Genomic DNA, 71617 nt, shown 5'->3' on the forward strand with positions numbered 1-71617 from the left:
ACAGGCTCTTGCGTGTATTGTGTGTGTGTGTGTGTGTGTACATAGGCGCGCTGTGTGATAAGTGGGTGGAGGTGGCGATGTTTTCCTTCCTTCCTGACAGATACACGCACACCCTCAACGTGAACCCCGCGGTTCGGCCTCCTCAGGAGGCAGAAATGTGTCAGCTGATGACATGAGGAAAAGCGAGACAAAAACACAAACGGACCTCCAATCGAATCGCTGATATTTTCATATCCACGTGACAAACACAACGGTATATACTCATACGCACGCTTGTGACTTGCAAGCATTGAAAGCAGAACTACTGTGTCTTATCGCGTGACTGTATATCACCTAAAGAGGCCCTAGGAAATATTTTCTTAAAACGGCGACTGTTGATATTCAGTATTGTTATTTAGTTTGACCGTAGAATTGTTAAAATCTTACATAAGCGTAAACACATAAACCTTACAATAAGCCAACACAGCTCGCGCAGGCACCCTGCAGCGGTCGACGCTGCGCGCCGGTCACTGCGGCTGCGCTAGCGCCGCAGGGCGGGCCTCATGACGTCACAGGAGGTGTTGCTTACAGGGGTCGGAGAGACAGTGCGGCGTGACAGCGGAGCGAATCTTTGCGTTTTCCTAATGGTTTCGTGTCATTTTCAGCTGTAGAGTACTGTTACGCTGCATTGTACTCTTTTGCAGACGCAGACCGACATCACACTTCGTACCGCAGAAACAAGGCGCGCGCGCTGCGGAAGCAACGATGGGCTCTGTTGTTTAGGTGACTTCGGCGGCGCGAGCAGCTGAGCTGGCAATGGAGTGGGCGCGTGAAGGGTGGTGCTATGCGGGCACGGCGATGATCATGACACCCCGGCGGAACCGAGGTCCTCTGTGAACGCGCGCCTGCTTGGTTTGCGGACGTTCCCCAGGCGGATACCGCACGCACACTCACGCACCCGCACACCCTAGAGACGTCACCGGGTGCTCCATCCTCCGGGTCCGCTGTCGCGCGATCCTTCCTGCCCGGCGGCCCGCGAGGCAGCTGCGCCATGGAGGGTCAGCACGAGGAGCAGCGCGAGGCTCCGCAGGGCACGGCCGAGCACATCAATGACGCGGAGCTCGCTCTGCAGGGAATCAACATGCTGCTGAACAACGGCTTCCGGGAGAGCGACGAGCTCTTCAGAAAGTACAGGTGAGGACGCGGCTGTGCGCCAGGGAGATATGATATAATAATATAACATACATACTGTACATCCTCCTTCCGTTAGAAGGATGGCCCAGCAGGTGGTCAGTTTCCGGTCAGTGCGCAGCTGTGTGACTCGGTCGGTGTCACTCACTCACTCTCTGTAGCGGCTGGTCACACTGACAACTGTTCTTAATTTTTGTTATCATTACCTTTTTGTTCAAGTTAACTTACACTTGGGCTTCTAACCCTTTCATAAGCTACAGCTTCCTTTATTTTACATTTAGTTGATGCTTTTGCAAAGCAACTTAGAACGTTAAGGTTACAATTATTTACCCATGCCATGATTTATACAGCTGGGTAATTTTACTGGAGTAATTCAGGGTAAGTACTTTGCTCAAGAGTCAGCCAGAGGTGAGGCTCAAACCTGCGATCTTGGGGGTCCAAAGGTAGTCGCTCTAACCACTACGCTACCAGCTGTTTTTTCATTTAGGGTATGTGCAGTAAAGATGCTGTAGGAGGTGGGATTTGAACCCAGGCCCTTAGCTGGAGTATGACAGTCCTAAGAACTACACGGCTTGTTTTTCTCCTCTTTGGCACATGAGAAGTAAATTTGATACAGCAGTTTCGTTGTTAGTGTATCACTTCAGAGTAAGTTCCTTGATTTGGGTACTACAGCAGCAGTGGCTGATGACAAGGGGGCAGCAATAACCGCTACACCACCCGCTGACTCACTTGCAACCCTCGTGATATATACTCTGTGGGCATTCTGAGTCCCGCAGTTGTTTAAGTCACTTTTTATGTGCAACTCATCGGCGCTGGCGACGTGTGCGGTCTTGTGTGGCCATTCGAGGCGTCTTCATGACAGGCAACAGGCTGCGCACGTGTGGGGAAGTGGTGTAACCTTGCGTTTTTTCGTCATGAATGAAGGTCGATCACATTCTTTCGGTAGCCAATAAAGATGAACCCGGCCGCATTCCTCCGCTGCTTTCTGCATGGAGTCTAGCACGTGAGGTTTGTATTACTCTACACACGTGCATATCCTACATTACAGTGACGTAAACAGAACGGTGTTGATTACAGAAACCTGAACATGCCCCTCCCCCGTGACCATAGTGACCTAACACAGATAACACGTCCAAGATTACGTTAATTTTAATTATTATTATTTCCTCCGCTCGAACATGAGTTACAGTGTGAACTACTTACCCTGGTTTACCTCTTTATATAGCATGGTAGTACTTTACTGTATTAATTTAGATTAAGTACCTTGATCACAAGGAGGGCGCAGTGGGTTGGACCGGGTCCTGCTCTCCGGTGCATCTGGGGTTCGAGTCCCGCTTGGGGTGCCTTGCGGTGGACTGGCGTCCTGTCCTGGGTGCGTCCCCTCCCCCTCCTGCCTTACGCCCTGAGTTGCCGGGTTAGGCTCTGGCTCCCCTCGTCTGGGACAAGCGGTTCAGAAAATGTGTGTGTACCTTGATCAGATGTACAACAGATGGAGCAGACATTTCAACCTGTTGTCATGGTTCTGTTTAGCTTTTCCTTGTGCTTCCTGGGAGGTGTTGGACTTGCAGCTTGAACTATGTCTCCACATGTCCACTCGTCTCTGGGATGGTTGTAACGAGGGAACTTCCCGGTTGGAAGTGGCATGTCTTTTTGTTGCCCCAGGGGGAGGCGTCCACTCTTCCGTTGTCTGTACCGAACATGCATTATTTAGCATTCCTGTTTGGCTGCATGTGCACAGGCCTCAGCAGGCCCCAGTCGAGTGCATTTGGTTCCCCGTAAGAAGTGTTTTTTTTGTCCAAAGCTGAAATGCACATACATGCCCCGAGAACCCTACTGTTCTCCTCCTCTCAACGTGTCCCTCTGTACCTGGCATAACTGGAGCAGTTCCGAACGCTGCTGTTTGACCTTCCTGCTCGACTGTTCGCTGACTGCTACCCGGTCTGCTCTTCCCTCAAGCGACACACTCAGTGGATGGGTTGCCAGTCATAACTTCCTGGTGACAGGCTCTGACCTCAGCCGCATTGTGCCCATCAGGCCTGTTTTGTCTTCGAAGTAGGTGATCAAGGAAGTTCCCGGTTGAAAAGGAGAAGCAGAACCATTTCTTACTCTGAACTAGAGAAGTTGCCATGGAACATGCAGTGTTTTGTGTGTTTATCAATAAAATAGTTCATCCACTTGAACTCAGAATTCTAGGAGCTGTTCATATCTGGCCTTTTACTTTCTCCATTTTCATACTTAATTTTACAGTTTCGCATCTGCACAATTGGACTAGTTTTTCAGTTTTGGTTCCAATGTAGTAGAATGACACCCCCTTTCACTCAGAACTGCTGAAACGCTCTACACTTGTGAAGAGTTTCAAAATTCACCTCTTTCGGAATCACTTCTCCCAAGTGCTCGATAAACGTCAACGTTAGTTTAACAGAGAGAACATGCCTGCTATGCACTGTTAAGTCGGTGTTGAACCCACATCTTAACTTGCAGCCCAGGAGGTGTGAGACATCACTATGGTGCTCATGACATTGTACTCGAGCAGAATAATCTTTGTTGGTCTCCTGTCTACAGATCAGCCTGTGGAAAAGAGCTCTGCATGCATGTTTGTTTTAGCATGTGTGAAATTCAGTTTTCTGTCAGGTTGTGTTGCCCTCAGTGTGTAAGTGGTTCTCCATCTCCTGTAGCCAATTCCTCTGGTTTTTGTGGCTTTAAGTTTTAACCTTTAGATGATGTGAACGCTAGGATACAGAATGCGACCGTTGACAGATGGTGCCATTCAGGGAGGGTCCCCTTTGTGGAAGGAGTTTGCTCTCCTGAATGTGGTCAACAGTGTGACAGAAGGATTTGGGACAACTCCACGGGGGTTTACAGGCTAACTCCTATTCAGGTTGCCATACTTTCCCTGCTTATTACAGTTGTCTTTTTCCCCCCATCTCTGACACTCATTCAGATTTTATTACACGTTTTGCATAATGTGCATGCAGCTTCAGCTTCCTACATAGCAGCATGTGTGACATACCGCTGGGTGGCAGGTTTATTTATCGTGTTTGTCAGATGACAGATTATTTAAGGAATTTCAGATAGTTTTCCTTGTGTTGGGGCAGTATGTGACATAATGGTTAGAGCTGCTGCCTTGGAGGTTGCAGGTTCAAATCCTACGTCCAGCTGTAGTAGCCTTGGTTGAAGTATTTACCCTGAATTGCTCCATTAAATATTGCCCAACTGTATAAATGTGTGTAAATCAGTTATGTTGCAAGTCACTTTTGGCGAAAAGCATCAGCTGAATGGATAATTCCAAATCTTATGTTTTTGATATATTTGGGCTTGCAGTATTTTGTGTGTTTGAAGAACACAGGAAATGTGATGCAATGCCATTCCGACTCAATGGGTTAAGTATCTGCTATGCATTCTGGGTGGGAAGAGCTGGTTTCTGAGAGTGATGACTTGTTTTGCAAATTTTTACATTTATTTAACAGACACTATTCTCCAGAGTGACTTCAAATGAAGTGTTATCAGCCCACGCACCTTATTCACCATGGTGATTTACACTGCAAGATACACTACTTACAATGGGTCACTTATCCATAAATCAGTGGAACACACACTCTCTGTGTCACTCGCACACTAGGGGGGGAACCTGAAGAGCATGTTTTTGGCCCGTGGGAGAAAACCCGCACAGACATGGGGAGAACATGCAAACTCCACACAGACTGAGCAAGGATCAAACCCACATCCTCTCACACCACCCAGCCACTGTGAGACAGCAACACTACTCGCTGTGCCACCATGCCACCCTTTTTGAAGGCACATGTATGGAGGAAGACAAAGGTCATTACACATGGCAAAAAAACAATGTGAATTGCATACTGTATGTGCCTCCCACGAAGCTGTTGACACCTGCAGGTTACCGTTTCCCAGGAGACGGAGGTTTGACGATTGGTCCGTAGTGGGCGGGTGAAAGAAATAAGGGAAAAACAGCATTTTTCAGGTGTGAAAATCAGCTGCTGTGTCAACACAGTCCATTTCAGGTACAGAACACAAGTGATTTTACTTGCAGTTGAATTCACTGTCGCTTGGTACAGTGAAGCTTGCATCTTGATCGTGTTGACCATACCGCGTGGTTGTATTGATTCAAATCGCAGCTGCTCTGTGATTTCAAACACACTGTGATCTGCGGCCGCATTGGCTTCATATAGACTCACAGTGCTTTCATTTGATGAGGAATGCTGCTAATATTAATCAGGTGCACAGCATGGGCTGGAAAAATAATAACTTCCACTGGCTGACAGTATAGACCTGCAGGCCAGCTAATGAACGCAAACAGCTTGCAAGCAGTTAAATAGATTTTTGGAAGTTTTTTTGCATCTGAAATAAAGTGAATATGAATTGGTTTTAGTTTTGAGTAATTAAACCCATTTAATAACCCCATCAAGTCCTATTTGTTCTGCAGACAGGAGACTCTCGTCAGGGGTACCCTCCCCGCCCCCCTGCCATTGCCATGACAGTATGATGATTTTGTGGGCATTTGCAGGCAACTTTGTCTATAGGATGGTAGGTTTTAAATATCGTGAGTGATTGAGTTTGAGCCCTTATCTGTAGCGTTTGGACTGTACAGAGACATTTGATCTCAGCAGTAGGAAGATCAGCCAATAGCAGCAGTTTTGAGCATTCAAATGGACCACTGAACGTCGAGGTCAGAGTGCAACTGATCGGCTCATTTTCCATCCTTCTGGAGCTTCCACTCTCCTCTACTCGCCTTCCCAGCAGGGACTAGTGGTCAGAATCCCCCATGCAGCAACGTCAGCTGTGGGCCGAGCAGTAAGAAAACCATCGGTAGAAACTTAGCATCTGCACCCATGCCGAAACAGGAAGTGAGGCATAATTAGGCCTGCCACTGTTTTCCAGCCTCCCTGGCTCACACAGTAAATGTCACTGTGCTGCTAATTGCTTTGAGGAGGGGGGCAACACACTGCAATCTGGCTGTGTTTATGCCAACAGACGGAATCACCATTTGCTGAACTAAATATAGTTGACGGTTTAGTTGTGCCATCTTGTGATGCCATAGTAAAGGCAATAGGCAGAAATCCTTTTTAATTCCATAAAAAGCTGTTACATTTTATTTATATCGTATACAGCAATCGCAGGGAATGCTGTGATTGTTTCTGAAATGGTCTTGAACGTGGGAGCATTTGTTGTGGGGGTGTCGGAAGCCGATTTCAAAAAAAAAAAAAGCTCACTGTACGTGTGAATGTCGATCTGTGAGGTTACGCTGAGGTTGTTTTGCAATCTAAACCACAAAGGAAAAGTGAAACCATTGTCTTCTGCACATGGGCAGAAAAAAAGACATTGCTATAAAAATGATGAGGCTTTCCAGGGTGCTGTTTAAATGTCTGTGGTGGAGTGTATTACATTCAAGTGGAACTTGACAAAGGAACAAAATTACAGTGGTGAGAATATGCTTTCTCTGTCTTGCTCGTTCTGCTGTCCTCCTCCTTCTGTCAGTCTCCTCCATTTCTGCTAGACCCTACCCCCACTGGCAGTTTCATGCTATCTGCAGCAGGGTCATGAATGATGCAGTTTTTCTCTCTGTCTCATAGGAACCACAGCCCCCTCATGAGCTTTGGAGCCAGCTTTGTCAGTTTCCTGGTGAGTCAAGGTCCATTCTGTGCATCTCTGTATGTGTATGTTTGGTTAAAGCCAAGCTAAAGTGTATTCTGATGTTGACAACTGAAATTTGAGGTTTTTATGCCTCTGACAAATAAAACCTGCCCTGTCCTCACAGTCCATCCTAACTGTGGTTTGTCACACTAGGTTGCCCTGTCCGGCCATCAGTACAGAATGCCATTATGGCTAATGTATTGCATGTTGGTTCTTGGTAGAATGCCATGATGACATTTGAGGAGGAGAAGATGCAGATGGCCTGTGAGGACCTCAAGGCCACTGAGAAGCTGTGTGAGAGCGACATTGGTGTCATCGAGACCATCAAGAACAAGATCAAGCGCAGTGTGAGTGACCTCCTACCAAAACAAATGGTGTGCTTCTCTGTGAAGTGTGGATGCTTTAGTGTGTGTAAAACCCATTAGTTTGTCAGATGGTTGGGTTCCCTAGGTGGACATAGGTAAAATACCCAGAATGCCTTTTACCCCCAGGTGGACTCCCAGAGCACAGGAATGACTGTGGTGGACCGGCTGCAGAGGCAGATCATCGTAGCAGACTGCCAGGTGTACCTCGCTGTGCTTTCCTTTGTCAAGCAGGAGCTCTCTGGTGGGTTGCCCACTTTTTGCATTGTTGCTGTGATACACAGTTTGTTTCTCTGACCAGGTGTATAGGCAGCGAGTGGTAAAATGAAGTAGAGTTAAAGTAATGTCATCAACTGGTGGACAACTGGCTTTGAGCTCATTGTCTACATGTTAGCCTGTTTTACAAAGGTTCTAGTAGGAGAAACACACCCTAACTTTAAACATACTAGCATTAAATATGAATTGTATTCTTGTTACATTGTCAACAATACAGTCAAGAGTTTTATAAATTATCCAGAAAGAACAACCAGTGTTATGCTGCCACTTTAAGCATTCGCATTCTCATTCTCACGTTCTGAGTTCTTTGGCTGTCTGTTGGCATTATTCTTATTACTGTTACCGTTATTTATCGTTATCATTATCGCTGTTCCATTACTCACTGTCATTGTCATCGTTTTGTTTTGTGCAGTATTTGTATTGTCCCTGTCTTGTCCATAGTCTGTAGAGAAGCGTTCAGAAAGAATTTCATGATACTTGTACACGGTACTTGTATCTATGACAATAAACTTGAACTTGAAACTTTTTCTTTTTTTATTAGTCTATTACATACCTGACTATAGACCTTGATTCAGTAATGAAGATTATCTGTTTTGGTTTGATTCAGGTGTTTGTTGCTATTAAACTGATGAAATTGATTACCTAGACTTATTCTTATTTATAGTTTTTTAATTTGTGCTGTCTCTCACAAAATTGTAGACATGTTGTGGCTCTTGCCTTGAGTTTAACACCACTTATGAGGTGACTGGTGTCTTTCGGAAACCTATCCAGCATACATCAAAGGGGGATGGATCCTGCGCAAGGCCTGGAAGATGTACAACAAGTGTCACAGCGACATCAGCATGCTGCAGGAATCGTGCCAGCGGCGTGCCTCATCAGACCGGGCCAATGACAACGCGGCCCCACGGGGCCCCGCCGTCACTGCTGAGGCTCTGAGTCGCCTCAAGGGTTCCGTTAGTTTCGGCTACGGCCTCTTCCACCTGTGCATCTCCATGGTGCCGCCCAACTTGCTCAAGATCATCAACCTGCTGGGCTTTCCAGGCGACCGGCTGCAGGGGCTCTCCTCACTCGCGTATGCCAGTGAAAGTAAGGACATGAAGGCTCCACTTGCTACGTGAGTAGGTGTACTGCCTTGCTTCCTGGGAAGTGAACCTCATGTGAACTTCTTTCCCTAGTGTATTACAGTTCTACACACCTAACACTACTTTTATACGTTTGATATGTTTACGTCTTGTGTGCTGTGTCTTCATATGTAACTTAGCCTTGGCTTTAGTACACCTTACGAATATAGATGGGGCTGCAACACTGTTACTGTTGCCAGATACCAGTGTTGTCTGCCCGTAATTGCAAAGCAACTTGTACCAAGTCACAATCAGTAAAAGCTTAACAAAACAAGCATATTTACGGGTTAAATTTTGTAAAACCTCAGATAAAGCGATAATAAGAGTATTATTTATTTTTATTAACTTCAGCCAATACTGAAATTAAAACTAATATAAAATTACTGAAAAAGTTGTCTACCCAGCTTGTATTTCAGTCCTGGCTGCTGACTGTTTAATCATGTAAACACGTCCAACATTCATCATCAAATTGCCACTTTCAGCTTTCTTTATTGTCACCAGAATGAATATGAACATCTCTCCATTTATTTACCTGTTAGGTTCTACAAAAGGCTGGTATCACTGTAGTAAATAATACTTTCACTTTCAGACTAATTTTACTGACAGTAAAATTAATTTAAAATAATTGGAAATAAAAATGTCTCCACAAACTGCTATCTCCTTATTGCTTGGTAACATTCAGGAGCAGGAGGCATGAGCTGTAAACATTGTGGAAGTGAGCTGAATTAATGTGGTTCCTCATTCCTGTTTTGTATGTGCATGGTTCACTGAAACATAACTACTGGCCATGTAAACAGGTAGCTTTTACTCCGCAAACACAAATTGTAGAGGTGAGTGAAAAACATGCAATAAAAACAGGTTATATGATTTTATTTGCATTTTATATTCCATGAATTTTTTTTCTTGGAAATTCATCATTTGAATGTTTGCAAATATGCACACAGAGTATATTCTGTAAAACTATGGCATTGGTAGGTGTCAGTGTAGAATGAGTTTGGAAATGACCTGCCTCTATAAAGAAATATGCAAGGTAAGTCCTGCAGGTCAACATGCAGCTGTGTCTATTTTTGAACTATAATGTACCCTTTGGCTGGTTATGGTACTAGTAATCTGAGTGTAAAGTACCTTTAATGGTTTTTGGACCATGCACAGAGTGAGTGCCCCAGTGTCATGTCAGTGCAGGTGTTTACCTCCCCCACCACATCCCCCAGGTTGGCCCTTCTATGGTACCACACTGTGGTACAGCCCTTCTTTGCTCTCGATGGCTCGGACACCCATACGGGCCTCATGGAAGCCAAGTCAATCCTCCAGAAGAAGGAGGCCGTCTATCCTAGCTCCTCCCTCTTCATTTTCTTCAAAGGCAGAGTCCAGCGTTTAGAGGTATGGCTCTTTTGTGATCTTTAACATAAAACTATAATAAATTAATGACAGTTTCTTTCAAAAGATCAGTCTTTCAGCTGTGGTTGGGTTACCTTGGGAAGTTATCATTCTTCTGATCATGGCTGATATGTTCTGTCATGTTCCAGTGTCAGATCAACAGTGCCTTAACATCCTTCAATGACGCATTGGAACTAGCCACTGACCAGCGTGAGATCCAGCATGTGTGTCTGTATGAAATTGGTATGTGGAGGATTAATCATATCAACATGTCATAGATACCAGTGTTGTCTGCAAAGCTAGACAAAAAACTCTGAAGATTTTAAATTGAGTTTTATAACCAGAGCAAAAGGCTAGTTTCCCTACATTTACATCAGTGTGTTGACAGATTAAGTGATGTCTGCAATCCAGATGTTCCTGCCTTTTTCAGGTTGGTGCAGCATGATTGAGATGAACTTTCATGATGCATACAAGTCCTTTGAGCGCCTGAAGAATGAATCCCGGTGGTCGCAGTGCTACTACGCTTATCTGACAGGAGGTTGGTGTTTGGTCGTTGTTGGAATGCCAGGGGGTGCTGTCTCTCTGCACTTTCTTCATTGCATAATGCACTACAAGGATCTTGGATGTCTTAGGGATTTTGTTGTTTCCCAGTGCTTAGTTGAGTAATTAATTAATTATCATTGTCTGGATTAAAAAAAGAAAAATTAGCTGACTGGTGTAATATAAGGCAAGGTTTTAGGGCACAAGGGGGGACAGGGACAGTTGGTAGTGTAGTGGTTAGAGCTACTGCCTTTGGACCCAAAGGTTGCAGGTTCAATCTCTAATTATACTACCTTGAGCAAGGTACTTATCCTAAATTGTTCCAGTAACATTAACCAGCTGTGTAAATGGGTAAATCATTGTAAGTGGCTTTAGAGAAAAGTCTCTGCTAAATGAATAACTGTATACCTGTTCTCTAAGAAAGCTATGGTAACTTTATGTGATATCCTTGATCAAAATCACTTCCATGCTGGCCACACACAGAAGTTCACTGTCTTCGTCCCCTCCCCTCAGTATGCCAGGGTGCTTCTGGCGACCTAGAAGGTGCCATCAGCGTCTTCAGAGATGTTCAGAAGCTCTTCAAAAGGAAGAATAATCAGATAGAGCAATTCTCTTTCAGGAAGGTGAGTTTGCCAAGCAACATCTGTTAGGTTTTCTTAAATGAGTTTGTTGATGAGGACTAATTAAGTCAAATAGCAGTTTAGTATTAGTTCAAGAGATGAGCTTCTGCTTAGCGTGTACGTTCTCGTGTGTCTGCACAGGCGGAGCGCCTACGCAGGATGTCCCCCACAAGGGAGTTGTGTATTCTGGCAGCTATCGAGGTGCTGTACCTGTGGAAGGCGTTGCAAAACTGTTCCTCCACCAAGTTGCAGCTCATGAGCCAAGGTGATCCAGAGCAGGTGTTATATGTAGACAAGTGATTATATTTTGTGTTTCCAGGTTTGTTTCATCTGCTAAGCCGTGATTGCAGTTCTGGAGCCGTAGCATGAGAAGAGATGTGTTGTGGAGAGGAGTTACATGTTTTTTATAAACATATACTGGCTCCATGCATTATAAACAGTTCAGTTACAAATTTTCAGATATATTTTTGTGATTGTTTTTAATTGCATTTTATCTATTTTCTAAGATTTCTGTCTAAAGCAGAGTGAATGCAACATGTTTACCCAATGAATCATCTCCTTCCACAGTGTTTAGTTAATGTATGATGTTCCAGAGCTTTGGTGATGAATAACAAACTTGAGGAATGTTACACATGTGATGAATCAGTCAACAACTAGCACAGGATTTTTGAAGATATAGGATTTTTATTTTCCTTAACAACAGATTAATATTACTTTCAGTGTATCTTGAAGTTAATAAAAATGTTAAGATGACTTACAAAGTATGTTACATTTACAGTTATAAGATTTTACAGAGCCAAATGAACAGCTGCCTCGTTCCAGTTTTAGTTGTGTGTTGAGGATTCAATGCATCATAATAAACAGTCTTCTTGGTTGTACAGATTTTGGATATGCTGAATCTGTGCTTGGAACGTATCGTGAAACGTCTTCTGTGAGCTGACCGTCCGTGCTGAAAGATATCCATTTTTAGTTCTACAGGAAATAGACGATGTGTCGTATGTTGGTTTGAAGTTCCTGCTGCTGGGTGCGATTCACAAATGCCTGGGAAACAAAAGGGATGCCATTCAGGTAAATGAACTCTTCTGATTCACTGAGTGAGTCTTCAAAGCGTGTCGACACCAGGGGGTCAAAACTCTGTGTGCGAGGACTCAACTATGATACCCTGCTTTTCTGCTCTAAAGTTCTTCCAGCTGGCTGCCAGGGATGAAGCAGGTCGACAGACAAACTCCTACGTACAGCCGTATTCCTGCTATGAGTTGGGCTGCGTTCTGTTGGAAAACCCAGAGGTGAGAGTGTGTGGGTGTGTCAGACAATGAGTGTATAGCACATGATTGCTAGATACCTATCAATAATTTGCTATCATAAAACTAAATGCTGTGTCAAAAATTATTTTTATGATTACATGAATATGGGGCAGTAAGTGACATAGTGGTTAGAAGTGCTTCCACTTGAAGGATCCAGGTTCCTATCCAAACTCTTGTTGTAGTACCTTTTATCCAAGGTACTTACCCTGAAATGAATACAGTAAACAATGGGTAAATCACTGTAAAGGCACTTTGGCAAAAAGTGTCAGATAAGTGAATAAATTGGTTTAAATGTAAATGATCCAATAATCAACAACCTTCTTTGTTTTTCAGTCCGTAGGAAAGGGAAAAGCATTGCTTCTCCAGGCAAAGGTACTGTAAGCTCCTGTAGCTGGCATGTGAATTGCTACAGAATTGCTTTCAAGAATTTTTAAGATATGGTCAAAAAAATACATTATTATAACATTTTAGAAACAGAAATATGTAATGTAAAGCTGTGTGTGTATACATATAACTGGCATTTAGACTTGTTTAATGCCCTGTTTGTGTGTTTGCTACACAGGAGGATTACGTAGGCTACGACTTTGAGAACAGACTTCAGGTTCGCATCCACTCAGCTCTGGCCTCCCTTAAGGAAGTGGTCTCTCAGTGAGCCACCCCCCATTGACTACCTGCACTCCCTTCCCCCGAATCTGCACTTTGTGTTGTGCACAGCAACACCTCGTTCTTACAGGGAGTCTGGCTTTATTAATGAAAGCCGTCTGCTGCAGTCTGTCACCTTTTAAAATAAAACTTAATTACTTTTTAGATGTTTTACATGTTACAGTGAGAAAACAAGTTTTAGTCATTTAGTCATGATCAGGTAAGGTGGTTCATGACCACCTAAAGAAAAGCATAGTCTGAAGTGATTGTCTTACAGCAAACTCATTTTATTTCATTAATGTTCCCCATTTGCCCACATAGTGTTGAGAAACCGAGGAGAGTGTGCTAAAATAATTTTAAGTGAGAACAATAAAATCTGACCACAGATCTGTGTGTTCTTTTGGAACACAGGATAAAGCAAAGCAGTTGAAATTTTTAGGAAGTTTTTTCTGCTCAAGATTTGTTGCCAAATAGTAGATTTAATTGAAGATGAAATATGAAAAAGGCTGCCATGCTAGTACTAAAAGATGCCAAAGGGGGTTAAACTAGTTAAGGACATGTTGCTGCTTCTGCATCAGTGAAATGCTGTGAGCCAAAGAGAGCTCCTAGATGCCAATGTGTACATGAAGCTTTCCACAAAGCAGTACTTTAAAAGCACTGCAAAATGTTTTGAGCCTGTTTCATACCAGACTTGGCAAAGACACCTGTCCACCCAAAACTGCTGCTGTTCACAAATGGCCTTTAAATTGGCGTGCAAGACCATGACTGTTTGATGCTGAACTTGTGTTGGACTTTCTGCAGCTCCACTGTTCTGATTTCTGTGGAAGCAACACATGGCTATGGCTGAAAAAGTAAAAATACATAGTCGAACCAAAATGAAACCTTTTTTGTTTAAACTTAAGGATGACTTTTTAATGTAAAGTGTCAGTCTTGCAACATCACATGTACTTAAATGGAAGGCATCGGGATTATCGGGACAGTTCATCTGTGCAGGTGTGGCTTAATGGAAAGCAGAGAATAAGAGTCCAGACCTAACCTTGGTGAAGTACAGTAATTTGCAGTCTTATTAATCTTTTTATTTTTTGTGTGTAAAAAAAGGTGACTTTTTTTTTTTTTTTAACCTGGGACTTGTATAATTTATAATGTAATTCCTTGAATCTTGATATCTGTAAGGATTCTCTTCACAGTGGAAAGGTTACAGTAATGTTATAGGTTGACTGAAGCACCCTTCTGTCCAGGTTAGAATAAATAGTGCTTGTAACGTAATTTTTACGTTTATTTTCCTGAATATTTTATTGCCGTACTTCCTACCAGAACATACCAGTGACGAGTGCATTTCATCACCAGTAGAGAAGGCTAGACTGAGGTTTGCTTTCATCTCCTATTGCTTAAAGGACACTCTGAGGTGTGGCCAACCAGCAATAAACACAATACAGGAACAGATGTGTCAGGACTCCTTTACACATGGGGCCATTCCCAGGAAGATAACTATATTCTGTCTGTAATCATGATTTAAGTGATATGCTTTATTAATTTCTGAATATTTAATATAAATAGAAAGTTTGTCGGATATATATTTCTCAAACTCCCACTAACTTTCAGATGAAGAGCAAGAAGACAATTGGAAGTGATTGATATAATAATGTTTCCAGATGCATTGTGCAGAACATGTCAGCGATGTGTATCAATAAGGCATGATGTTTTATACGTAACGCATAGTAAGTTATACTATTAATATGAGCAAAAGGGAAAGCTGTTTAAAATCTTTGTCTCTGTGTTCATTTTGGGGTAGAATTGCTTGTGAGTGGTCTTTCCCTTTGCTCTTAATGCTTGTTAAAATCTAAATTACAGACAGTACTGTAATCCCTGAATGGGAGGGCAGCCAAGAGAAATTACTTCCAAATAGTGGAAGAGGGGGTAATAGTGTTTTTCCAGGAACTGGTTTTCCTGTGTTTCAGTTTGTTCAAGACCTCAGAAAACTGTCATTAAACAGTGTTGGGAAACCTGGAATACTTGCTGTTTGATTTTTAATATTAACTTAAAATATACAGAGCAATGAAGAGTACCTGGAGTTGATTAATTAAAATTACACAGCATAAAATCACTGAACACTGACCAGGTGACAATCATACACCAGTTTTGTAATAACTATAAGATCACTAAAATATTTGCAGGCATGTATAAATGTTTTGTTAGAGATCATGAACAAGCTGCTATTTACAGCTGTTATTATACACCATGCTGATATTTAGGGGTGGCCAAAACAACAGAAGCATCACATGAAAAAATACTAAGAAGTAACTAAATCTCAATTACAAATGCAGCCACAAAAGTGAGTTATATTAGGCTGATTGCTAATTAGCAATACACGTCCCCTAAAAAAAGGCCTGACAGTTTGTATAATGTAGCTTTGATATGAGTTTTCAAGGAACAATTCCAAAGAGGCCAAATAGCTGGTGCACTAATTGCAGGTGCACCGGTCATAAAAACAGCAAAACTATTTGCATCAGGGGAACCATCTTCAAAATAATGATAGAATATGCCAAACATGGACAAACTGCAGTGGCAGTAGTCAGTGCTCTCAAGTCTAAACTCAGCAACAGGGATAGAGATGCACTTCACAGGATAGTTGTTAAATACCACAAAAGTACAGACTCGCAAATTACCACAGAAAATATGCACGTCTTTGACCCAGTCTCAATAAAAACTACATTGTGAGCTTCACAAAGCTGGAATTAATGGCAGGGTTGCCATTTGGAAACAGTATACAGTACAAGGCCAATACACAAAGACATAAACCTGGTGTAAGGAGCAAAAAATCTGGAATCTTGAGCAACAGATGAAAGTGAAATGTTTGATGAGTAACGTTTCACTCTGTTTCCAACATCTGCACAGGTTTGTCCCATATGTTTGGAGAAAGCCAAGAGGTGCCTTCAACTCGCAATGTCTGTTGCCAGCTGTTGAACACGGTGAGGGATAAATAATGGAATAAGAAGCCATGTCGTGGGAATCATTATGCCGGGTGATTGCACTGCATGATCGTATAACAGCAAGAGGAATATCTGAATCTCTAAATGTTCCATCCATCACAGATCTAGACTGCAGATGAGACCTGAAGGTCCACTTTAACCTGATAACTTCCCCTGAAAGGTGCTCTTTTCAGTCTGGTTTCTACTGACATAAATGTGTTTGGAATAGTGCACTGTATTCTTTGTCCTTCCACAGATCAGAATCTCTATTTCAAATTGAAAAAACAGTGGGGAGAACAAAATATAAGACATTTCAGTGTTGTAACTAATAAAGACTTTCCTTTCAGTACAACACCAAAAATAATTCTTGTAAATAGTTATCTTTCATCTACCTACTATATGATTTAGTACTTGTGCTAACACTCCTTGTTGCACTACATTAACCTTCAGAGATGTAATGACATTGATTTGGCTGACACTTTTCTCCAAAGCAACTAAGAACATGAAGCTACTCACATTTATGTAAGTAGTTAATTTTTATTGTATCAATTCAGGGTAAGCATTTTGATCAAAGCTATTACAGCAGGAGGCTGGATTTGAACCTAGGTCATTCAGGTCTAAAGGTAGAGGCTTTAACCACTATGTCACCTGCCGGGTATCAAGTAATGACCAATGCTATAACTCTTGAATGTTACTAATTTTCCATAAACCATAATAAATAAATTCAGTGAATGTTATGTTCAGATAACAAATAGATGTGATTATCATAGAGTGAGTAAAATGCATTTTACACACTTCCTGGTCAGACGGTCACCTTAGACTTCAGGCGCAACATCGAGTTGTGTCATTTACAGAAGTTCCCAGGTGATATGGCAAAAGACTTGTGTAACTAGGATGAACAGGGGGTGAGTAGAGAGGCTCCATGATCGACTTCAGTGAGCGGTACTGACTGCAGCTTAACTTTGGAAAGACAAAAGAGATGCTGGTGGACCTCAGGAAGATCCTTGGTAAAAGGCAAAGGAGGAAACTCCTGTGAAGTACTTAGACAAAAGTAAAGCAACTTGGTCTTTTTCATCCAGATTTTGTAATCTTTTCTTTTTAACAAACTGAGAAACAGTCAAGGAATATTTTTGTTAGAAAATTTCATAATTGACATTTTCATAGGCTGTATTTGGCAAAATTAGCTTTCTAAATCATAACTAATTTGTATAAGTAAAAAGTTTGCCAGTAAGTAATTACTTATTAGCTATGTCTCATAACAAAAAAACCAACAAATTTCCTGATGGAGCAGGTTTTAACAACACTGGAGCCAATGAACTACCTGGCGGTGACGTGTTATTAACATGGTAGTCAATCAGTTGCCTAGTGGTGACATCAGCATGGCAACATGTCAGCTAATAAATTGCCTGGTAGTGCCATGTCATAACAACATTGCAAGCAATAAATTGCTTGCTGGTGACATTGCCATGACAACAGGGCAGCCAATGACACGCCAGCTGGTCTCACATCAGAAAAGTGTGGCACCCAATGAATTGCTTGGAGATGTGTCATCACTGCATGTCAGCCAATGAAATTCCTGTTGATGACAAGTCAAAGGAGCTTGGCTCCGCCTTCAGATTATTTGCATTTGTGGCAGAGAATCATCTGGCAGGATTTTTCAGTGTGGCATATACAATTATCACTTATAAATTTTAAGTTAAAACACAAGGTAACTAAAATTGCAGTGCTAGTAATGACCAGACAGAACCTGATGTGGACACTTTTTTGTGTTGTTGTTCATGTTTAAAGGAAAATTTTGTTCTTTCAGATGGCATCTGCGAACTTGTTCAGGTCTCGAAAGACACTCATTATCCCTTATGGCCTGAAAAGTTGGCTTGGATGTGTGTGTCGGGCAGTACTTTTGGAAGAACCCGGAAACATTACTGACTTTATCTTTGATTACTGCACAGGACTTATGAACTTCAGGAGCCGTGAGTTGACAAATATCTCTCATACTCTCCAAGACTTCCTTGTTAGTGCAGTGCAGAGTGAAGTTGCATCTTTCCAGAATTTCACCTGCATGGTTTCAGCTTCATGTAGACTGTGATTTTTGGTGTAAAAAACATGAAAATATGGATTTCCTATAGTCAACAATGCTGTTGAAAGCCCTGCAGAACAACTGAGCTTGCCATTGAGTCTCCATCATCCTTCTCCTTGGGTGAATTGTGTATTACCTGAAATATTACCTCACACATCTCAAAATGCAAAACAATGAAATTCAGTAAGCTTATTACTTCTAAGGTCAAATGGAACTGTATAATGGATACTTTTTAAAGTTTGTTATTTTGAGTGATTACAATGTGTAATCTCAAGATTATTGTAGCATATACTGTAAGATTTATGACAAACTGGTTACAATTTAATTTGTAATTAACAACATAAAGGAACTGGCTCACAACATAGAGACAGAATCAGGATTTTGAGAAAATACACACACACACACACATTTTCAGAACCGCTTTGCCCATACGGGGTCACGGGGAACCGGAGCCTACCCGGCAACACAGGGCGTAAGGCCGGAGGGGGAAGGGACACACCCAGGACGGGACGCCAGTCCGTCGCAAGGCACCCCAAGCGGGACTCGAACCCCAGACCTACTGGAGAGCAGGACTTTTGTCCAACCCACTGCGCCACCGCACCCCCCAGTGAGAAAATACAAATAAATATTTTCCCTAATTGCTTGTCCAGTTAGAATCGTAATGATCTGGAGCCTAACCTGGAAACATGGGGCATGAGGCATACAAATAAAAATAAATATACCACGAGAGAAAAAGGTTACTTACCGGGGTGATCATATGCCTTTAAATCATTAGAAATATAATGCAGGTGATGTGAGCATTTTTAGTGGAAGGATTTTAGATACTTGAATCGCTCACATTTTGCGAAAACTATGTAATATATACAATAAAATACAATACAAAATATCTTTTGCTTTATAAGCTATGTCAATCCCCTAGTCATTGTGTAAATTGTGACTTCACTTTGCTGTACTGTAATAACAACATAAGACAAATACAATTGCAATGTATTGGATGCCATCAGTTGTCTTAATGTTCAGTTATTTCCCAATGGTCTTCATTGTTACATGCAATTTTGTCACACGGCCGTATATGTCTGTTATTTATGTTTCACTATGCATGTCTCACTAATGTGTGTACACCCTGAGGAAAGCAGGAAGGCCTGAGGCTGAAATGCATCTATGTCTGAATTTCGTGCTGATGTCCACAATGTGATAAACAAATATAGCTACAGGACAAGAGTTGTCCTAACTAACAAAAATGTTTTTATTTCCTGCAAAAGAAAATCCTTGCATGGACATCAAAGATCTTACACACCTGTATCAGAAGAACAGGGGTAAGATAACACCTTTTTAACCTCTCAGTAGGTTTTAGTTCTGTTTTATACTGTGCAACATTTCATCTCTTGGCAACAACACTCTGGTTTTCATAATGAGTTTCACATTAGTCAACAACTCGCTTGACCCGAGCAGGGGGCTCGGTGAGCCGGAGCCTTACTCAGCAACACAGGACACAAGGCCGAAGGGGGAGGGGACACACCCAGGACGGGACACACCCAGGACAGGGCACCAGTCCGTTGCAAGGCACCCCACACAGGGCTTGAACCCCAGACCTGCCCACACAGCAGGCACCAGCTGAACCTGCCATGCTGCCATGCCACCACACCACTGCACCCCCTCTTGTTTTCATATTAATAAAACGTGATTTTACATAGAACACTCAAGGCTGCAAGTGAAATTTACTGTTAATGCCCCTTATTGTTCAGGAAATGTAACACATGTTTAAGTCCTGAAAACACTTCAGCTATTCTTTCTGAATCAAGGGCATTTGACTCACATAATTTCTACACTGCAGAGGAATTTGCTACTGAAAGTCAGAGGGAGGAAAGTGATGAGGCCAAGATTCTTGGCCAAGTTCACCTGGAGGACAGTCAGATTATCAGCAGACATGAGAGTCCTACCAGTCTCATCACTGGTGAAGAAAAGGTTCCTGGTTCACCTATCCAGTCAGCAGTGTTTCAGAGAGCTCCCCCAGGAGATGACAGCATAGACACGGAGCACTATGTTGTTTTAGAGAATGTGACTGTCCCATCTGAGGATGTCATTATCGTTCACTCTGAGAGCCTTCCGGAAGCGATAGTTTTCCAAGGTGAAGAGCATCCTACTGAAGATGTGCTATCCACGACTACTTTGGAGATGGTTACTTCTGCTTCTCCTGTAAGCACTGCTGAAAGGTCTGACTCCACAGGAGTTCAGCCCAGTATTGTGGTGTTCCACAAAATTCTGTCAGACAGGGAAGCTCTCCAGGTACCCCAGAGTATAGATACAATTTCATTAGAAACCCAGAAAGAAGTAGAGACTCATGTCGAGGTGCCTGTTTCAGAAGAGAGAATGGAAAGGGCAGTGGAGACACCAGAAAAACTAGTATTTCCAGTGACATCTCCAGAAGCAGCATTTGTTTCAGGTATAGCTATTTATACATTTCCAGTATGTGCTGTATTTGTATTTACCCATTTATGCTATATTCACAGGAATCCAGGGAATTTTTCTATAGCTTATTCTTTTGGTTTAACTCAAACTGCTGTTAAATTGGTTGGATGTGGATGGATTTTTATCATTTTGATTTTCATTGAGAGGAAAATAATGTTCCATTTTGTGAACCATTTTTATGAATACAACAAAATGATAACTTGATTGTGCATTGTTTTGCTGATTTGTGGCAGGTGATTTGCGAGAATTCACGGTGATATCACCCAAGCCCAGCACTGGAAAGATTCCATCTGAAGAATTAACTTTAACAGAAGTGGTTCCTGATAAGACAGATATGGACAGAATTCCTTCACCAGGAGAACCACCCAAGATCTCACCCACTGCTGTAGATATTCCACAAGAAAGACTGGCAGAAGACATGGATCAGATTAGCTCTGTAGGAGTTAAGATCAGCGAAGAAGTTTCTTTTGGAGAAAAAGTCATAGTAGCAGATCATACAGAGCTCCCTGCTGTGATCATCACTCAAGAAGAAGTTGAAGATATTTCAAAAGAAGCACCACAGAGAATCATGTTTCTAAAAATATCCCCCAGCCTAGAGAAGGCTGAAGGAATGTCAGAAGAAGCACCACAGAAATTCACATCTCCAAAAACATCTCCCAGTGTAGAAGAGGCTGAAAGAATTTCGGTAGAAGCACCACAAAGAATCACATCTCCCAAAACATCTCCTAGCCTAGAGAAGGCTGAAGGAATGTCAGAAGAAGCACCACAGGAATTCACATCTCCAAAAACATCTCCCAGTGTAGAAGAGGCTGAAAGAATTTCGGTAGAAGCACCACAAAGAGTCAAATCTCCCAAAACATCTCCTAGTCTAGAGGAGGCTGAAGGAGTATCAGAAGAAGCATCCCAGAGAATCACATCTCCCAAAATATCTCCTAGTCTAAAGGAGGCTAAAGGAATTTCAGAAGAAACATCGTGGAGAATCCCATCTCCAGAAACATCTCCAAGTCTAAAAGAGGCTGAAGGAATGTTAGAAGAAGCACCACAGAGAATCCCATCTCCAAAAAAATATCCCAGACTCGAAGAAGCTGAAGAAACATTAGAAGCACCAGAGAAAGTCACATCTCCAAAAATGATTCCCTGTCTAGAGGAGGCTGAGGAAATGTTAGAGGAAGAACCACAGAGAATTGAATCTCCAAGAGTATCTTTGAGTCTAGAGGAGGTTGAAGGAATTTCAAAAGAAGTGCCACAGAAAATCATATCTCCCAAAATATCTCCCAGTCTACAGAAGGGTGAAGAAATTTCAGAAGCACCACAGACAATCACATCTCCAAAAACATCTCCCAGTATAGAGGAAGCTGACAGAATTCCAGAACTAGCACCACCGAGAATCACATCTCCAAAAGCATTGCCAAGTGTAGAGGAAGTTGAAGGAATATCAGAAGAAAGACCACAGAGAATCCCATCTCCCAGAACATCTCCTAGTCTAGAGGAGGCTGAAGGAGTATCAGAACAAACACCAGAGAGAATCACATCTCCAAGAGGATCTCCCGGTGTAGAAGAAGCAGAAAGAATTTCAATAGAAGCACCACAGAGAATCACATCTCCAAAAGCATCTCCTAGTCTCGAGGCAGTTGAAGGAATGTCAGAAGCACCACAGAGAATTCCATCTCCCAAAACATCTCCTAGTATAGAGGAGGCTGAAGGGGTACCAGAACAAGCAGCACAAAGAATCACATCTCCAAGAGCATCTCCCAGTGTAGAAGAGGCTGAAAGAATTTCAGTAGAAGTACCACAAAAAATCACATCTCCAAGTCTAGAAGAAGCTGAAACACCACAGAGAATTACATCTCCAAAAACATCTCCCACTTTGGAGGAGGCTGAAGAAATTTCTGAAGAAGCACCACAGAGAATCACATCTCCAAAAACATCTCCAAGTCTAGAGGAAGCTGAAGAAATTTCAGAAGAAACACCACAAAAACTCACATCTCCAAAAGAATCTTCCAGTCTAGAGGAAGATGAAGAAATTTCAGAAGAAGCACAACAGAGAATTGCATCTCCGACTTTAGAGGAAGCTGAAGAATTTTCAGAAGAAGTACCATGGAAAATCATATCTCCAAAAACATCTCCCAGTGTAGAAGAGGCTGAAAAAATTTCAGTAGAAGTACAACAGAGAATCACATCTCCAGAAACATCTCCAAGTCGAAAAGAGGCTGAAGGAATGTTAGAAGAAGCACCACAGGAATTCACATTTCCAAGTCTAGAGGAAGCTGAAACACCACAGAGAATCACATCTCCAAAAACATCTCCCACTTTAGAGGAGGCTAAAGAAATTTCTGAAGAGGCACCACAGAGAATCACATCTCCAAAAACATCTCCAAGTCTAGAGGAAGCTGAAGAAATTTCAGAAGAAACACGGCAGAGAATCACATCTCCAAGAGCATTTCCTACTTTAGAGGAGGCTGAAAGAATTTCAGAAGAAGCACCACAGAGAATCACATCTCCAAAAGCATCTCCCAGTCTAGAGGAAGCTGAAGAAATTTCAGAAGAAACACCACAGAGAATCACATCTCCAAGAACATCTCCCACTTTAGAGGAGGCTAAAGAAACTTCAGAAGCACCACAGAAAATCACATCTCCAAAAACGTATCCAAGTCTAGAGGAAGCTGAAGAAATTTCAGAAGAAACACCACAGAGAATCACATCTCCAAGAACATCTCCCACTTTAGAGGAGGCTAAAGAAATTTCGGAAGAAGCACCACAAAAAATCACATCTCCAAAAACATCTCCCAGTCTAGAGGAAGCTGAAGAAATTTCAGAAGAAACAAAACAGAGAATCACATCTCCAAGAGCATCTCCAACTTTAGAGGAAGCTGAAGAATTTCCAGAAGAAGCACCATGGAAAATCATATCTCCAAAAACATCTCCCAGTGTAGAAGAGGCAGAAAGAATTTCAGTAGAAGTACCACAGAGAATCACATCTCCAAGTCTAGAGGAAGCTGAAATACCCCAGAAAATCACATCTCCAAAAGCATCTCCCTCTGTAGAGGAGGCTGAGGAAATTTCTGAAGAAGCACCACAGAAAATCACATCTCCAAAAACATCTCCAAGTCTAGAGGAAGCTGAAACACCCCAGAGAATCACATCTCCAAAAGCATCTCCCTCTGTAGAGGAGGCTGAGGAAATTTCTGAAGAAGCACCACAGAAAATCACATCTCCAAAAACATCTCCAAGTCTAGAGGAAGCTGAAACACCCCAGAGAATCACATCTCCAAAAGCATCTCCCTCTGTAGAGGAGGCCGAGGAAATTTCTGAAGAAGCACCACAGAAAATCACATCTTTAAAAACATCTCCAAGTCCAGAGGAAGCTGAAACACCACAAAGAATCACATCTCCAAGAGTATCTCCCAGTATAGAAGAGGCTGAAAGAATTTCAGAAGTACCACAGAGAATCACATCTCCAAAAGCATCTCCCACTGTGGAGGATGCTGAAAGAATTTCAGAAGAAGCACCACGGGAAATCATATATCCTGTAATATCTTCAAAGCCACCAACTGAATCAGGTACAGTAGATGCCAAAAATGAGATTTTGAATTTATATTGAAACATACCATTTTTATATTACTGGAAAAATGTGTTGAATTAAGGATTTTCTTTATACCTCTTTTTTTTTTATAACAGCCACATTTCAGGAAACCAAGGAGTTGTCTCCCAGGTCCAGCATGAACAAGATTCCATCCGAAGAATTAATTCCAGAGGAAGTGGTTTCTGATAAGACAGAAGTCTATGGAGAACAATCCGAGTTGTCTCCCATTACTGTAGATGTTCAACATGAAAGAATATCAGAAGCTGCTGATCAGATACATTCTGTGGAGGTCATGATTAGTGAAGAACCTTCTTTTGAAGAAACAGTTGTTGGAAAACTTCCAGTGATCTCTGTTATGATTTCCACTCAAGAGGCTGAAGTGTCAGAAGAAGTGCCACAGAGAATCCCATCTCCAAAAGCATCTCCTAGTCTAAAGGAGGCTGAAGGAATATTAGAAAAGGCACCACAGAGAATCCCATCTCCAAAAACATTCATTCTAGATAAGGCTGAAGAAATTTCAGAAGAAACGCCACAGAAAATCACATCTCCAGAAACATCTCCAAGTCTAAAGGAGGCTGAAGGAATGTTAGAAGAAGCACTACAGAAATTCACATCTCCAAGAACACCTCCCAGTATAGAAGAAGGTGAGGGAATTTCAGAAGAAGCACTACAGAAAATCACGTCTCCAAGAACATCTCTTACTCTAGAGGAAGCCAAAGGACTATCAGAAGAAGCACCACTAAGAATCACATCTCCAAAAGCATCTCCTAGTGTAAAGGAGGCCGAAGAAATATCAGAAGAAATTTCACAGAGAATCCCATCTCCAAAAGCAGCTCTGAAAGCACCTTTTGAAAAAGGTAAATTGCAATAACAGATTTTAAATTAATTTTCATATGGAGTTTTTTTATGAACACGAGCGCTAACTTGAAGTGTGCATTCTTTCATTGATTTACTGACTCATAGTATTTTCTTTATACTTTTATGGTAGATGAATTCCAGGAACCTAAGGATGTGTCACCCAAGCCCAGCATGGACGAGATTCCTTCTGAAGAAATAATTCCTGCAGAAGTAGTTTCTGAAGAAGCACAACTTCATAAGGAAGCTTCATTGGAAGAAAAGCTGTATTCAGCACATGCTTTTAAAGACTTTGTGCAGACATGCTTGAAGAAAGTGGCTGATGCAATCAGACATACAAGAACTCATGTCAGTGATAAAGATTATTCAGAAAGTGCAGATGGGGAAGAGGAACCCAGAAAGCTCTCCAGCAGAATTCCAAGTCAAGAGCGAGCTGAGGGAAGGGAAGAAGAAACCCCGGAGGAAATTGTGCCTACAATTGCTCCTGAGCCGTCTGTTACATCAGGTAACTTTGTGACTGCAGAAATTATCCTTTGGATTCATTTAAACAAATACTGAAAAGCTAAACAGCTAAATGGCACTTTTTATTTTAGCTACAGGTGATTTTCAGCAGTCTCAGGATGTTTCTTTAAGGTCCAGCGCAGTCGAGCTTTCTTCTGCTGCTAAGGACAGTTCTGCAGCTTTATCAGGTGAAAAGGTTCTTGATTTAACGGTGTTGCATAGCATTCCATCACCATCTTGCAAGCCATTTTGCTTTCCTTCCTTTACAGTGTCTTTAGAAGAAGTACGCGTAAGTGTTCCTGTCAGCTCTTCAAGAGATGTCAGTGAAGGAGCGCTTTCTGTGTCAGCAGGTGTGGTTGCAGAAGAGGAGGGTGTAGAAAAGGAAGTAGAAACAACAGAGAAAGCTACATCTCCTGCTGTCTCTCCAAAACCATCATTTGCTCCAGGTATGAGGAGCTAATGGGTGTCGCATTTTTATTAGTATTTTATTAATTCCACTTAACAACATGAAAAATGTTTGTTTTTCAGCATTTTTATTGAAAAGAATACTGAAGAACTAGCAGACACTACAAAAAAATCTTATCTCCTAAAATATCTTCCAAAGCTTCATGTATTAAAAATGCCTGATCCAGTAGCTACTGTATGCCTGTTGACTTGGTTCCTTCTGCTGCAGTTGTACAGTAACCTCTGCCTCACAATGTAAAATTCTTCTTAGCTAAACAAGACGAAACACCTGAGAAGATTAGCTTCCTGAGGGGCAGTATCAGTGAGAGAGCACCTTCCAAATCAGCAGAGGTGAAGTCAACTGTCAGAGTGTCTCCTATACAGACCACCAGGATTTCCCGTCAAGTGGAGGTTGTCAGTTCTCCCAGTTTTTCTCCAGATATATCACCTGTGTCAGGTAATTAAAGATTGGAAAACTTTCGTAGTCAGCTTGAAAATTTCCACCGTTTTTCAGTCTAAATCAAACGTTTTTCAGTCTAAATCACTTTTCCCTGTGTTGATTTCAGGAATGGAACAGACACGTGTTACTCGTGTTATTCCCAGTGGAGCTAGACAGCTGACCCGTCCTGAGAGTGTTCCTCAAAGCCCTCCCAATCGAGTCTGGACCCTCTATCATCTCGCACATGTGACTGATGAGGGAACTTTGTCCACCCAAGTTTTATACCAACCTCCTTTTAATGGTAGTGCTTACATTCGAACCTTTGGGCCTGGTCACGTCTTGCTAGCAAAGAGATCTTCACAGCTTCTTACACCTTCAATGGAGCCAGTAAGAGGATGTCTCAGTCCAGGAGGTGGCTTTAGATCAACGCCTTCACAGTCAGCTTCCACAGACCCATCTCATCAGGAGAGGAGCATTCCAAACTACTTTCTTTCACTAGAGGACAGAAAGTAGAAAGAACACTGGGATGTCAAGGATTTGCTGAATGTGCTGTCAGGGAGAATGTACTGCATCTACACTGCTATCCTGAACATCAGGATGTTTCAGTCACCCTGTTCAGGTTGTATGTTGAATCTGAAACATCTAAATCTGGCTGTAAAGGAACACCTTACGGTGCAGCTTCATTGATCTCATTTAGTAGCGCCACCAAGAGTGGATTATCTTCAAGAGGTGGCTCTCCACTCAATTGAACCATCAACTGGAAGAAGCTGGGTTGTCTGTATACTGTTTCAGTTGTGTACCTTTTGAAACTGGTTAGCTTTCGATCAAACTCAGTACAGATTCATTGTTTAATTAGGTCGCTTTCGCGTGAGAATTAGGATTTAGGTCATATGCATTCTTTAAGTTACACTCGTGTATACTTCATGAAGTACTGATTCTGAAAAAGTTCATAAAATGGATAAGGAACACAGCTGTGTGACACTAGGAAATTAAATCCATAAGTTATTCAATCTTAAAAAAACAGCGACAAAATGAATGATGCTAACATGATGCTAACATCCTTTTAGTTGTTGATGGTTCTCCAGCAGTAAAAGTGGCATCAACCATGACTCAGCATTCAGTGTCCTTCACTTGTTCAATTTCAAGAAGAAGCAGATATATCTTTCCATGCAAATTATGGATATTTTCTGTTTGCCTGAACACACATTCAGTACAGGCTGGTGATGCTCTCATGGTGAACACATCCATCCTACAATGCTTGAGCACTGGAAAGGCTACACTGCTTTTCACAGCCCAAAATGTGATGTCATTATTTTCAGCGACATTGCTGTCAGTCTTATTTTGTGTATTAAAAATTTAATATAGGTGTGCTGGACTTCAGTGGTGCTAATTCTGTGAGTTTGAGCTGTTTGGAGAGACATCTCAATGTGTTTTTCACCTCCTAGATACAAGTCTATCTACTTCAATGGATGAAGAAAGCTAGCTGTGATATCAAGGGAACAAAAAATGCTAAACCTAATCCAAAAAACAGCCTCAATGCTCTTTAATATCCATTTTTAAACTATAGTTAAGTATTTAGCTCACACGTCCAAAATTACTTAAAATGCTAGAAACTGCGGTTTTCAGACCTTATTTATTTACTCTTATACAACAAAGAAATAACACTAATTCAGTGTCTGTCACACATACAAAGACACAATGAGCAATTTAGTTGCCAATTCACCTGAAATGTGTATCTTTGGACAGTGAAAGGTAACCAGAGCACCTGGAGGAAACCCACATGAACATGGGGAGAACATGCAAAGTCCAAATAGAGTGAATAGGGATCAAACCTAAACCACAGTCCAAAAGCAGTGAGGCACAAGTTATCGCTATGATACAAGTCTTCCAGGTGGGCAAGGATTACTTTTAGATTGATTTATTTAGCAGACATGTTTTTGTCCAGTGATACACACACACACAGTTTCTGAACCGCTTGTCCCAGACGGGGTCGCGGGGAACCGGAGCCTACCCGGCAAGAGGAGAGAGGGGACACACCCAGGACAGGACGCCAGTCCATCGCAAGGCACCCCAAGTGGGACTTGAACCCCAGACCCACCGGAGAGCAGGACCAGGTTCAACCCCCCCCCCCCCGTGATATACAATAAGAGTAAACAAAGTGCATTTCACAAGACCTTGACTGTCAAATAATTTGTCCAATACCATTTTTCTAGCCCACCTTATTCAAACTGCTGCCAGTAAAACTTAATCAGATAGAAAATACTGTACAAAGGTGTCAGAGGACATCATCTCATTAACCTCTTTACATATTGGGGTGAAGGTACTTTGACTATCTGCAGGCTGTAACCAGAGCCCTAAACTTGATGCGGGTAGCTACAGAAGGTTGCCCAATTGAGAGTTGAGGAGAAATACATGAAAACATTTTTGCAGGTCAAACAAATCATGCTGCGGTCTTCTGAGTGAGCTTTAGGGGCTTGATGACAAGCTAGAACACATGGTAGCATGGAGATGTAGGGTATCACCATGGTGTGGACTAGCAGTTGTGTAGAGTGTTTTGAGATATGTGTGAATCTTGTGAATGTTAATATACAAAGTACTCCATGTATCAAACCAATATAGCAGCCAATAAAATGCCTGGTGCTGACATTGTCGTGACAACACAGAAGCCAATGAAGTGCCTTCTGGGTCACTTTATAAACATAAGGCAACAATGAGTTGCATGGTGATGACACTTTATAACAACATGCCAATGAATAAATTGCCTGGTGTTGACAATGTCATGACAACATGGCACACGTCAATGGGGCTTGAATCTAAGTGCTGTATCAAAACTCATAGCTTGCACCTAAACCTCATCTCATTTGGCAACGGAGCATAAGTAGGCTGCATATTTATGTGTGGCGTAGTAATTACAATTTATAATTTTGTGATTAAAATAGTGAATTGAAATTCCAGAATTGAACAAATAGGCCTTTTTGATTGGAAGCTTTGTCTTTTCTTAGTGCTTGACCTTTTTTTGTCTAAATGGTGCACATTTTTTGTATCTGAAGGAAGATTTTGTTCTTTCAGATGGCATCCAGAAACTTGTTCAAGACTCAGAAGACACTCATAGTTCCCTATGGTCTGAGAAGCTGGCTTGGATGTGTGTGTCGGGCAGTACTTTTAGAAGATCCTGAAAATGTTATTGAGTTTATTTTTGATTACTGCATGGGACTTCTGAACTTCAGGAGCCGTGAGTTAAAAAAATTCTCTCATGCTGTCATACTCATACTCATACTGTAAATCTTACACGTTAATTCACAACATAAATTTTAGGAACAAATTTGTAACAACAGTGTGATGAAATTGTCTATTCCTTGCACAGAAAATCCATCTATGGATGTTAAAGATCTTACATACCTGTATCAGAAGAATAGGGGTAAGGTGATTTCTTTTCACTTCTCAATGGTTTGTTGATGTTGTTAAGTGCCATCAAGTTCATGTCAACTCTTAGTAACCACATATATCATCCCTTAGTACACTTAATTAGAGCAACAATCAAATCTGAAACTATATACCATACTAAAGAGTATTGGAATCGTAGGTAATAGTAAGTTTTCCTAGCCAAGTTTTTAAATATGTGAGTCTTCTGATATTCTGGTGAAATTAAAATAAAATTAATATATTAAGAAATTCAAGGTACAAAGGGTAACCATCCTGACTGCTTAGGAAATGTGACACATAATATTTAAGTCATGAAAATCCTTCAGCTATTCTTTCTGAATCAAGGGCATTTGGCTCACATAATTCTTGCATTACAGAGAAACTGGCTACTGAAAGTCAGAAGAAGGAACATGATGAGGCCAAAACTGTTGGTCAAGTTCATTTGGAGGACAGTCAGACTGTCAGCAGATGTGAGAGTCCCACCAGTCCCATTACTGGTGAAGAACAGGCTCCTGGTTCGCCTATCCAGTCAGCAGTGTTTCAGAGAGCTCCCCCAGGAGATGACATCATAGACACGGAGCACTATGTTGTGTTAGAGAATGCAACTGTCCCATCTGAGGATGTCATTATCGTTCACTCTGAGAGCCTTCCGGAAACAATAGTTTTCCAAGAAAAAGATTATCCCACTGAAGACATGCTGCCCACAACCACTTTGGAGAATATTCCTTTTGTTCCTCAGCCCACAGCTGTGGTGTTCCACAAGGTTCCCTCTGTAGAGGAAGTTCTTCAGGTGCCCCAGAGTGTAGAGACAATTTCAACAGAAACCAGGGAAGAAGCAGAGATTCCTGTTGAGGTGCTTATTTCAGAAGAGGCTGTGAAAAATGCAGTGAAGACACCAGAGGAAGTCACATCTCCAGTGATATCTCCTAAACCAGCAGTTGTGTCAGGTACAGTGATTCATGAGATTCCAATATAATATTTACCAGCTGTTGGTATATTTAAAGGAATCCAGAGTATTTTCCCAAAACTCTCATTCTCTTGGTTTAATTCAACTATTATCACTTACGTTGGATTTTAATAGATTTTTATCATTTTATTTTAATAAGACAAAAATACAAGTCTAAAAAGTTCATTCTTTTTAACATTGAGACAGTTTGGGATATCATAAGGCAAGGTTTTTATATGAACCATTTTTATGAACACAAGAAAATTATGACTTGAATTATGCATTGTTTTGCTGATTTATGGCAGGTGAATTGCAGGAAGTCAAGGTGATATCACCCAGGCCCAGCGCTGGAAACATTCCGCCTGATCACAGACCAGTAGAAGTGGTTCCTGATAAAACAGACTTTAACAGAGTTCCTTCACCTGGTGAACCACCTGAGATATCACCCATTTCTGTAGATGTTCCACAAGAAAGGCCAACAGAAGTCATGGATCAGATAAGCTCTTTAGTGGTCAAGATCAGTGAAGAAGCTGCATTTGAAGAAACAGTCATTGGAGCAGATAGCACAGTGCTCTCTGCTGTGATATCCAATGTGGAGGAGGGTGAAAGAATTTCAGAAGAAGCACCACAGAGAATCTATTATCCAGAACAGCATCCTATTCTACAGGAAGCTGAAAGAATGACAGAGAAAATTGCATCCCTGAGAACAGCTCCCAGCCCAGAGGAGGATGCAGAAATGCAAGAAGAACCAGAGAAAATCACATTTCCAGAAAAGCCTCTCAGTATAGATGAGGATGAAAGAATGCCAGAAGAAGCTCTACAGAAAATATCATCTCCAAGACCATCTCCCCTTCTGGAAGAGACTGAAGAAATCAAAGAAGCTCAACAGAAAATACCTTCTCCAAGAACATCTCCCCTTCTGGAGGAGACTGAAGAAATGGAAGAACCTCTACAGAAAATACCATCTCCAAGAACATCTCCCCTTCTGGAGGAGACTGAAGAAATCGAAGAAGCTCAACAGAAAATACCATCTCCAAGACCATCTCCCCTTCTGGAGGAGACTGAAGAAATCGAAGAAGCTCAACAGAAAATACCATCTCCAAGAACATCTCCCCTTCTGGAGGAGACTAAAGAAATGGAAGAAGCTCTACAGAAAATACCATCTCCAAGAACATCTCCCCTTCTGGAGGAGACTGAAGAAATCAAAGAAGCTCTACAGAAAATACCTTCTCCAAGAACATCCCCCCCTCTAGAGGAGACTGAAGAAATGGAAGAAGCTCTACGGAAAATATCATCTCCAAGAACATCTCCCCTTCTGGAGGAGACTGAAAAAATGGAAGAAACTCTACAGAAAATACCTTCTCCAAGACCATCTCCCCTTCTGGAGGAGATTGAAGAAATGGAAGAAGCTCTACGGAAAACACCATCTCCAAGAACATCTCCCCTTCTGGAAGAGAGTGAAAATATAGAAGAAGCTCTACAGAAAATACCTTCTCCAAGAACATCTCCCCTTCTGGAGGAGACTGAAAAAATAGAAGAAGCTCTACAGAAAATACCTTCTCCAAGATCATCTCCCCTTCTGGAGGAGATTGAAAAAATAGAAGAAGCTCTACAGAAAATACCTTCTCCAAGACCATCTCCCCTTCTGGAGGAGACTGAAAAAATAGAAGAAGCTCTACAGAAAATACCTTCTCCAAGACCATCTCCCCTTTTGGAGAAGACTGAAGAAATGGAAGAAGCTCTACAGAAAATATCATCTGCAAAAGCATCTCCCCTTCTAGAGAAGACAGGAGGAATAGAAGAAGCTCTACAGAAAATACCTTCTCCAAGACCATCTCTGCTTTTGGAGAAGACTGAAGAAATGGAAGAAGCTCTACAGAAAATATCATCTGCAAAAGCATCTCCCCTTCTAGAGAAGACAGGAGGAATAGAAGAAGCTCTACAAAAAATTCCTTCTCCAAGACCATCTCCCCTTCTGGAAGAGGCAGAAAGAATAGAAGAAGCTCTACAGAAAATATCATCTGCAAGAGCATCTCCCCTTCTGGAAAAGACAGGAGGAGTAGAAGGAGCTCTACAGAAAATACCATCTCCAAGAACATCTCCCCTTCCAGAGGAGACAGAAGGAACAGAAGAAGCTATACAAAAAATATCATCTCCAAAAACATCTCCCCTTCTGGAGGAGACAAGAGGAATCGAAGAAGCTCAACAGAAAATACCATCTCCAAGAATATCTCCCCTTCCCGGGGAGACTGAAGAAACAGAAAAAGCACAGCAGAAATTCACATCTCCAAGAACACCTCCCCTTCTGAAGGAAACTGAAGAAAAGGAAACACCACAGAAAATTACATCTCCTAAATTATCTCCAAAACCATCTTTGGCATTAGGTACAGTAGATGCCAGTAAAAACAGATTTAGAATTTATATGAACTATTTTATGAATATAAGAAAAATGTAATGTTCAGTCTGTGTGGAGTTTGCATGTTCTCCCCGTGTCTGCGTGGGTTTCCTCTGGGTGCTGCAGTTTCCCCCCACAGTCCAAAGACATGCTATTCAGGTTCCCCCATAGTGTGTGAGTGACAGAGAGAGTGTGTTTCACTGATGTATGGATGAGTGACCCAGTGTAAGTAGTGTATCTAGCAGCGCGAGCCACCTTGGTGAATAAGGTGTGTGGGCTGATAACATTACAAAGAGTTCATTGGAAGTCGCTTTGGAGAAAAGTGTCTGCTATGTGAATAAATGTAAATGTATTCTTGCAGGTTTCCACATCTTCTGTTTACATACTATTTTTTGGTAGGTGAATTCCAGGAAATCAAGTATGTGTCACCCAAGCCCAGCATAGACAAGTTTCCATCTGAAGAAAGAACTCCAGAAGAAGTGGTTTCTGAAGAAGGTCTGCCTCACAAGGAGGCTTTGCAAAAGGAAAAGCCTTGTTCACCATATATTTTTAAAGACATTGTGCAGGCATGCCTGAAGGAAGTGGCTGACACAATCAGACACTCTAGGAGCCACATAAGTGAAAAGGGTTCTTCAGAAATTGCTGATGTGGGAGAGGAACCCAGAAAGCTGTCGACCAGCCAAGAAGAAGCTCTGGGAAGGGAAGCAGAAGCACCTGAGGAAATTACACCCAAGACTGCTCTTGAGCTGTCTATCATATCAGGTATCTACACCACTACTAGAAGAGAATTTATGCTTAGGATGACTTTTAAACACCTGAGTGTTAAACTGGTTCAAATGTTGCTTTTGTTCTTACTACAGGTAATTTACAGGAATCTCAGGTTGATTCTTTAAGGGTCAGATCAGTCAAGGTTTTTTTGTTTGCTGTCAAGGATGGTGAAGTGACTTCTTCAGGTGAAAAGGTTCTTGATTTTAAGAATGTTGAGCAGACTTCTGTCACTATCTTGCAATCCATCTTGCTTTCCTTGCCTTACAGTGGATGCCCCACCAGTGTCTATGGTAGAAGTGCATAGAAGAGCTGCTAAGGTTGAGACAAGAGATGAAGTGAGTGAAGGTGCACTTTATGAATCAGCAGTTGTGCAAGAAACAGAAGAGGAGGGTGTAGGAAAGAAAGTACAAACAAAGAAAGTTGCATATCCTGCAGCCTCTCCAGAACCATCTTTTACTCCAGGTAACTGAACACCATTCCATTCCCTTTGCAATTTTTCTTTTGCAATATTTACATTTTTTACGGCATTTATTATTATATTGTAATATGTTGTTTTTTATTGTAGATATTATAATATATTTCAATATATTGTTTTAATATATTGTAATATATTGTTCTTTTATGTAGCACCATGGTCCCAGAGGAACGTTGTTTTTTACTGTATACTGTACCAGCTGTATATGGTTGAAATGACAGTAAAGCCACTTTAACTTTCGACTTTGACTTTGAGGAGCGAAATGGTTTCTTTTTTAGTTTTTAGAAAAATTCAATTAAATTCAGTCCAATTCAATTCAATTTACTCTTATAGAGCGCTTTTCTCATACAGTGACACAGTGCTGAACAAAGGCATAAGACAAACAGCTCCCCTTCTGGAGGAATGCTATTTATCCAGAAAATCTCATTTAACCTTATGAATGTCTAGTTGTTAGCATCCTTGGTGAAGTGGAGACTATTGAAGAGCCAACAGACCGATCACAGAAAGCACCATCTCCTGAAATTGCTCCCATACCACCATACGTGTCAGGTAGGACAATCAATATGAACCTAAACTGCAATTTTTTTCCAAATTTGCATATTAAAAAATGTCTGAAATGTGTGCCAAATGGACATCCTTTTAAAGTTCCCAAAGAAGATGATGAGGTGCCCCAGGATGTGCCATCTAGCCCTATTTTGGTCAGAGTTCCTTCCCCACTCGCAGCTGTTGGCTTTGTGGACAAGGCTCCAGGACGAGAGGTTTCTGAAGGGAAGCCCTTCGTGCAAGAACAAGCCCAGCCACCCCCTCTTGTGGAAGATGTCACACAAGCAACCTTGGACCAAGTAACTGAGAAGATAAGCTATGAAAGAAATGACATCAGTATAAGAGCAATTCCTGACACAGGTATGGCAAATTATCTGACAATTAACCTTATGAAGGTTATGTATATTTTTTCCTCACTATACTGGCATGGTGTCCAAATGCTAGTTTAAACAAGTTTTCTCAAAACCAAATGTAATTAAATTTTACAATGAAGTTTGTGTTTCACACATGTATTCTCATTTTATTTAAAAGGTATTTCTCTACCTGGAGAAGAACCTGATCAGATAACTCCAAGCATGGATGAGGTTCCTTTTGCTCTAGTTGTACAAGAGCCTGTAGAATTGCATATAGCAAAACCAGAAAAAGAACCTAAGCGGATTAGCTTCTCATGGGACAGTATCAGTGAGAGAGCTCCTTCCAAATCAGCAGAGCTGAAGGCATCTATCAGAGTGTCTCCTATCCAGACTGTCCAGCTTCCCTGTCAAGTAGAGGATGTCAGATCTCCCCATTTTTCTCCAAAAATGTCACCTGTGGCAGGTAATTTAGCCAGTCAAAAATTTAAGGAGAGAAAACTAATCTTTAACTTTGTTTTTGAACAAAGCAAGGCATTTCCTTTTAATGTCTCAAATGCTTATGGTTCAGTGGACCAGATCACACACACTGCTGGACTCTTGCGTCTTGATGCTGCGGGCAGAGAGCCATCTGAAGATGAGTTCCTGAGGACAGAAGAGCCTGTTTGCACTGGCCATTCTCCCCAGTTTCTGCCGTTGGACAATTTGTCACCCGACCTCTCCGTGGAGCAAAGTAGGAAAATCTTTTTTTTCCATTGTAAATTTGAGTTTTTTTTCCCTATTTTTGCAATCCAAACCAGTCTCTTGACAAATGAAAAGCAATATTGTGTGTCTTGTAACCTGCCCCTTTGTTGATTTTAGGAGAGGAACTAAGACACAGTGATCCAGGCATTCCCACTGAAGCTAGACCTACAACCCATGCGGAGAGTGTTCCTCAAACTCCCATCAGTCAAGTCTGGATTCTGTATCATCTTGCACACATGACTGATGAGGGAACTTTGTCCACCAAAGTTTTGTCCCAACCTCCTTTTAATGGTTGTGCTTATATTCGAATGTTTGGGCCTGGCCACGTCCTGCTAGCAGAGAGATCTTCTCGTCATGCTCCACCTGATATGGAACCAGTAAGAGGATGTCTGAGCCCAGGAGGTAGCTTTGTATCTGTTCCTTCGCAGCCAGCTTCCACAGACATATCCCATCCAGGGATGAGCATACCAAATTATTTTCTGTCACTGGAGGACAGTCTGGACAATGAGGCTCAGAATTCTGTTACTGTCAGAACAAGCAGCAGGATGCTCTGTCAAGTTCTCAGCAACACTGGAAGTATGGTTTATTCACCTGCTATCTTCCGCTCAGTCACCCTTGCTACACCTTTGGATGGACAAGCAGTTAAGTCCAAACCATATTCCACAAGCGCCCCTGTTATATTATAGGGGCAGGCAGGAGCACCAGCCTCGCAAAGCTTCCATCGTGGGTTTTAATATAGAAAATATGCAGAATACACTGTTTCTATATGTAATCTTTCTGCATGGCACACCTGAAGGTAGCTCTTACATTAAAAATGAGCATCAGGTACAGCCAATTCATCAATGAGAATATTTAGATCAAATGAACGTTGGAGCACAGAGGAAGCTTTTGGGGTTCGAAAGAGACTGGTGTACAGTTTGTGTACAATTTTCTTCCACATTTAGACATTAACACACAACACAAACCACTGATTATTTGTTAAGGTGTCTAATTAAACAAAATGAAAATGGCCTTTTGGCTCTAAATAAGAACTAAACAAAGCTGTGAGGAATTTCACTATTGAACAGAACCCCTTGGGCAACACAAGTTCAGATCTTTCCCTCCACTCGAACAGCACAAAAGTCCACTTCTAGAGTCTTCTAATCCTCACAAATTCAACACCTCTATAACCTGCTCTTAAACTTTTTTAAAAAGCAATGCAGGCTTTAGAGTGTTTGTTTCTGCTTAACTGCTTCTGCCTGATGTTTGTTTCTGTTTAATTCACTGCCTCCTGGGGTAGCCATCTCTATGGGCAATGGCTGTGTGGGCAGGCTCCAGCCTTCCACAAACACGTATTCAAATAAATTCTTGTATGGGTTGAAGATAGTTTTAGCATCAAAGCAAATGAAAGGTCTGAAAATATCATTCAGTATAATATAAATCATCTTTATTTAGTAAATACTACAGTACTTACTACATTCACAAATTTTGCAGATATAAACTACCCTAATACTTCCAATGCACAAACTTTCAAGAATAAGTTACCAAACTCAAGTACACAAAGTTTAAAGACTAATTTGTATTCTTGTTGTTACTATACAGGTATACACAAAAGTAAAAGGCTAGGTAACTTGTAGTACTCGCTATACAGAATGATTCAAATTCAGGTAACTGTTTATTACTATATACATAGATGAAAAACCAGTTAACTGGATTCTAGTGCTTCCTATACACAGAGTAAAACCAGGTTTTTGGATAACAGTACTTCTATACATACGATAAAATATAACCATTGAGGTCTTTCTGCATATTTATGTGTCTGACAGTGCATTTCACACACCCTAATATTTCAAATAATCTACAACACCTGTTTATAGAATAATTTATGGAAATATTGTTAAAACTGTAATAAAACATACATGGTTTAGTTCCTATTCAGATCTTTTTTCTTGCACAAAGGATTCAAGTGCATGATATTCATTGTGAGTAAACTGCTTAGTAGCCAAGGGTCTAAAGTAAGCACCACGTATGAGTGGCCATACCGCTTGTGCCAGTTGCTCCACAGCTGTAATTGCTCACCATCCAGCTGGGGCCAGATGCAGTACCAGCCTTTTGGAAGTTTCAGCAGAAATTCAGAGATGGTTATAACCCTGAGTTGCCTTTAATCCAAGTATAAATGAAGCATTTACAGTGCAGTCATTTTCTGTCCCCCATCTTCATGCCTCTTTGTGTCCAATTGAGGGACAGGTGCATTCTGCCTCTCCGTTTCACATCTACATCCTGCTTTTATACCGCCAGTCTGCCAAAAGGAAGGTCTGCGCACTGGTTGGTGCTGAACTGTCCACTATTGTGCATATTGTCCTGTTTTAGTAATTGTTAAAATGTTTAGTAATTGTTGAAATGTCTAGCACTTTGCACAAGTCTTGTACATGTGCATTTTATGTAGTTCTGTGTATGTAGCTTTGTGTCGTTTTAGGTAGCACCATGGTCCTGGAGGAACGTTGTTTCGTTTCACTGTGTACTATACCAGCTGTATGTGGCCGAAATAACAATAAAGCCTCTCGTCTTGTCTCGTCCTGTCAATGTCATCCTTGTGACCAGTAAGTAGTGACCAACAAGCATCTGACGGGCAAGAAGCTGGATAAAAAGTCCATTTTGCTGTTCCCAGCAGCATGAAACAAGAGATCTGAGGACTTACTGGTCTAATGTAAGCACCCCTTCTCCTTACAAACACAGCATGGACATTAATAACCCACAAGCGTCACTTCCACCTCTGGGAACAAGGCAAAAAAACATCCCAAAATCAACATAACAGTTGTCCCGTATTCCATGGTTCCTGGGATCTGCTGACCACTTGTCCGAAAGACACCATCGCCATACAATTTCTAGGTGAAGCAATGCAAGTGAGGAGTGGAAGATGACTGACAACCTAGTCTGTGTAATATACACTTGGTACTGATACATATGGAGAAATATTACGCAATCACTACATAAGACAGTCATACATTTTCATAAATTGGTCTTTCTAGATAGTATCAATGGTTCTTCATTGCTGATGGAAGATCTCAGGAGAAGAGGTATGGAATGATAGGTTACACGCAGATGAAACATTGTCTTAGGAAGTGTTTAATTAGCACATCCAAGTTATTAGAATATATGTCTATACTGCCGAGAGTTGGAGTCCTGCCTCTGTGTCTCGGATTGTGATCCCATGCAAACTGTTGAGGTGTGTGGTCCAATAGCCCTGCCTCCCACCTTGTGGGTCTCATCCTGTGGCTGTAACTGTATCTACTCTGCATGCTTTTAACAGGCCTGGGCAGAAATGTTCCAGAGATTTGCTCTATTCGCAGGAACCCCGCAGGTCCTCAATTATGAAACAAACACAAATGCTTTCATCCCACCAAATCTGCACCATGGTGAAAAGGACGGGAAAGGTGACAGAAAAGAGTCAAGTTGTGACTTGTGATGACGAGCATGAGGAGCAGGATGCTAGTAAATGTCAGGGAGCTGGGAGTATTTCCTGTCCCAGTAGCCCCCAGAGGAGAGCCAGTCCTGGGCACCATTATGAGGGTTGTTGCCCTGGTGGAACCATCTAGAATACAACAGAAGACAAGCTGTGTTATTAACTTTAAGGGCTTGAAGAGGGATGTTAACCACACTTCAGTGCAAACAAGAATCGGACACCGAATCATGTGACATCAGTCCAAAGAGCACAGTCTAGTGTCTGTAAAAAACCAAATGAACCGTTTCTCACAGACCAAAATCACACATCAAATGTTGCATTCCAATGGTCCCTTTAAAGATCTACATGAATCCAGCTGGGTAGATACGAGTCCTAGTGAAACAGCACAGCTTGCTGGGTTGCTCAGACCCGTGTCGGTGCGTTTGTGTTCTGAGGACGCCCCGAGCTCCATAAAGCTGTCCCCCTTCAAATCACACAAACGAAAAATCCTGCATTTCATCAGCGCAGCATTTGTGTGGTTTTGTTCTGTGAAAATTAGAATTCGTGCAATTTTTTGTTTTCAGGATAAAAGAAATTACTATTTCTAGGCAGTGACATCAACCAGCGCAAGGAGTCATACCATGGCGCACTCCTTTGTACTGCGTTTGTGCCATTTAATGTAACACAGTATTTCTTTTAGTTTTGAAGGAATTAATAATTATAAATACATGATGAGATGTCACCAAGCTCCTCAAGAACAGTGCAGGGATTCGAATCAGGGCTTGTTTTCTTTGTTGTGTGTTTCTGCTAGTTTGTGCAGTTTAAAGTATAACTGATTCTTAATTTCTGAGATATTCACTTTTATTATTTCCAGACTGCGATATCACACACACACACACACACACACACACACACACACATCTTCTGAACCGCTTGTCCCATACGGGGTCGTGGGGAACCGGAGCCTAACCCGGCAACTCAGGGCGTAAGGCTGGAGGGGGAGGGGGCACACCCGGGACGGGACGCCAGTCCGTCGCAAGGCACCCCAAGTGGGACTTGAACCCCAGACCCACTGGAGAGTAGGACCCGGTCCAACCCACTGCGTCACCACACCCCACCTGCAATATCACCCAGCCTAAATATTGCCATACTACTAGCGCTGAAGTGCAAAACTACATAATAAATGTGAATGTCTTCATTCGAGTAAATTAAATGACATCAGGGGATCTCCGAGTTCAAATTTCCACTAAGTTGTTTGAAGGCTAAAAGGAACCACATATAAGGGGCAGCTCCGAAGCTCCGAGGCTCATGGATGCGGGGAGATCCAGAGCCAATCCATGTAGACAAATTGTTCTAGAAAAGGTCCAATGTGGCTGTGCCTCCCCTTGCAATGCCTCTAGCCTCCTGAAGGTGGCACCACTCTCTCCTACACACAGCAGAGCAAACCCCACTCCAGTCAGCCACAGTCTGAGCAAACCTTGCCGCGAGCACCGGGTTCCTTCTCAGACAATGACAGCAATCGCAGAATAGGGAAAGAGAGACGAATGGGGGCTGGATTATCAAACTCACAACATGGACAGCCTCCACATTATGTGGTACAAACAACGAATGAAAAAATTACAGGAAATTAGCACATGAACCAGGTGCAGAAGCGCACACAGCAGGCAAAGCAAACTGGTTTTGTCAAGAACATTTGTTTGCCTTGGGTAACATGCTCATGGGCCATCTCTGCCTATATGCAAATTCATGTATTAGCACAGTTTACAACTTTGCAGGATTAGATGCCATTGAGTATCACGCTATACGGCACCAGCCTTGCGACAGAGAAGTTTTGAGCGGCGCTGCTGGGCTGTTTACATGAATATCGTGCAAATATGCAAATGAGACAAGAAGCGGTGGCGCCGATTGGATCGGGAGCACTGCACCGCGTTGCATTATTCATAGCACTGCTCGCGGTGGCGACGGATGATGGCGGTGGGCGAACGGGAGGCCCGTTGAGATGCTGACCTTGTCTTCCAGTCTTCACCCGACTTGGAGCGGTTCTTCCGAGCTGCCCTCTGTTTCTCCTCCAGCCTCTGCTTCTCCTCACTGGCGAAATCTGACTCACAGGAGACAACATTTCACCGTGGGAAGATATTTGATCTCTTTTCTGAATGTGTCACTACATGATCAACAGTACATATTGTCTTTGGAGTCAATAAATCTATCTACCTATTATATATATATATATATATATATATATATATATATATATATATATATATGTACATTACATATATAAATTTTTTTTTCCTTCACATTCTGCTTTGGTGCAGTCTGCTTGATGTCTGATGAGGAGATGAGATGCCATATGTTCCTAGCTCTTCTACAGCAGTTCCCAGACATCTAAGACACCTGTGTGTTTCTCTGCTCTCACTGTCCTGTCCAGGTTCTCCCATACAGGTATTGCAGGTCCTCCCATACACGTATTGCCCAGGTGACCCAGATGTGCTAAAATTTTTGACTGGCACGTAACTCAGCAATTTATTCTTATTTGTATTCTTTTTACGGCAGCAGCAGCCAAGTATATTATAACACTAAGCAAGTGAGTGTCTATTATATGTTCTACCAGAATGTACCCATCAGTGACACAGTACCGATGTCTCCATTCTCGAATGCACGCATGTCTGGTCTCAGACGGCAGTCAGTCGCAGGAATGACTCCCTCCATACCCCTGTCCAGTTCATTGAGTTGCATGGCAAAGGTGGAGAAGGCATACATCTGCGGAAGGAGGAAATTAATAAATGAACCAGGGGGACCACCATTGAAACACAAATCAGTTAAAAAGCACAGAAGTGGAGCTCGGCGATCAAATTTTTGCAATTCTGCAACCGGCACTGCGGTCCCGACCTGTGCAGAATTCTCCGGTCGTGGCGATATCCTCCACAGCAGCTCGCTGCCCGGGATGACCTCTACTGTCTCAGCATCTGGAATGGGCATCTCCTCTGACTCCTCATCTGGGCCTGGCTGGGCCTGAACCACAGAACCTTTTAGCACCACAGCCACTGCGACATAACATTTCACAGTTGAACGTGTCGAGTAGGAGGCCTCGACTTGCAAACTACTGGAGAAAATCAATATTAAAAACCTTTAAAAATGCATTATTTTTTGTCTTGGTGCAGCAGGTAGCACTGATGCCTCACAGCTCTTGGGCTGTGGGTTCGAATCCGGCTCAGTCTATGTGGAGTTTGTATGTTCTCTCCATGTGTGATACATTGTTTTACTGTATATATAATTATAGGTTTGTTCATTTTTTGAGCGTTTAAGTAAAGTTTCAGGATTTCAATATATAGTTTGGTTGAAGCCGTACAAACACATATTGGAACAGGTACCACTTATAGATGTTTTTTTCCAGTTTTGCATTTATTGTGAATTGATTGGGTTTGGTTTGGGGGAGACCAATTAGAGAAAAGAGGGATGGAACGGACGGGGGAAACTTTCGAGACGCTTCTAGGAGAGTTCTAGTAGGGACAGTGCTTCGAGGTGTGAGGAGAGAGGCGGTCATATTTTCCGGTTGCTCCGAAGCAACCAAAAAGAGAAAATATCGTTATTTTGATTGTGTTTTGTTTGGAGAGTTGGAGATACTTTTCCGTGTTGTACTCGTTGTGTCCAATGAGACAAATTGTGTTAGGAAACGTCGAGTTTTTACATGAAGTTTAAAATACTCGACACTAATCACACACTGTGCGCAACAGTGAGCAGGTTTGCCTGAGGGTGTAACTGTGAGGTTATTTGTTTATAAAATTGAACTCTGCTTGTAAAATTTTTTTTAACTTTATTCATGGGTGTTTGCATTTATTTTTTATCTGTTGGGTTTTTCTATTTACAAGCTGGGGGAAATTTTAGTAAATTTGTTGTTTGTTCTGTTACCGAGCTATTTGCGTTTGGGTTATAACATTTTAGTTCTTAGAATAGAACCCAGGGGCAGTACCCTCAGGTAAACGGAGGGTGGCGCTACGTAGGTAACACTGCACTGAAAGTTATAGCTGTGGAGGAAATCAAGTAAATGAAGAATCGTATGAATGACTATAGGGAGTTTAGTTCAGTGCATCACTGAACGGTGTATTCACTGTTAATCATCTTAGATAAAGGTGGCAGTTAAATAGTAATTAACTGCAGTATGTCACTTTGGAGGAAAGCATCTCACACACACACACATTGCCTGAAAAATGCAAATGTGTATAACAAGAGACAGTAAGACTTTGCTAATAATATGTATGCAAATTGAGGGATCCCTCAAAAGTTTATCTGTGAAACACATGGGGACACGTTACTCCACCCACTGGTTTGCTTTTCTTGTCCTCTGTGTTCTTCTTGTCCATCTTCTTGTGGGCGTCATATGGTGCTGGGTCAATGGTATACAGACACTCCGTCCACTTTCCGTACAGTGCGCACAGCTTCCTTTTGCTGCATTGAGACAGGTGAATGAACCAGTGTTGAAGTGGATGGCCGCCAGCTGGGTACCACTGAATTACTTTGACACAGCACACGGTGGCGCAGAGCCGGAAAGTTCCGGGCATCCGCTGCCAAGTGGGGTCACCTTTTGTCCAGTATGTAGCCCTCCACTTTATGCAGCTCCTTGCCAAAGAGGCCGCAGCGCTTGAAGATGATGCTGCACCTTTCCCCAGTTCTGTTGAGGAAAAATGTAGAAGAGTCACTGCTGGGGACTAGCATTATTATTATAATAAGGCAAATTCTTTCACATCCAGTCCATCTACACTTTATCATTGCAACAAGGCCACTTCCTTCACACACACACACACACACACACACACACACACACACACATTTTCAGAACCGCTTGTCCCATACGGGGTCACGGGGAACCGGAGCCTACCCGGCAACACAGGGCGTAAGGCCGGAGGGGGAGGGGACACACCCAGGACGGGACGCCAGTCCGCCGCAAGGCACCCCAAGCGGGACTCGAACCTCAGACCCACCGGAGAGCAGGACTGCGGTCCAACCCACTGCGCCACCGCACCCCCTCTCACTTCCTTCACCTCCAGTCCATCTATTCTTCTTGTGCAGGAAGCTTCAGAAGTTATTCTGCTGGAAAGCAGTTATTGGTATTCAGATAATTCTACCTGAAAGTGACTTGGAAACTACATGCAGATCCCCAACATGCTGATAGCAGCAATAGTCTTCCTATTTGATTATTTTATTACATTTGAAAAAATATTTGTAACCACAGCAACACTGAGTCAAAGCAACACAGACACAGTAGTAAAGAGGGGAGATGAGTGCATAAACAAATATGAAGCAAAGACAAAAACAATATTTCAAACCTTTGATCAAGTGCCATTGTGCATAAACTTCACAAACATGTGCATAGTTTGTATGAGTTATCGTACGGTTGAAATGCTCATTTATGATGGTGAGCATCAGCCTTACTTGTGGTTGACCACCTCCACGTTGCCATACTGCTCGATCCACAGCTGTCCCACAATGATGTTGTGTACACAACAGGTGGGGTTGGACCAAGTGTAGGCTTCGTTGTGCCTGCAAGTGTAAATGTTAAATACGGTCCTAAGAGAGATTCCCACGCTTTGATGTATAGTACAGCATGATTCAATATTTAAATAGGACAAGAAATGTACCCCACAACTGGATGAGTTAGTAATTGAATGTTGTCTGTGTTAAACAAAGGTGTGGCTCACAACTATGTATACATTTAAAACCAAGCAAATTTACAGCAGGTACAGAGCACTGTCTATAGTTACTGGAACTTTCCGTAACCTACAGTGTGTGCTGGTCTTCAATATTCCTTGCCACTCTTTTTCTTTATTGAAGCCATTATTCAAAGAATAGCTATTCTCATTTAGTGTCACATGGCGACCAGGATTAGTGTATCCTGAGTTTTGTGCACCTACTTGGGCGATGAATATCGGTGCATAAAGTGGAAAGAAAGAAACTAGGTTTACATAAGAATCACATGTCTGCAGCTATGTCTCTCTTTCTCCAAATGTAATGTACACATTGTATTTTCTCTGAGATGTACGTCACTTTGGAGAAAAGCGTCTGCTAAATGAAAAAATGTAAAGCTAAGGCTAAGTAAGACGAGGGGACACTTGTGGAGTGGCAGTACCCACATGGCTTGGCATCATGCAGCAGACAGGTTTTGTTACAGTCTCCTGCCTGAGCAGATGTGTTCAGCATATAACACTGCTGGACACTATTAGTCTGTTATTAAACTAATATTCTGTTCAGCCAATGGTGCACGAACAGCTTCATTTGGTCACTTAGGGCAGGGGGTGGGACTCACATGGGGAGCTCCAGGGTTATGACACCTCTGGGCTCCGCCTCCACACTCTTCCCCCAGAACTTGAGCTTGGGGTAGATGGACCCGTGGAAAACAAAGTCGTTCTTCACTCCCTCGGCATGGAAAGCGCTGACAGGCGGGTGGTGACTGACCTGCTCCGACATCCACCGGAAACCCAGGTCTTCCCTGAGGAGTGATGTGGAAAAGGGAGCCGGAAATGACATAACTATGATCAAGTGTAATGTTCAAACATCTAGAACAGCTGGTTAGAGCCACTGCCCTTGGGCTCAGAGGTTGTGGGTCCCAATCCCACCTCCTGCGGTAGTACTCTTGGGCAAGGCACTTACCCTAAACTGATGAAAATTACCCTGCTGTATAAGTGGGTAAATAAATTAAAGAAAAGATTGGAGTCACAAACCAAAGGCCATATACTATGGTGGTCATCTCTATGGGTCATAATACCTGATTAATTCGTAGGTTTCTCCTAGAAGTGGGTTGAAAGGTTTGCCTGTCCTCTCCCATTGTGAGGCCACAGCAGACACAGCAAAAGCTGCCACACACTGCACAGACAGGGGAACAGAAACGCATTCACTTTGTGTCAAAAGCATTTCCATATGCAGACCGCAGTCCATACGAGTCTCGCTGCTTTTTGAAAAATAAACACAATAAGACACGGTTGCCGGGGGCAGGCACTTGACCACACCTTGAGCCTCTCGATGGAGTCAGAGGAGCTGTTGGCCTGGTGGAGAAGGTACGTGTGCTCCATGTACTCGGAGAGCCGCTGCAGGAAGCTGAGAGGCTCGTTGAAGATGACAGGCATGGCGATCTTGGAGAGCTCCTGGAGCCAGGATGTGGGGAACAGGAGAGAGGAAAATGGGAGGATCCCCAATGAGAAGGACACCGTGGATGGGTTCATACTCTGCTTTTAAAAGCGAACTAAGTAAAATGACCTATAAACAAAACAGCAGCACAACATTACAGTGAGGGGTTAATGCCCTGTCCACCTGAGCAAAGTCTCAGCCACAGTTTACCACACTCATGTTTCCATGGAGACCAGGTGTGAAAGCGAGAAAGAGAAATAAAGCCCCTGCTCACTGGGTGTGATGCAGGGGTGAGTCCCAGTGTAAATCTGTGTTAAAGTGAGGTCATCATAGAGCTCCTTTACTGCTAAATTTGTGCGGTTGATGTACTGCTGGAAGCCCTCTACTGCCCAGCTAGAGATGAGTTGGAGGCTGTTCAATTTCAGGGCAAAGATCAATTGAATATGTGTCACTGAAAAAGGTATTGTTTTTGTGCATTTAATTTTTTGAACACTTACTAGTTTCTTACACGCACTCCATGGGTTTTTAAAGCTAATAAAAAAATTTAGCTAATTTTGCCCTTAAGGCATGGAAAATGCATTAATATCACACACACACACATTTTCAGAACCGCTTGTCCCATACAGGGTCACGGGAAACCAGAGCCTACCCGGCAACACAGGGCGTAAGGCCGGAGGGGGAGGGGACACACCCAGGACGGGACGCCAGTCCGTCGCAAGGCACCCCAAGCGGGACTTGAACCCCAGACCCACCGAAGAGCAGGACTGTGGTTCAACCCACTGCACCACCGCACCCCCTCTGCATTAATATCAATCTTTTTTAATGTCTTGTAATATGTATTTTCATTATTTCTTGCCTCCAGCAATTTACTGTGTATTTTGTCACTTCTGAATGTTGTTTTTCTCTTGCATGAATTGCATAGTAAAGAGCCAACGTATGATAATAAAACTGGTACAAGGTGAAATTCCCCTATAGAGGAATGATGCATAATGTAGAGGGGTTACTCCTTTCTGCTGAATGTATAGAAGATTACAAGGCCTTGGCTGTGCCAGGGGTGATTTACACCAAGAACTCCTCTAGGGTTTTTATTAGAATAGGTGCAATTTACTGCATAACCACAGGATGTGATACCTGTGGGGGAGAAGGACTGGTAGGAGAGGAGGTCTCACCATTCCAATGCACTTTTTCAGCACGCTCCAGATACTGACTTTATCCCTGGAGATCATGGGCACGGGCAAAGCAGTCCTGGATAAGACCAAAATATGGAAATGTTATCAAATGAAACACACGTGTGCTTAGTCGTTAATTTGTAAGTGCAAGTGGAAGCTGAGCTGCCCCTGCTGCATACTAAAGCATATAAACACAGGGTTAGGGTTTGGATTAAAAAACTCAATGTGTGAGTCCCAAACCAAAGCAGGTATTTTTATTTTTACTATTATTATTATTACTGCTGTTTGGAGAAATGCTGATGAACATGTAATACCCAGCAATGTTCTGTTTGCACACGCTCAGCTAGATTTCTGAGGCACCTTTAGTACCCAAGTAGTCAGTATGAGAAGGTTTTCGTTATCGTGAAACCCAACCCCAGCTCAGGGCCTCTCCATCCTGGACACCAAATATTTCAGGGACCGGATGTGCTGCGACTGTAGGTCCTCATGAATCATTGACACGTTCCACATTGGGCTGCTCCTTTGACCGTGCTGCTCTCTGCTCTGCCGTGCGCCACCCATCATTGTGAATTATTCACCAAGCAGCCGCAGGATAAAATTAACAGTGCGCTGTTGTAGGAAATGGAATAGACTCTGGTGGACATTGAAAACCCTTGACCGCTACAATGTTTGGAAGGACATGAAAGCTAGAGTGCCTCGGGTTAGACAGGAGGGCGGTTAAAGGAGATGGGGGGGGTGCTTTCTCTGAGGGGGTCCAAGCGCTGGCACAAGGACACTGGAGAGACACTATTGATTATATGCAAAACACCAGGAAGCTGCAGTCGCTGATGGAGCAGCACACAGGTCTGCGCCCATCAGCGGCCTGTTTGATTAAATATGTCTGATAAATACTTCTCCTTTTCTGAAACATGATATATACACAGTATGAAGAAGAAAGATTAGACTGTCATCTTGTTCTGTCTAATCTGAACTCACTGATCGACATGCACTCATCTGCTCAAGTGGCACAGGCATGTTGGAAACCACTAGAACGCCCAGTAGAGGGAGCAGCCACTGATTCTTGAACCCCTCAAAGTTTATGTTTCTCCCAGTTCCTTAACCTGGGATGTTTTTGTTTTCTTTTCCTCAGTTTCCAGATGGATACCTCCAGTCTAACTGAACTGCATCTACCTTCAGTCTTTCCCACTGTGCTGATTAGGCTGTGCTGCTCAGTAATAACTAATTTGAAATATCTATTTAGTTGTTAAATTATTGGTTATTCCTGCTGTTAATGTAGTGCGCTCGTATTTTTTCCCTGAGGTCTACATCGCTTTAGAGAGAAAAGCGTCTGCAAAATGTATAAATGTAAATGTATTTCTGTGCTAGACTAATTTTGCTTGCAACACCATCAACTGCTAGCTATCTTGCAACTTTGTAAGCCCCATTTTGCTTTTTATTACCTATTGTTGCAGGCTGCCTTGGACAAAGGAGTCAGCTAAACAAAGAAATAATTGAATTCATTCATTTGTAATAGAAGGCAAAAGGAGAAAAGAATTATGGTGGTGCAAAAAACATGCATGCAGTAACACAGTGTGTGGTGGCAGCATCCACCCTCACACATATACATAAATCAAGGGTGCTTGCTCAACAGGGGGTAAGATTTGAACCCGTGTCCTTTGAGCTTAAAGTGGCAGCCCTAACCATGCCTCTTGCTCCTCACACACCTTTGGAAATTGGATATTAACTCACCTGTGCTTTTTGATCCCGTTGCAGTGGGACTTGTCCTGTTGGGACATGGCAGCAGGCAGTGGGTGGGGGGTCAGGTGACTGGAATAAATTAGACTGATGCCCCCTAATGTGGAGGGCTGAATGGGTTCCACTCAGGAAGAGCCTGGAGTTTGGGTCTGGATCGGAGGGGAGAGAGCGCAAGCAAGGATGAGAACGGGATTAAGCCTTTCTGATTCCCTTCCACCTTCCTCTTACTGAGCTCACTTTGACCCATCAGTCTCGTGATATCATCATAGTCTCACAGCAGCCTCCATAAGGTGTTTGTCTGAACACACTTAAGAGCTGGAACAAAATTATCGATATCAAGGGCCAGCAGTGGACAGCTGCCCGCACTTTTTATTTAGAGATTGCTTCTGTTGTAACAGAACCGGGAAAATTATGAAGTATAATAATGACTTAAATATTCTGATTACACACACACACACACTTTCCGAACTGCTTGTCCCATACAGGGTCGCGGGGAACCAGAGCCTACACAGGGCGTAAGGGACACACCCAGGACGGGACGCTAGTCCGTCGCAAGGCACCCCAAGCGGGACTCGAACCCCAGACCCACTGGAGAGCAGGACCTGGTCCAACCCATTGCGCCACCGCACCCCCTCCGTACATTCTGATTACTTGGGTGTTATTGTAAATACTGTTCATTTTAACAGGAGAAAGTTCTAAGTGTTTGCGTGTATTGTAACATTGTGCTGGACAGATAATATCACAGTTTACGATCTTTGTCCCTCTTGTGTACCACAATCCAGCAGGAATTATTTTTGTAAATTTACAATTATAAACTTAGATATGTTAAGTTCAAGTTGTTTTATTCTCATTCCTCTATATAGCTTGTATACAGTGAAACAAAATGTAATTTCTCAGGATACCATGGTGCAACACAAAACAAAGTACAAGACAGTAAATAAATATACAGCACAGGACGTGGATGCAGACATGGGCTGTGAACTGTAGGCAGTTTGTAGTGTATGGAGTCATGCCGTGTTAGCTGTTTGACTGTGCCAGGTGAGCGTTGGGAGGCAGCAGGATGTTGAGTAATCTGACTGCCTCAGGGAAGAAACTGTTGCGGAGTCTGCTGGTGGTGGCACGGTTGCTCCTGTACCTTCTGCCAGACAGCAACAGGGCGAAGAGCCTGTGAGAGGGGTCTTCCACGGTGCTGGTGGCTTTGTGGATGCAGCGGTTTTTGTATGAGGAGTCGATGGTGAGTAGAGGGACTCCGGTGATCTTTTCAGCTGTTCTTACAACTTGCTGTAGGGTCTTGCATTCAGAGACTCTGCAGTTCCCGTACCACACGGTGAGACAGCCGGTCAGGACGCTCTCTCTTGTCCCTCTGTAGAAGGTGGTGAGAATGGGAACGGGGAGTTTGGCTATCTTCGGCCTCCATTAGAAGTGAAGATGCTGCTGGGCCTCCTTGTCTAGGCGGGTGGTGTTCAGCGTCCGGGAGAGGTCCTCTGTCATGTGCACACCAACAAACTTAGAGCTTTTGACTCTCCACAGTTGTTCCATTGATGTGCAGTGGTGAGTGGTCTACTCGGGTCCTTCTGAAGTCGACAATCTTCTCTATAGTCTTATCAATATTAAGGGATAGATTGTTGTCTTTATACCATTCTGCGAGCTGGTTCACCTCCTCTCTGTATACTGACTCATCATTGTTGCTGATGAGGCCCACAACTGTAGTGTCGCCAGCAAACTTAATGATATGATTCGAGCTGTACTTTGCAGCACAGTCATGAGTCCCCAGGGTAAACGGCAGTGGACTGAACACACAGCCCTGGGGAGCGCCGGTGTTCAGTGTGGTGGTGCTGGAGGTGAAGTTTCCGATCCTGACGGACTGCGGTCTCCCTGAACCGGTTTATACTATTCCGCAATCACTCCCCTTTTCGGAGCCTATGAACCAACAAAAGTTGTAAATACTAACATTATTTAGTTTAATAATTTATGTAAATGTTTATATTTAGTTTGTATTTAGTGTAATATTTTTAGTTTAATCAATATTCCCTTTTGGTTCAATGACTAATTTGGGCACCAGTGCCATGAACTGTGATGTCGATGCCAATACTGCTGTGTAAATTTGTAATTGTATATTTTGTGTAGACCATAGCAGTTGGAACTACTTGTATCAACAATGAAAAATAACTGTTATATGCAGACGAGGAAGGAGTTTGAACCCAGTTTGTTATATGAAGACCACACACATTTTAATCATTTAATTGTTTTAAAATCCCTAAAACCTGTTTGAGGTCCCAACAACACTGGTCATTAACAAGCAGTTCTCACCATGAGTAAAAACTGTAGGAAAAAATTTCCAGGAAGTGAACCACATATAGTGGCGAAATGGATGATTTTCCTTTTTTTCAAAGCCAAACTTTTGAATGACAGGGTTTAATTGGCATTTTCTCTCAAAGCCAAATACACATCTTTGATCATGGCTTGAAGCCACATAAAAACCCTCAGACTGGTGGGGATGGGCGCACTGCACAGAACCAACAAGGAAATAATTCTGTGATCTGGACTGATCCAAAGCGGCGGTTACACAAGGGAATCCAGCTGACTTTGCCCGGCAGATGGGAAAATTCATGAAAAAGCACACTGAACAATGTCCATATCTGATATATTTCCTTTTCACCATTGGAAACATCGCAACACCAGTAGACAAAGACATACTAAATAAATTCTAAACCAGTTCTTAACATTGCCACCAATATGGTGGAATGAGCTTCCCATGTCCCTCAGAGCTGCTGAATCTCTCCCAGCATTCAAGAAGGGTCTCTGTCACACCCCTTTCAAAGGCTGATCTCACAACAGTTGCATAGATGAGTCCAACATCATCTGTTTTATGATTATTTATGTATTTGCTATTTCAATGTCACTTCTATAGGTAGCTGCTTGAGGGACCTGAACCAGCAACATGGTGTATCAGACAAACAACCTGTCTGTCAATAATCCTGTATCTGTGTCTAAAGTTTGTAGTCTGTTGTTTAATGCAAAAGTGGAACTTGTCAAAAGTTATGGGACTAAGGAGAGGAAACGTCATGCACTAGCAGAGGGGATCGTAGACGGTAAACTCACCAGAGTGGGCATCATCCCTGGTAAGTGAACAATAATGAGACCCTCCTTATGAAGGATTGCTGTCCTAGGAGAATCAAGATCTTCTCAATGTCCTGCCCAGCAGTCTAGGAATGCACTGAAAGACAGGGATTTAAGATTGACCTTAAAACATCAGCAATATAATTTCATCATTCAGAACCAACAAGGAAATAATTCTGTGATCTGGACTGATCCAAAGATTTTTTTTAAAACAACAAAATACTGGAATGCACTGAAAGACAGGGATTTAAGATTGACCTTAAAACATCAGCAATATAATTTCATCATTCCATTCCATTCCAGTATTTTGTTGTTTTAAAAAAAAATCTTAAAGCCATTTTCATAGTCTAATACCAGCTGTTTACAACCAATTAGGTTGTAACCCCCAAGGGAAGGACAAAGACAATGACTCTGTTGCAATTTAAAATTAGGACAGCAATATTTTATACACCACAGCCTGTATTTCCCTTAGGTTACACTTATTTCCAGCAATTCCACCTAATGAACAATAATAATGCGCCACAGGTTACTAGTATGTCAACATCACTAGGATGTTGCCATCTAACTCAGGTTTTCTCCGCTGATGCCCTCAAGGCTATAGTAACTGGTTTATGGTTACACCAAAATCTGAGGGTTCAAGCTGCCAGGCAGACCCGAGTTATATGACCCCAGTCACACAGCCCCAGTGACACTCCGGTCTCAGGTTAGGTGGGCCTGCCAGGAATGGAGACAGAGCTCCTGTCCTCTACAGGCTCTCCTTTCTTTGGACTGACATGCAACACCCAGTTTCTGAGAACAGCAGGTCCATGGACTGTGTGTTCATGAGAACAGAACCTGAGCCCTATTGGTAGAACCTGACAGATTGCTTTTATGGCATTATGTGTCATTGTACCTCTTCAAAACCCAAACTCACCCCCAAAGTCCTGACACTGCAATGTGCAAGAAAATACCTGCATAGCCATATGAGTTCCAGTGTACACGTACGTAGATGTGGCTATATAAGCACAGTATAGCAGTGCAAGTACAGTATATGAGTATTCATAAACGGGAGTCAAAAATTAAGCACCATGAGTACTGAGGTATGAGGTATATGAGTATTGGTCTATAAGCATCAATATATGGGTGCTTGTTGCTGTATGATGTGTGTGTATGAAGTGAGGGTGTGGAGTCATTCACATCTGTACATGTTACAGGACTGTGAAACTCTGGAGTGTGAGGTCAGTTAGATGTTGGCTCATCTTTTGTGGGTTTCGCCATAACCTCTCATGGCAGCGCAACGCAATATTTAAGTCTAAGCCACGGATTCCTTTGTGTAACAGCTGTCTTAAATGGGAGCTGCCAGCAAAGGGTAAATGCAGCCCACTGTGTGCTGAGCGAGAACTAGAGTAAATAAAAGATCCGATCAGCATGTGACTCCGAGTTCCGGGATAAAAGAACTCTCAGAGGAGTTGTGTCATGGCAGACAGTAATTAAATCCCAGTTGGGGCCACCTGGGGTCCGCCTGGGGTCTGCCTGTAGCTACGGTGGGGAATGCAGGGGAGTCATGACAGGAGTGGTATCTGCAGCCCAGGGAACCAAGGTGGAGAACACAAACATGCACATTTTTTAAACGTTTAGTCATGTATTTGCTCATCCTCACGTGAGCAGACTAATAAGGGGTTTCAGTCGTGTTACTGACCAGCCTTTCCAATGTATCATATGTGCAGTTTTTTTTATTACATTCACATGATATTGTGTTCAACATAAACAAAATGTTTGTTTTTGACAAAACAAAGCACTAAATAACAATATGCCAAAATATTTTTCTTTTTTTTTCTGGAGATTTTTTAAGATATAATAAAAAAATTTGTTTTGCACTGGGCTATCCTGCTATTCCGGTATCTGATCACTCACGGTCCTGTCATGTGTGGATGAACTGTATAGATATTAACTCAGCCACCGAGGTCAAAAAGAGTGCAGTTAACATGGTAGAGTTTGTTGTTATATATCTAGTGGCACGGATTCCCTCGTGAGTATCGTATCCATACCCGGGGATGTTCGTCACCCCTTTTTTGACAAGCTCTATGACCCGGACATACGGCCACCCATGAGCGAGCGCGTGCACGCCCTGTCCGTGGTTGTGTTCTGTTGTATAACCCAGGGATAAAAGCAGTATCTCCTCTCCCTGGCATCATACGCCCTGGTGCACATGCTCTTGCTGCAGATGGGCCCTGCGTTTTGCTGAAAACTCCGGGGAGCTCCTTTTCTCCCGCTGCAAGACCCTGTGGGTTTCCGCAGATCTTTGAGCTCACAATGGATGGAAAACAACGGCACAGCTGAGCAAGAAGGGCCCACTTGAAGGCTCAGTGGCAGCTACCATAATGGTGTCCCTGAAGTCAAAGTCAGCTTTGTCATTGCATCTATAGGTAAGTTATACATACAGGGGAACAAAATTTCGTTTCTCTTTGGACCTCTGTGAGATATAGGACACACAGTGCAAGACAAGTGCAAATACAGGACAGTGCAATACAGACTAGATTTCGGTGACAGTATACACAATATACAATATATAGAGACAATATAAATACTAAAAACATTTAGATATAATACACAGTACAAAGAAAACTATACTGGTAACAAGCTGAAAAACACCTGCATTCACCCTCATTATTCCCCCTTTGCTGTTGTATTCACTTTGAACCAATAAAGTGGCACACAGTCTGGTGGCTCTGTAACTCTAACTCAGAAAACGGAACATTAGGATTTTTTTAAAAAAATCCTGATGCTCTCATGTTCGAAACCCTGAATCCACCTTGTCCTGTGCTTCTGGATCCAATTCCCACTCCTAGTTATGTCCAGTTTCAAAGAGATTCATGTCCATTTTAAAGTTGCTACAGACAAGGAGAAAGAAGCTTGATTGTCAAGGCTTCCAGCATGATACAAGTTTCCAGATCTGACATCATTTGACATTTCGAACAAAAATGCCAAGACCCTCAAGAGGCAGGTACATCAGTGTGTAACAGGCTGCATGACCTTTTCAGATCAATGGAGTTCAAAATTGCTTGTTCAAGGAGTGAATATGCTTGAAAAAATAAAATAAATAAAAAGATGATTTCTATTTCAAACTCATTTTGAAAGTCCCAGCAAGAACTGACCAGTACTGATTTCATATTTATCGACAATCATATACTATCAGGTGCTAACACTTTGACCTTTACTTCCATCAGGTCGCATCAGAAGCTAGCACATTGGGCTTATTGACTATAATGTAGTTCAGTATTTGCATCCCTCAGTTTACTGAATTAATTTGTTCCTAACGGTGCAGATATCAAAATTTCGGATACTGAAACCCTGCTTCCCATTACTGAGGATAACTAATAATAATGTGTTGTAGGAACCTTTTTTCTCAGATTTTACTAGAACACTTCAAAAGATCTGTATAACTGTCAGACCATGATTTCAGCACGGTAAACACATTTTCACGGTAACTGTTCTAGGGTAACCTGGTTTTCTGTTTAGTTGGTCAGTTCTCCAAAGGATGAGCAATGAGCAATAAAGCAAACCTGGGTCCATTGAGCATGCCACAGTTATAGTGAACAAGTTTATAAAAAAAAAATGCACTACTGTTAAAATGCACATACATAACAGAGAAACCATCAGTTAAAGTTTTCCTGTGTCCACAACTATTTAACTAAATAACGCACTCGCTATGGCAGGAACACACTCCTTTGGAATTTCAGACACTTCCCATATTGCCCCACTCTATTAAAGCAACACACTCATATTCCAAACACACCCACAGATGATGAGATGATGAGATCTGGATACAAACACATCAACTACAACACATTACTGCACTTCTGCTTCAGTTACACAATGCATTTTTTTGTGACACACTTTGGATAAATTCAGTAATAGTAAATATTAATTTTATTTATACAAAGTCTAATTTTTCAGTTTAATTTTTTTGTTCTTTACTTATAAAACGAAATTATGTATCAAACACAAGTTGATCCTTTGATGTTGTTGCCAATCATATAGTATCAGAAGCCAATTAATTCACCTTATATACCATCATGCAGCTTTACAAGCTAACCCTTTCACCATATTAACTAACATGTAATATCACAAGCCAACAAAATGGCAATATTGATCAACATGTTGTATTAAAGAGCTAATACATTCGCCTTACTCTCCATTATATACGCACACACACCTTGCCCTTACTTTTATCTTGTACTGTCAGGTACAAACACTATGACAATGAATGGTCTGTATGGCAAGGTAGGGGTTTTGAGACATCTTCTGTTATATAGTACAAGTACAAGTAGATTACCATAATAACATGACCTTGTCTGTGTACATGCAACTGGACAGTGGTAATTCAGTTAGTCTGATGCTCCTTTCAATTAATCCTATGAGGATGTCGGTCCTTTTTATTCTGTACCAACACAGCCAATACCATATCCAGTTACATCCCCTCCCTGTTTCAACCATGGAACTGGAGGGCAAGTGTTGGAAGAAGGACCATCAGTGAAATGTAAACATGGTTGATACAAATGTACAGGTGGGAGTTTTCACCTTACCTTTATGGAAGGTACTTATACTAGTGTAATTTTCAATATCCAGCTCTATTCATGTGTAATCAGGACTATGGCATAAAAGTCACTAGAAGATATAAGATGGAACATTTGCAAAAGACGCTGCTCATCATAAAAATAATAATATCCTGAAATTAGCTCACAATTTACAACATTACTACATGCCATCTGCATAAATTTGTCATGGTTTAGGTTTCATTATTATTAAAAAAATGTCATTCAGGGTGATATGCTGTTGAGTGACCATGTTGCTACTGCTTGCATGTTAAAGTTTAATTACAGTCAGTGTCAGCTCACAGTGAAACACTCCTACTTATAATCTCATTACTGTGTTCCCCGAGTCAGGTATTTATTGGATTGTCATGGCTTTGGCAGCACGAAGCTGGCCTCCGAATGGACCTGGACACCCAACAGTCTACAAACCTTACTATAACAGGATACTGTTTTCTGTGCTCTGAAATAGCCCAAATGTTACCTTGCACATATTGTTTCGATGTTTGATTGAAGGACAAAGGTTGTATTCAAGGACAACATGGCAGCAGCTGATGGCCATGAGCTAAATAGTGAAGCTGTTTTTAGAATAACGGCAGCGATGCAGAAACAAGCAGACAGGTAGAGTTTCCAAGGAGCTGTCAAGAAAACCTGATAAATGTCAACAGACAACAGAAAAAATCCTAATTGTCTCATAGTAAAACAACTGATCAGTAAAACAACCACAATGCAGTTGCCCCTAACACAGTGCATTGCTGCCTTGCCTCCACTTACCCCAGGTGCTGAGCTGGATCTACCACACCTTCTCTGGACATCCTGCCCCATTGACGACACACACACCCTTCTACAGCTTGCCAGAGGACAATGTGAGTCTCCAACACATGCCCGATCCTGATGCAAACCCAAACCCAGCCGTCTTCTCAACACTTACCGGTCAACACGAAAATCTTCCCTCTCAAGTTACGCAAACCCATTTCACGCTTGCTTTGACATCTGTGCCACCTCTTATCTAGGTTACTTCATTTATATTAACACACGAGCTATATATATAGATCACAGTTTAATTTAGCAGCTTTTCTGAAAACAAAATCTGCATTAATGCCGTTTAGGCGATGAACATAACTTAGAAGCAGGAAAGCCTTAGAGGACATGAAAACGCAGTTCTTCGCTCTAGCATGCACAACTGAATGAACCAGTACAAACCGCTCTCTGTGTCTGAGGAATACCAGCAAAAGCGGAGCCAGGCGGGAAAATTAGGTCACAGTTCGAACAGAGCCAACTGAAGATGCCGCTCATATTTTTCTGCTAGTACCTTTCTGGTCCCAGGGTGTCACCAGCTATTCTTCTTCCTTCGTTTGCCTCTCCTCAGCCCGTGTCTGCTTCTGAGCATGTGTGTGTGTGAGTGTGCGCATGCTTGTGTGTGCGTGTGCGTGTGTGTGTGTGTGTGTGTGTGTGTGTGTGTGTGTGTGTGTGTGTGTGTGTGTGCCGTTCGTCTCTGAGTATTGGGTGTGACGGCCGCGGGCTGAGTGCAGACCTCAGCACAAAGCAGATCCTCCAGCCACCGGGGCCAGCCTCCCCAGGGCCGGTGTGCCATAACTGCAGCGACACATGGTGTCACAGTACCTTGTCTGCTAGGATGGGACTAGCAGGTGCCTGTGGCCAATGAACAACCTCTTATCAACAAGGGGCAGAAGAAAACATGTGTGGATATTAACCTGAACATTAATACACTGCAGGGTGTTCATTTTTCTATACCACTGCAGAAACACTCCGGGTCATCTTCACCTTTCGTACGTTTCATCGGCCAGATGCAGTGTGCGGCTTTATCAAAAATCTGTTGTTCAGCAAATGAATGTTATATGCAGCTCAAAACAATTACAAGAAACTTTTTGTATTATTGCTGAAAAACTATCTCCAGGCACCAAGCATGTTGATCCAAGTATTATATTACTTTCGTTAACTATAACTAGTGTTAATATTGCAGTTGTACAAATAATCACAGTATTAGGAAGGTACTTGCATCACATTTTTGGTTGGAGAGACACGTTTCTACCTGTCCGGACAAACACACCTTTTCCAGACTTGAAAGTCATATTTTTTCCTGTCTGCTTTCCTCGCACACCTCCTCTGTGGAGACACAAAAACCGGCTCTCGACCCCAAGAAAACCTATGTCTGGAAGCTCTTAAAATTATTTATGATCTATTGTCTGATAACTCGACCATGCAACCCACATTATCACATACTCACCTGTTCCAAAGTAATTTTCATAACAAAAAGAGTGAAATAAACAAAGGTTCGCCTTCCTTCAAGATACAGTGGGACTGAGTTGCTGTCAGTGTATTTATGGCTTAGGTGCACCCTTCGAACCATGTGGCATTCTTTTGGAATTATATTGACAAACAGTGAACAGTCAACGGTGAAGCAAGTTGTTTGGGAGAACCCCTCCTTTTTCAGACCCCACAGGAGTCTCCAAGTACGATGGCTAACCAAAGTACAAATAAGTACAGATTATAAATTAAATAAGTACAAATAAAAAAACCCCACAAAAGAAAGAACACTAAGATATCCAGAATTTCAAGCTCTCATACCTCTAATATGACCTGTGCACATTTCACACAATTATTTGCACATTCATGCAGTGAAGAAAAAAGTAATTGTCAGTTCTCTTTTAGCTTTCATTTTCAGCAGAGCCTACTGGTAAATGCAGAGATCAACTCTGCAGGTCAAACCCACTGCAGGCAGACACATTGATCTTCTAGCCCCCGCTGCCTACTGCCTTCTAATCTCATGGTGCGATAAATGAAGGTTTCTTGTTAATTGTTGTTTTGAGCCCCTCTGTTGCTCCATCTTCAAGAACGGGGCTGTCACCATTATCCCGGAAGAGCACTTTCTCCACCTCCAAACCCAGCAATTCCTTTAGAGGCTCGGCCTAGATCTGTCACTCTGAGGCATTTATGTCACATAGCTTCCATTACCGGAAAGCACAGCCCAAACATTACCTTAAATCATGTTCAGAGGGGGGTCCTCAGAACAGCAGCCTGATATAAGCTGAAAAACAAAGAAAAAATAGGCTTCACCTTCGCTCAATGACAAATGTATCTCACAGTGAGCTGGCATTGACAATAATGTTGACAGTAGTAGGACAGCATTCTCACGAGATGTCTGACAAAAGCCATTTCGCACTTTGTCGCTCACTGGGTGGGGTCTCCCATCGAGCTCTCCTCGAACCCTGATGGCGAATGAGCTGTGGTGGAATTCACAAAGACAATGAGGGGTATACTTTAGCAGATTGATGTGTGACATTGCCTTTGCATGATGGAAAGAGCGGTGTGACTTATGGCAGTCATTAGGAGTTGCATGATTGTTGTATGTTCTTGTCCATGCCAGTTCCCTTGCGTTCCCATAAAATATCTTTAAAGTTCAAATTTCCTTTGGTTTATTGATTTTATGATTCCCTCCATAAAGCAGGAGAACTGCTAGCATCCTGTGACATTGCATATTCTACAATGACAGCACCCACAACTGGGCCTGGAGCATAGTACGTAAACCAAAGAATATTAATGTGTGTCACAGCAGCACCAATGGCCACAAGTTCAGAGCTGCTTCACATATATTGTTTTCATCCAAATGCCCTGCAATAACAACACCTGGGACTCCACCTTGTGTACATTTTCATTACATGTATTCATTTAGCTGATGCTTTTCTCCAAAGCAACTTACAGTATTAAGATCACAATTATTTACCCATTTATCCAGCTGGGTAATTTTACTGGAGCAAGTTAGGGTAAGTACCTTGCTTAAGGGTACTACAGCCAGAGGTGGGGATCAAATCTGCAACCTATGGATCCAAAGCAGTAGCACTAGCCACTACGCTATTGGCTGAACTGTCTATAGAGAAATGTAGCATCTGCTTCTTGGTGCAGCCATAACTGTAAGACCTTGAGGACCACATTCATACCAAACAGGATCGGTACACACCTGCACTTTATCTTACCTGTTCTCAATCCTTCAGCAAGCATGGCCAGGGAATCAGGTTGTTTTTCTGTCGGCAACTTCTGGCATCAACTTGAGCACATTATAAAGTCTATTGAAAACATTTTGCATCTTTCATCAAATCTTAAAATGCTGTAAAATGCTCACCTTCTAATGCTACTGTTATTTCATCATCTTTTTTGGAATTCATGGAGTATTTTTAATAGCTGTTTTTGCTTTTTTTTTTGACAGTGACATGTATTGCAGCAATGGACCTGGAATGCCATCCATGAACAAAAAGTGAGATTGCTTTGAGCTTTGTTTAACAGAACAGAAAATTCTAAAAAAATAATTAAAATATTAAAAAATAAACTACTGTGTGTTTTACTTCCACAAGCACTGCTGGTCATTCTGTTGTACAAGAATATCTCCCGCAGAATAGATCCTCCTTTAATATGCTAGTTCAGTTACCTGACACTTTTCTCCAAAGCAGCTTACAATGTTAAGGTCACAAGTATTACATGCTTACATTCCAATTTATATAGCAGAGTAGTTTTTTTTTTTTTTTTTTGCTGGAGCAAGTTTAGGGTAAGTACCTTGCTCAAGGGTACTACAGTCAGAGGCAAGGATCAAACCTGCAACCTTTGGGTTGAAAGGCAATAGCACTAATCACTACACTACCAGCTGTCTTGAAGTTCACAAACCTAAAAATAAAAAATTAACATCTGCACATAACAAGCAAGTAAATTAAGTAAAACCTCAGAAGCGTTTACTAATAAGTGTATATTACAGATCAAGGAAATGTAATTTAGACAATTTGGAGCACAGGTGCTAGACTCAGTTCTTCTCAGATCATGTATCGGCAAGTTTTTTTCTCTAACTGTAATTAAACTGTAAACTTTTTTATCTATTTTGTTTTGTCATTCTGATAATGTAAAAATAATACAGCACATTTCAAAATCACAGCTGCTCGCAAAATTTCACTGCAATATTCAGAGAAACATTTACATTCATTCAGCTGATGCTTTTCTCCAAAGCAACTTACAATGGTATGGTTACAATTATTTACCCATTTATACAGCAGGGTAATTTCACTGGAGCAATTTTAGGATAGGTACCTTACTCAAAGGTGCTACAGCTAGAGGCAAGGCTTGAACCTGCAACTTCTGGGTCCAAGAGCAGTAGTGCTAACCACTACACTACCAGCAGCCCCCCCTATTAATCAAAAGCAGTAACAGTATTGGATAAACTGAGTTCAGAGAACGGATTGACATGGAAATCACCATGAACAGAGCTTTGAAGGAATTGAATGTGACAGTTGAGATCACAGCACAGGGTTACACTGCCCCTTTCCTCATCCTCCTCCTTCTGGAGCTCTTCTTTGAAAAAGACTGGGAGGGCTGTCATGTTACAGAAGATGTGCAAATTGCAGTGGGTTTCATCTGCAGCTTTACCATACTGTTCTCAAACTATGCAACTTTAGCGTGACACATATATAATGAAACATATGTCAATGAGCACTTACTGAAAATGTATGTAGGACAGGTGTTAATGAAACAAAATTTGGTGATTTGTACAAGTTCTTGGCCTCGTATGGGAGGAAAGCCTTGTAAATTACATCCTGAAAGTCAAATTAAGATAGAATGAAATGGAAAAATGTCTTTCACTCCTAACTGCTTTTTTGTTGTTTTTTTTTTTGAATGAAGAATGTCTCCATTTGTTACTCTTTCAGTTTCTCAAGAGTAATCAAGAGCTCTTGATGGAATGTGGAAAACAAAATATTGCTCTAAAGCAACCAGTGACTTTGAGTAGAATATGGAAGTCATGGAAACACAACATGCCTCCTATCTATAAAATGAAGAAACATAAATCAGTAGAATCCAGGCAGAGCCCAGAGTTTCTTCCAAACTTCAGAAGCTAAAGTTGAAGGCCAAAATCTATCAAGGCCTTCAAATGATTAAGATCTTTCTCCATTGTCCAAACTGATAGACAGCAGCCATGCAGGGATGAGATGAGATAGAGGAGAAAAAGCTAGACTGTTTCATACCGTTAACTTTGAGAGATGCTCTACTTGTCTTCTCCCCAAGGTCACAAATGTAGTCTCTCACATTGTCCACCTTTAGATGGTGAGCCACAAGTTCTACAGCAGCTCCAGTCTGTTTCATCTCACACTTATCACTGGGCTGCAGCACCATCCCTCTCTTCCCCCTCTCCCCCCTCTCCACTGGAACTCCAGGTTTAGAGATCTCAGAGCAAAGAGTGACACTACCACCTTTATTGACCTCCTGGTTTTCCAGCTCTTGTTTAAAAACAACCAGCAGAGCTGAGGACCCAAAGACACACGTTGACTGAAATCGCAGCAAGGGTCGCAGCAAGTCGGAGCCTTACCCAGCAACACAGGGCTTAAGGCTGGAGGGGGAGGGGACACACCCAGGACGGGATGCCAGTCCGTCACAAGGCAGCCCAAGCAGGACATGAACCCTAGACCCAAACACAAGCCATCAAAATGAATAGATGATTGAAGGGACCACTGGCATTTCTTACAACATAATGACATGCTTGACAAAGTTAATGAATAATGGACAGTAAATTGGTACCACTAAGATTATGGAGCAGAAAGTGGTGTTACAGTCCAGAAGTTATTAAATTAATCTTTAATGATGCCACCTTTAGGAGACCAGTGGTTTTGGGAGGCAGGCAAAAAGAAGTATCACATAAGAGACATTGGTGAAAGGTAAAATATGGGTCCTACTGTTAACCTTGCCTTTAGCTGTGCTCTGCTGTTTTGCAGCTGTATTCTCCAGCATCCTCAAGGTTTGAGATCACTGTTCTTCAGCTCAGCAAATGTTTTCTTCTGCTTCCTTTGGAACTTGTTTCCAGACTTCAGCACCTCTCTTCCTTTCACTTCCACTCCACTGGGGCTCTAGGTTTAGAAGGTTAACAGCACAGGGTGATGCTCTCACCCTCATCAGCATCCTGGTCATTCAGTCCTTGTTTGAAGGTGATGGGGAGTACTGACAGAAACAAAAATAATAGTCTAAATATCAGTCTAGTAAAACCAGTACAGCACTTGCACACTGAGTTGGACATCTGGTCAGGACCCAAGACAATTTCAACTACTTCTGAGTCTACATGCTAGGGATGAAATAACCCAGTTTACTTTCTAAATTCGGTGCACCAAAAACATTCCCCCCGTGTGCAAGTTTGCAGGACCAACATTATTCATTAAGTGACACGGAGCCACTTGAAATTCTGGAGAGACTTGTTGAAAGAACAAGCCAGGGAAGCTTTTAATATTAACCACAGTTGGGTTTGAGAATAAACCGTGCACACGGGGATTATGGGAGAACCTGGAGTTCTCAACCGCAGACAAGCTTCCCGTCGCACTCTTCTGTCCCCCAACACCCAACTCACCATCCAGGGCTTTTCGTCCGTTCACCTTGACAGTCACAATATGTCCTCTGTGCGACTTGAAATGTTCATGTCCTCTCATGCATGGGATCACATGGTTTGCCAATAGGGGTGGACATCCCCTGTGAAGTGGCCTAGCTTTGTGGGTTGCCCCACAGTGTCTTACCCCAGGGTAGTCGCGTGGCCCATGACAACATGCAAATAAATCAGCTCATCCAAAATTCTGCTCATACCTGGGACTGGGAGATCTGCATTTTAAAAAATATAATGACCCCATGTGTTGCAGGTAGTTACTGCACGTTGCATTTAATGGCACTCTTCAGTGTAACTCATTCAAATTCCCCCTCACTTATTTTCATCGCTCGATGAAGTGATGATTAACCGCGTGATTGGATCTGTGAAGTGGGCAATTTTGGGAGAGAGCTGCACCGCCTGCTCTCCGTGTCAAGACGTCCCATGTCGCTGCTCCATTTGAATTCCAGCCACCTCCTCACAATGGGAGTGACTGATAAATTCCGTGGAGGCGTCAGATGCAGCTCAGGAAGCGCTCTTTGGTGACAAAGAATGAACCTTCCTGAAGCGATGTGAGAACCATTCAGAATATGCTGCACACCAAGACATTGTCCTCAGTCTATTTTCCAGTTTCCATTTTCCAGACCACACTGCCAACACACACGGACAAATCAAGACACATTCCCTGCATAAAAATAAGAAAACTGTTTATGCATTTTGTCAAGTAAATAAATAAAAATATAAAAGTCCCACACCCTGCTGAAAATAAATGAGAAGGCTGTTTCTGTCAAGTTAATTTATCACCCTAAATAGCAGGCAGAGGAATTGAAAGGTAACAGATAAACCCCAAAACACTTTGTGTTCATTGGCAGTCATTACCATAGATATCTATGTTTATGTTAGGCTATTTCTTCTCATAAAGGACATTGCTACTCACTATTTTGTTACTTATTTGCTCATTTGTTTGCTTTTTTGCTATTTTAGTTGAACCTGTTGCTGTAATACAAAATGTGTTATGCAAACATGAGTTGTATGTGATGGTTTGTCATTTGCTTTATTTGTAACCTTGAAGACTCAGTCTGTCTTCAGCAAAAGGCTCTATATAAGAATAAACTAGATTGTGTTGTTTTATAGGAGCAGCACATGGTGTAGTGGTTGGAGCTACTGTCTTATAATTGAAAGCTCCTTTCTTTGACCCATGACTCCTACGGTGATAAGGAATCCACGCTACATTGCTCCAGTAAAAATTACTCAGCTTTGTAAATGGGTAAATCACTGCAAGCATCTTTGCATATAAAACCTAACATTGTAAACTGGGATAAAGGCATTAAAACTGAAACAATTTCTGTTTTCAAAAGATGCATTAAAGAATGCAAACAAGAAATCAGTGAGGTACGTATGTGTGGAAAAAGGTGCCGTGCCATCAGCAGGCCACCATTTGGAGAAAAAAAATAAGTCCAGCCACTGCAGATGGATGACCCTCACCATCCTCAAATCTGTGTGTAAAACGGTGCAGCAAAGGTTTATTTGAATTCTAAACACACAGAGAATCAGAGCACAGTGTCTGACCTCTTTTCTTATCCAGCAGCTAGATGCGGTACAACGCCAGGAGTTGGTCCTTCCTATGTTAAATAGGATAATGAAATCAGAAAGTCCCTCCTCAGGGTGTCAGGCAGGTGAAGAGCCATCATCAAGAAACTGCAAAGTGGATAAAACTGGAATATTCAATACATGCCTAATGCTTACCACCGTTGAGCGAAGGGAGCTCTTAAAGAAACCATTCATACGATGATTACATCTTTAACATCTGTAATAAGCTCAGCAATTCAATTCCTAACGGATGTGGTTAATTTTACTGCCCTCTTGTTGGTAATCAGATCTAGCCAATAGAAGCAATAATTGTTTTTCTTCACTTTATCTGCATCTGTGGACAATTGGATGAAGAACAGACTCACATTACTAGGCTGCTAATAAAATCCAGGACAGACGCTTAGTCCTTGAGAAACACCACACCAGACCACACATATGGATGCTGTATTTTATGTAAAACCTGCCGGGATGAGTGCTGTGATTAGAGGACCCAAATCTTTTTGTGGAAACAGTCAAAAAAACATGAATGCACTTATTCATGACTCCCTGTCTACACATTGTTTTAAAGTCAGACAAAGGCACTGAAGGAGAGAGTAAGAGAAATTAGTATATCCAGATTTAAAGCTTTGTTTCTCTTAGAAATTTTTTATTACTATTAGAAATAGTAATTGCAACATAGCTGTTCAAAAATGCAGTCAAAGGATATCACCCCAATACCAAGAGGACCTGATTACTCCATACAGCCCAGCAAGAGCATTGTAGATCTCCATCTTTGGCGGCTTGGTGGTCTCGCTCACAAAGGGTTAAAAATTAAAAGTCTGGCTCGAAAATGGTGGAATAAGCTCCCTCTGTCCCTCAGAGTTACTGAATCCCTCCCAGCATTCAAGAAGGGTCTGAAACCTATCTCTTTCAGAGCCACTTCTCTCATGATCTCCTGAGAGCTACATAAATGAGTCCAGCACCATCTGCTATGATTATCTATGTATTGGCTATTTCACTGTTACTTCTCTAGGCAACAAGGTGACATCAGACAGACAAGCTTTGGCAGCAAAGAAGCAAACAGCCAAAGGTTTTAGACACACAGGATCCGCTTATTTTCTTTGATCCAAAGGCAGACTTCAAGCTCTTAAAAATTTAAACAGACTTTTGATGACTGCCAGATCCAATCCCAAAAGGTCCTAATTTTGATGCTCTGGAGAAAGGCATCTAACCTGAATATCCAACTAAACAGCATAATCAGGACTTGTTTCTAAAACAGGGACAAAGAGGAGCACATACAGTCATCTGACACCTTCACTTTGTTGGCCTTAGATGCCCATCCAGGAAAAGACCAGTAGAGGATGCTATTCCCAAGCTTCTAGAACACTGAAGAAGTAGAGATGAAAAGCACAGTATTTCTCCATACATTGTGCTCATCTTCCAAAATTTTAAGCCAGAACAATGAAATTTGGCATTCTGCTTAAAGTCTCTGCTGGTTCACACTCATACCCTGACTACATAGATGAAGAGCAGCATTTCCATGTCCAATACACACACACACACACACACACACACACTGTCTGAAACTGCTTGTTCCAAGAGGGGCTGCAGTGAATCAGAGTCTAACCCAGCAACACAGGACATAAGGTTGGAGGGGGAAGAGACACACCCAGGATGAGACGCCAGTCCGTCGCAAGGCACCCCAAGCAGGACTGAAACCCCAGATCTGCCAGAGAGCAGGACCCGGCCAAACCCGCTGCACCATCGCATCCCCCTTATGTGCAATACATTTTCTAAAAAAAAAAAAAAAAAAAAAAAAAAACACTTATACACAAATGTCATGTGTTAATTAGACTCACAGTCAGTGTTCCTGTAGTCATGTGAGCACCATGCTGTGATGGAGTGGCGAAAAGCAAGGATCTCTCGTGTGTTCCACCAAGCTTCTCCGCCACTGCTTCACAGCCTCGCACAAGAAAATGCAGACATGGAAAAATTATTTCCAGCCAATTATTCCAATTGTGTTCTGTGGAAAGGCGATCACAGAATTTTACAGGGTTACACACCTTGGCGTGGGCCATAGGCCACAGCACAGCCATGCCACACACAGCTTAGTAAAGGCGCTTACAGGATCTGGCCATAAAAAAAAAAAAAATTATGGATTATTTAATTATTTAAAACATACAATAAGTACCTCCCTATGAAGGATAATAGTGAGAAAGTTAATTTCTCTCATATTCAGAAAGAAGCTGGCTGCCACTCACAAAAGCGGCAGGTCTGTCAAACTAAGGCACTACACATGGAAATTAATTTTTTTTTATTGGTAGGTCAGCAACATTCAGGTAAAAATATTCTGAAATATCAAAATATTTTGTTATACTTTGTTGCTCAGCTTCGGATTTGTTTTCTCATTGTTATCTGCTCTCTTCAGTGATGCTAATTTGTGCCATCCAATTCGGTCCTCTGACAAGGCGTACAGTATAATCTTGATTGATTACATTTACATTTATTCATTTAGCAGACGCAACATACATCTGAGAGAAGAATAAAAAAATACTTTACATCGTTCTGCCTAAAGAGGACCTGCAGGGTATATGCATGTATGATTGGACATCCACCCAACAGTGTGGGATAATGCAAAGTCGCAGTGGAATACAAGTACGAAATGGTTCGTTAAGAATCATTCTAGGATACAGCTAAGATAACTGGGCGCAAAACTGGCGTTAGAAAAAGGCAGCAGACAAATAAATAAATGTCGATTGTAATAAAAATGTACAATATTAACCAAAAGGTTGGTGGGTCATGTCTGGGCCGCTGCCGTCGGACCCTAGAGGGAGGCTCTCGGCCTGCAGCGCATCAGCGAAACAGCCAACTGTGAAAATGGTGCGAACGTCTAAAAATAAGACACTTTGCGAGGCGTGTGTCACTAAATAATGAAATGGGATGTAAACGGTGATAGAAACTGCGCTGGGCACCACGGCGTGTTTCATTGGCCAGTGATGCGCGGGAGCTGACCTGATCCGACGTTGCCACTAATTGCAGTGGGAGGGAAAAAAAAAAAAAAACGGATAGTGGGTGCACAGATAACAAGCTACTGGGGAGATGGGACTCACTCTGAGAATGTGCCCTATTAGCTGCTAATGTCAATGTGTTGCCAAACCCACGGCTTCCAGCAGGGCCCCTTGTGGGATTGCGCCTCTTTTAATGGCTCCATACAGCAAAAGTGTCCCACCGCTCGTGGAGATTCATCAGCGGGTGCGTAACGATAATCTGCGGTTATTTTAGCACATCCTGCAGCAGCACCTTCGCCACCGATGCTTCAGCCCTTGCGTGGTAAAACGTGTAATTTTATACAGCAAGATGGGAAATGAAGGTGCGTCCTGAGTGGGCTTTGTCCTAGAGTCTTCGGCCGTCCGACGGCTGTCTTCCGTCTTTCGTTCGCCTTTATGGAAACAATGAAGGCAGCGGCCCAGGTGTACCTGTGAACATCAAAAGTGGAGGATAAAACGTGGCTTTTTTTTTTTGCAGCGCGACGTGTTTTCCCTGTACACCTGGAACGGCCTTTCTTTACAACATCTGAATAATATAATAGCCGGGAGTTATTTTTAGGTGACTTTTCACCGAGATTTTCCGGACGCAGAGCTTCTGTCAGTGACCTCTGCTCATCCACGCCGTAGACCGTTTTATATTTACATTGATTTATTCTCTGTCACTTTTCTCCAAAGCCACTTAGAATGTTAGGCCACTTACACTGATTTACCCATTTATACTGCATGGTGATTTTTACGGTTTCAGATCACATTAAGTATTTCAGTGAGGGGTACTGCATGCGTGCAAGGTGCCGAGTCAAACCTGACCCATAGCGACCACTCGCGTGGTTTTCACGGCAAGTCAAGGGAGGAACAGGGTGAAGGAGGGGTACTAGAGAAAGGGAAATCTGAACCTGGATCTTTTGAGTACAAGGCAGTAGCTCTAACCACTGCGCCCCCTGCTGTCCCAGTTTTGTGACCTTAGAAAACTTTTGTGACCTTAGAACGCTGCCACAAATTATCTGAAAAAGCTTGCTGTAAATTTGCAGTTGCTACTACCTGCAGTTGGCACTAATCCTGAAATGTTTTCCGCACGAGACACCCTGAGAAATGCAGATAAGCTGTGTGCTGTCCAAGGAATGACCTTCTTCTGGAGAACTGTTTTGACATCAAGTCCTGTCAAAAACACGCATCACTGGAGGTCCACAGCTCTGAGAGAAGGTACACGGGAGCAAGAGGGCGATGGCACTTTGCTGTGCTGACAGTTACCATAAAGCAAGAAGAATGAATACTGATTGCAGCACCTATTTCATGAATCAGATCACACTATAAAAGCTGCATTTTACTTCTAGCTTCAACGGGAGCAAAGATTTCCTTATTCAGAACCAAAAGTTACAGTAAGTTCTGCCCAAGCATGTTACTGTTGTGCCTCAAGCTGATTTGGCTCTTGTTAACCACGTATATAGCATCCTTCCAGAAAGTTCTTAGTGTTAAAGGGCTGTGTCCACTGTCACTGTGGTTCAGTCTGCTTTGGTTTCTGTTTGTCATCTTCTTATTCCTAAAACTTCCCCCAAACGTCACTGTCTTTTCTACAGGGTCCGACTTTTTCACGACAACCTCAAAGTGCGATAACCTCGGTCTCATCATCTGTGCTCCCAGTGGGAGTTCTGGTTTCTTTCGATCCAACATCCATCTCTTTGTTGTCCCGGTGTCCCCTTCTAGTCTTCATTCCTGGAGTGTGTACCACTTCTCAGACTACGTGTCACCTCTGATCTTCAATTCTGGTAAATGTAATTTATTAAAGTGTTCTCAATAAAATTGTTTCGATGATCAAATCCTGCACCTCACTGAACACACACACACACACACACACACACACACACACTTTCCGCAGGAGGTCTACCCTGGTCACAAAGCCTGCTGTTCCCTTAAACGGAAGGCAGCACCCCTGTGATTCTAGAACAAACAACATGTTCCAAGGACCCATGTGGTGGTCAGTCATAAAAAAACCACCCCTGAACCACAGCTGGTCATAAGGATTACTCTGGTACAAATGCACTAAACGTGGTGTGTGGCAGGAGGCTCTGTGTCTCCACCACCTGGAAACCCACAGGCCATCTGGCACCTTCTCACATCTCTGCTTTTCACTTTGTCACCGTCCACAATCTGAGGCCCAAGCAGATTGGAAAAGCTGTAGTTCTGGGCCCTGATTTAGGCAGGGTTTCCCATGGAGATGTTCAGTACACCAGGCCCACCCCTCCCTCTCCTCTCACTCCTCTTCTCTCCTCTCACAAACAAGCAATTGGTTAATGAGTTTAAAAGAAATGAATAAAACATCAGTGTGCCATCAGAAATGCTTTGAGTATATGGGGGACTCAAACTGACGTTCGGATGGCAGAACCACCACCTCCGGCACACATTTCCCATTAACACGCACTGCTTTGCACAAC

At 42.3% G+C, this 71617-nt stretch overlaps 3 protein-coding genes and 1 long non-coding RNA gene across 4 annotated transcripts; 3 read left to right on the forward strand and 1 right to left on the reverse strand.

Annotated features, from left to right (window-relative positions):
* Positions 1–558: 558 nt before the first annotated feature.
* Positions 559–15088, forward strand: ttc39c (tetratricopeptide repeat domain 39C). The gene is made up of 14 exons (XM_018757736.2): positions 559–1173; positions 6759–6807; positions 7041–7166; positions 7311–7425; positions 8229–8571; positions 9790–9958; positions 10105–10198; positions 10386–10493; positions 11009–11118; positions 11257–11380; positions 12086–12183; positions 12297–12401; positions 12753–12791; positions 12982–15088. The coding sequence occupies exons 1-14, from the start codon at positions 1031–1033 to the stop codon at positions 13069–13071; spliced, it is 1713 nt and encodes a 570-aa protein (XP_018613252.1). The 5' UTR covers positions 559–1030; the 3' UTR covers positions 13072–15088.
* An 845-nt stretch (positions 15089–15933) lies between these two features.
* Positions 15934–26911, forward strand: LOC108937591 (titin-like). Its single transcript, XM_029253531.1, has 10 exons — positions 15934–16030; positions 17838–18000; positions 19370–19423; positions 20810–24136; positions 24255–25016; positions 25148–25519; positions 25608–25703; positions 25866–25961; positions 26231–26416; positions 26526–26911. Exons 1-10 carry the CDS (start codon positions 15968–15970, stop codon positions 26909–26911), a joined length of 5505 nt encoding a protein of 1834 aa, XP_029109364.1. The 5' UTR covers positions 15934–15967.
* A 7404-nt stretch (positions 26912–34315) lies between these two features.
* LOC108937681 (uncharacterized) lies at positions 34316–35120 on the forward strand. Its single transcript, XR_001966364.1, has 3 exons — positions 34316–34392; positions 34853–34954; positions 35051–35120. It is a non-coding gene; the product is annotated as an uncharacterized LOC108937681 (long non-coding RNA).
* A 4390-nt stretch (positions 35121–39510) lies between these two features.
* Positions 39511–58557, reverse strand: LOC108937639 (oxysterol-binding protein-related protein 1). The gene is made up of 14 exons (XM_018757672.1): positions 58489–58557; positions 52588–52702; positions 49480–49634; positions 47752–47827; positions 46465–46599; positions 46224–46321; positions 45765–45947; positions 44894–45001; positions 44043–44132; positions 43777–43909; positions 42353–42475; positions 42100–42223; positions 41471–41561; positions 39511–39613 (listed from the first exon to the last, which is right to left on the reverse strand). Exons 3-14 carry the CDS (start codon positions 49524–49526, stop codon positions 39511–39513), a joined length of 1311 nt encoding a protein of 436 aa, XP_018613188.1. The 5' UTR covers positions 49527–49634; positions 52588–52702; positions 58489–58557.
* Between the last annotated feature and the right edge of the window lie 13060 nt (positions 58558–71617).

The sequence above is a fragment of the Scleropages formosus genome, chromosome 7 (genome assembly GCF_900964775.1).
Source record: "Scleropages formosus chromosome 7, fSclFor1.1, whole genome shotgun sequence".
Taxonomy (NCBI): Eukaryota; Metazoa; Chordata; class Actinopteri; order Osteoglossiformes; family Osteoglossidae; genus Scleropages; species Scleropages formosus.

Bases quoted from the DNA above. Each gene is read 5' to 3' on its own strand.
- LOC108937591 (XM_029253531.1), top strand. From the start codon at position 15,968: ATGTTTGGAGAAAGCCAAGAGGTGCCTTCAACTCGCAATGTCTGTTGC. The intron at 18,001-19,369 runs GTGAGTTGACAA...TTCCTGCAAAAG, and splicing joins ACTTATGAACTTCAGGAGCC to AAAATCCTTGCATGGACATC. The intron at 19,424-20,809 runs GTAAGATAACAC...GATTTGTGGCAG, and splicing joins CCTGTATCAGAAGAACAGGG to GTGATTTGCGAGAATTCACG.
- LOC108937639 (XM_018757672.1), bottom strand. From the start codon at position 49,526: ATGTCCCAACAGGACAAGTCCCACTGCAACGGGATCAAAAAGCACAG. The intron at 42,476-43,776 runs GTAACGTGTCCC...TCTGTGGTTCAG, and splicing joins AAAGCAAACCAGTGGGTGGA to GCCCAGCCAGGCCCAGATGA. The intron at 42,224-42,352 runs GTCGGGACCGCA...CTCCTTCCGCAG, and splicing joins GACCGGAGAATTCTGCACAG to ATGTATGCCTTCTCCACCTT.
- ttc39c (XM_018757736.2), top strand. From the start codon at position 1,031: ATGGAGGGTCAGCACGAGGAGCAGCGCGAGGCTCCGCAGGGCACGGCC. The intron at 1,174-6,758 runs GTGAGGACGCGG...TCTGTCTCATAG, and splicing joins GAGCTCTTCAGAAAGTACAG to GAACCACAGCCCCCTCATGA. The intron at 7,167-7,310 runs GTGAGTGACCTC...TTTTACCCCCAG, and splicing joins AGAACAAGATCAAGCGCAGT to GTGGACTCCCAGAGCACAGG.